Below are 72,089 nucleotides of genomic sequence, written 5' to 3' on the forward strand. Positions count from 1 at the left end.
CCATCTTGATTTATGATTATGTTCTGTAATCAAATGTACCTGGCATAAGTTTTGTATAAAGTGATATTTATTTTAGCTTAATTTCTCTTTAGAATTTATCCCCAAAATTTTCATTGTTCAGATTTGATTTTCAAAATCGACCTCAGAGTTTCAACTCCCAAAAATATGAGTCACAGAAACAAAACAAAACACGAAAACAAAAACAAAAGACAGGTTTCCATTTTAAAACTGTATTAACCCGCCAGCTACGTGGATTGCGCGAAACAGTGCACGACACACCGGTGATTCAACGATATTTACTTCCGGGTCATGTGTAATGTGCATTACTCACCAGGAATAACGTATTGTCGGTAAAGTGGAGGTCTACTTTCATTGTTCTAGTTACCACACGGTGACGGCAATAATAACCATGTCAGTATAAACCGCGAAAGAAAAACTGTCACACTCTCGGATTGAAACAACAATGGCCGGCAGTAAAACAGGTACAGTACGGTATAGATTGTCATCACTTTGTACTCCACGTTGTCGGTGTCTGGTTAGATAACGCCATTCACGGTCATCCAAGTGAACGAGGGACTGTGAACCTTTTAAACATGACGTGATATCTACGTATCGGGTCTTGTACTACATGGACGCTACCCGTATTCTTGTGTCCTAATTGTGACGTTCCATGTTTATCTATTTACCCCGCCCTTGAAGTACTAGTATATACTGAATACTCGTATTCAGTATCTTACAAAGAAAGTAGTGTTATTTTAATAATACTAGTATGTTATATATAGGTTAATTCATCCACAGACCCAGCTACCAGTACAGTATATCACGTGTTTCAATTGTTGTGTTCATTTGACCTAGGTGAAAACCGCGTGTCAGAAGGTCATATCATGCCCCGGGATCTCATGCTCACTCGATCATAAAATTGTCTAGTAGCTGTGATCCTGGGAGGAGCCGGTATTTGTAGGTGGGTTTGATTGTTATGACAAACAGACCCACCTATATGTTCCGAACTGTATAGTAATGCTTTTTTTGTGAAATCCGGACCTGTCAGCTAATGTAATGACTGTGACCGCGCGACTGGGTCGAGCTTTGCGGCGAGTTCCTAGCCTTTGTCTGGTATAATTGTATATAATTTATCTAACCAGCGTACCAAATAATCGAGATAGCTTGCTCACACATAGATACTATGGAACACTAACGAACAAGCTTTAGTGTATTCATCCTCTTCTATCGTGATGGGACCTTTGTTACGAGTTACCAAGCTAGATTTGAGTTGCGCCCTCTCCGACATCTATGCGCGAATGTCGTCAGTGAAATGGGCTCAACAAATGAGTTACTGTAGAACGGAACATTTTTTGCGCAGTTTAATTTTCGCGTAGTACGCGGAGGTAGCTCTCTGCGCTAAAATTAAAATGCGTGAACATTTCGTTTAGGGGTTATTTTTTTAATTTTGCCGCTGGGGGCGGTGTATTTTTGTATTGCCGCAGATGTACGCAATGAAAATGATAAACAAAGTTGAAAACATGGCTCTAAAGTCGGAAATTAACATGCCAGTAATCAACCACATGAACAAAAATGAACATGTTGGCCTGCTCAAATTCTTGCAAAACTCAGGTAAGCAAGACACACCTACAGTAATTTGGATTGCACCTGGAGAAATCACTGGAAAAACTCCAAGATTAGAACATCCAAATACACGCATAATAAACCTACATATACACAGCCGCTGAGTAGTAAACAAAATATCACACGTTAGTCTCACCTTTGACCCATATGATGCACGCCCTCAAACGGCACACCTGAGAAAAAAATATTTAAAAAATTTCATTGGGACTTGCAAGGCATTTGCTACAAATAGTGATTGGTTGATTAATGTCACGAGACCACAACACATCACAGGACACTCACGTAATTCAAGCAGTGAAAAACAAAGTACTAGTATTCACAGTCAATAAATATTTGTTCACACAAACAGTAGTTAAAAACTTGAAAAATGCTTGTCTGAAATCTGAGACCTGGGTGTGACAGCACCGTAAAATTTATAAAAATAAGTTCAGACAAGATGTTTTCCTTCTGAATGTTATACTTAGTAACACAAGACTAGTGAATACAAATGTTAGGTATTCGTCCGAACTCTGGTTTTAAAAAGGAGACATTTTTGAACAACAGCAATACTCATGTGACTGTCAACCTATTCCACATATTCGCGAAGTGGCTTCAGTCGATCTGGAATGCAGCCGATCGGTACAACAGGTCGGAACAAACACAGTGACGATGTTGTTGTCGTGTAGTTTTTTTCTCATTAAAAACTCCATATCGATGTGCTCTGAATACATCAAATATTGCCAGGGCTTTTTTGTTCTTCGTGTAACCCCAGCTTCTGACATGTAGATGTCACATACCGTCATACGGAATGATAACAGTGTCTAAATACCGAAACATTGTTTCCGTATTTGATCAATGGTTCGGGGAGGAAGGCGCAACACTGTACTTATTAACGTTATCCGATATTATCGTCTACAATGTATAAGTTAGACAGGTCTGTCTGGGTAACTATTGGGGCAGTTCGTTTTTCTCCGATATTATCGATAATATCATCTAATAATGTCTAAATTAGACATATCTTCCAATATTTCATTATATTTTATTAGCCGACAATTATACGATAGTATCGGAGAAAAACGATCTTCCCCAATAGTTGCCCAGACATGGGTGTCTAAATTAGACCTTATTAGACGATATTATCGGGAAAAAAACGTAATACGAGTTAGTGATGCCAACATTTCATTAGATTTTATTAGACGATAATTATTCGATAATGATTTATATGACGTGCTGTAACTGATGTCCCAAATTTAAAGCTGGGCGGCACTGCGTTGTATTTCCCTGATACAATAAATGTGATGGTAACATGTGGCCGGTATGGTTAACAGCAAGAATGACGGTGATTTTTCGTTTATCGTCGAGGTCTGTGATCTGATCTTGTTTGCTGCCCCGGAACTCCATTGTCCAGTTACCCGATGCATGGATGGACTATCGCAACACCAGTCTGATCCCAGTTGAAGATCAACTCGTCCGTGATGAGACACTCACTGTTCGATTTTACGCAAATATTCCTCCTTGACTTGTTTGTTTACATGCCTTGGTTCTTCGTCTTTCTGTGTAGCCTATCCTCTTTATGATGAGTGATTCGGCCCAAGATTAATAAGGACCTGTCTTTGTTCAAAACAAGTGCACGTGGTGCCATAGTCACGATCGAAGTATTGACAATACCACAACTGATACGCAGAGACTTTATAAATGACTAGATTTTGATGTCACGCTGGTTACCACGGAGTAAAGGACGACCACGTTGTTTTTTCTCTATAATTTCTGGTGGGTCACGATCTTGCTTCACGTGCTGGATGTAGGCTTTCTTCATAGTCCGAACTGTACTCTCGTTAATGGGATTTTCAAGCAGCCTACTGAAATGCCTGGCGGCTTTCATTACACCATTTTCGGACGCGTGTCTTCCTATCTTTGCTCGAATCCTGGGGCTATAATGCTGGTAGGTACCTCGCTTACATTTTCTTGAGGCACTGTCAGTCTTGATTAGAACAACGTCTACGTCGTCATTAATCTCATAGACTAATGCTGGATCAATTGCTGGGACCATTGATGGCGACGGTAAACCGGCCGGTGCACTGGTATCAGATGGCTTTGATTTCTTCAGGTAATAATAATAATAATAATAATATTTTATTAGCCTTTGGAGCGGCAAACAAAGAGAAGAAAACAACCAAATCATACATATTTGAAAAAGGAAAGAAGAAAAATCACATTAAATTCAAACTTTCTTTTCTATACTTATACAATTGAGTAATAAATACTCTAACTTCCTTGGATACAATATTCCCCAAATTATTGTTGACTTTCCACAATATGTCGCTAAAAAGTACATTAAACTTAAAATTAATTCCTCCAGAAAGAAAGTTATTAATAAGTGTTGGGTCTACTTCAAGGTTTTGAACTTTGTACATGAAATCTATCGGACGATAGACATTTTAGCACAGTCCCTCAACACCTGTTGAGGGACTGTGATTTTAGTAACGCACTGTAAACAGTTCGATTTGGAATGAAATCGTTACTAACTTTTTGCATAACATTAACTTTGGTGTGAACAAGTTTTCAATTCCCTCGCATTTCATTGAATAATAATACATTTTAGTAAATTCCAATCTCCGGAAACAGAACATATTTTTCACTTGGCAAAATTACTGTCGTGCAATTGTCGTGTGAACTGCAGCGATAATCATCGGACGTGTGTTGGCTAGTGGAAGTGTAACACTCGTTTTTAATGTGTGAATTAGTAACAGGCATTGAGTAATCAATGCTCTTTGTTTTTATTTGATGAGATGCTGTATACAATTGATTGACAAATACGTATAAATGAAAAGTTGAAATAATAGTAATTCGTCTGCAAGAAGAACGCGAAGAATAAAATGCGTGAATTAGACGAAACTTAATTTCACGCTCGTATACAGTATTTACCTGCTAAAACAAATAGTTATTTTATATGTATCATCACAAGTGACTAAGACAACATTGAACAAACCGTTTGCTTATCCAACGCTGGTATCAAGGCATGGTAATGACACATGCTAGGTACGACTAGATTCCGAATTAATTAATGCAATTCTCTCTGTGTAGATAAACTATTGTCAGTGACTGTATATTAATATTAAAACACACAGCGAGTAATGTTTTTTAAAATGTTACGCTTCATTTATGCAGTTTCCTGTAAAGGCACATAAAACCAAATTCTAGAGAATGTAAAAACAAATGTATTCATCTCGAAAGGAAACAATTTTTGACAGTGTAAATATTATGTGAATAAAACGTTATTTTGTGGAATCCTGCAATATTTGAACTCAAGCACTGCCCGCATTTATAAGTGATGCTTGTAAGTAGATACGGTACATTTTACTTGAAGCGGGGGTAGTTGTCACCTGCGAACGCCGGCGTGAGACGACCATAGCGTGTCGTTGTTTACACAGAAACGTCTACCCATGAGCCTTTAGCGTGCGTTGATAACGTCGCCTGGGACTGAATTCCCGCGTTAAGACTTTCATATATTTTTTTTTACATTCCCAATTCTGCAAAGTTGATTTTATTTGTTAACAAATATGTCGTAATCCTTGTATAAAACAGTCCGTTTGTATTTACCTGTATAGAGCTTAATTATTCAATCCGTCCCATCGCTGATAATATCATGCTAATTTGAAACCGATTGAACAGTCAAGTTCAACAATAGAATGCATTATTTCCTTTGCAAACCAGTGAAATTAAATCCCGGTGAATATCTCTGCAACATCAAATCCACTAAAATTAAACACAGTACTGAGTAAATATTCCCCTTTACAGTATTTTGAACCAACCTTGTAATCAGTTAACCGTACACCGAACACGACAACAATTTGTTGAACGTGAGTAGGCATTACCAATTGTCAGTGATATCAAGGGAATAATTGTCCAACTCAAATATACAAATTAGCTTGACATCGTTGCTTAGAAAAAATAACTTTAAATAAGTCTGGTATATAATTATAATTTTTGGGCAAAAATCAGTGAGTTATTTAAGCCAAAAACAAATTCTATGTCATTTAACTGTACATATTTTTTAAATGTGACACAGTATGTGGCATAATTTGCATATCATTTACATCATAATAGAAATTTACATATGAATTACAAAGACCAAAGCAGGTTTACATTCAGAAACACATAGTTATTAACATTATACATATATACAACTAAATTACATTTTCAAGCACAAACTATAATATTCAAACATCAGCTATTTTTTCTGTATTTAATCTACTTCAGTAATTGAAGTCGTCTTGTCTTGGTCATTGCCCATGCATCTGAAGCAGCCTTGAAGTCAAACTTCTCAATTGGTGGTCCTTCTACACTTATGAATAATAAACATCTTAATATTTTTTCAGAAAGTCTATTTCTCAGATTGGTCTTGATTCTTGATACAGCTGAGAACCCTCGTTCACAATCTACAGATGAAAAGAGTTCAGATTTTACATGTAGAAATGGAGTTTGAAACAAATAAACTTGATATAAATACATAACTCTGATGATATAATGTACTTACCAACTGTTGATATTCACTAGCCTATTCAATTGGTGACAGTCATGTTTAGCTTTTTTTAACAGCCTAAATTAGGCATTTATTTAAAATCGTACAACAAAGAAAGTAATCAAGCAACATGAACTCTCTGGCCCAAGGTATTAACAGATCTACCCAGCGATCAATTGATTAGGTACGAAAACAAAATCACTGTCTACACCAAAAAATAATTGCATATTAAACATTTCGGTAGGAATGACTGATACAGAACAAAAGAAGACTAATGCGAAAATTGCTTATACGTGCTATATTCTAAATGGTATTACATTATTATCATGACTGGATCTTTCTTATTTTGATCTCTAACTGTCCACCCTATAATCAGTCTATTACTCAACCCCCTTATTGTTTTGTATATTACATTCATTTTGTATTGGTAATCAGTAACGGATACGATCTACGGACCTAGACACATCGATTTGCAATGTTACATACCGAGATTTGTCGCTTATCTCCCGTAGAAAGTGCCTCACATACAGGTGGAACAAAACATACACAATTGGCGAGACTGCTTCACTTTCATTTATTGAAACAGCCTTGCCCGTGTGTTTGCTCATATACTCAAATGCAGTTTGTTCGTCGTCTTGGCGTTTAAGCGAGAGGTACAGAAGAAATGTGAGCTCGAGTCGGAGGTTTGCTAATATTAATCAAAATATCGTTATACCGCGTTTGAGGCCTCAACGTTAGGCAATGTAGCAATTCGCCCGAAACCTCTGGTAATGATTTCTTGCTGTTTTGGCGTGTATTTCAAGTATTGGCTTATACTATGTTGGCTTATACTATGTCGGCTTATACAATGTTGGCTTATACTATGTTGGCTTATACTATGTTACGTTCCTAGAAAATGAACGTGTATTGGGCCAGTCGACCACTGGAGAAGCGTCGGCACTGATATATTGACCGTCAATCAAGGGTACACTGTGGTAATTTCCGTGTGTCATGATATAGGGAACCTCTTATCAATAAAATGGCGTACATGTAATAACATGGTCATTTTTGAATTCGATTCGCTGATATAATTTCTGATAAACTGTAATTTCTGTATGAAGTAGCCCCGCCATCACGGTGTGCTAATTCTGGATGTATACACTAATGTACACTAAACTTTGACAGACGACATACACTGTTACTGGTTGTCAAGACTATACTACACCGCCATTCCGTTTTGTACACACACTAATACGTAAATGTACTATTTCTGCCATATTTAGTGCACACTTCGGTACTACTGGAATATATCGATGATGGGAGAAATATAGCCTGACAAGATCGCGTGAGTTGCGCCCTCAGCGGTGCTCCAAACTCCAAACCGGGCAGGGCGCCACTCACGCCTACATTTCAGGCTACACGCAGGACCATCTTTGCTAGTCAAGGGTTGATAAACGCCAACTTAGGGGGTCAGAATTATGACATCATGAATTAGATGAGTGTATCACGGCACCACATTGCCAGCATATGCTACACACACGAGAACAGTGTGATTTAATCGTTAATATTAGTCATCGTCAATTGACACATGTATTGTTGATTGACAACCCGACGACGCAATTGCCATAGCATGGGTGTCATCAGCCCAGTTGCCATGGGAGAGGAACTGTCAATATCATAGCAACGAATCTGTAATCTGATTCTGCTTTCATTGTGAATTAATTTCAAACACACATTTCATTTTAACACGCACAGAGAGAAAGATATAGCTCTTTTATATTTCTGACAACTACCCACAAATTAACACCGCATGGCTTTTTTGACAATAAATTTTATTACGTATTTCCGTTTTTCTTAAATCAGCATTATATAGACACAGGGATTGTAATTGTAAGGTGTCAACTCTTAACTGAAGTCCATTGTCCAAAATCCTGCCTTATGTAGTACTTGTATAATCATGTATAGTCTAGATTCATATTGGTATGCGCATAGTAGCTACCATAAATTCTATTCATGTCAATATTTACGTACGTGATGTGACGTGTACATCTACTAAAACAATATCTATATATCTTACCTATTGCCTGCAGCGCCATACATGTCTCGCGTTCTAAATTCATTCTAAACAAACATCAAATATAAATTATTCAATATTACCAGACTTTTTGTAGAAAACATATGGACTACTGGTACAATCAGTTGTCACTGTGTGAAAATAGTAATATTTATATCGAAATAATCTTATTTATAACTGTATGAAGTGGAGAAAACATATGGATATATATCTGTATGATCATATTGTTTTTATTAAACATTATTATTTATTATGATATTCCAATACTCCGCATGTTGCCTGCGATCTTTCACTTTATTCCGATATTAACTGAACAAAGGACTTTGCGCGAAGGACTACAGTTACCTACTTATCATTTTGTATAACAATCGGTCGTGATCTCACGTACCTCTGTTTTTCACAAGTTAGAACCTCTTACTACTTGTATCTTTCCGCCCGCAGAAATATCTTTAAAATGTATGTACGGATACCAGAATAATATATATTATTTTTGTTTTAATTCCATTGTGTGTGAATAAATGAAAAGCACGTTATATTCTGTGAAAAATTCGTAAAATTTCAATCTTAGATGCCTACAAGACAGAAATAAAATGCTCATGATAAAACTGATGTAAACTATAGTGTTGTGAAATACCTGCCTGACCGGAAGTGAATTAACGTATATCGACTCATTCCGTTAGCCTGCATGGTAGCTTAGCGACCCCCGGGCCGTCGCATGACCCTATCGAACATGACTCACTGGAACGAGTGTGTCGCTTTGAACGCCAAATAGCTATGAATTAACAAAAAAAGGTTCGACTCTGTGGACATTCACCGGAATTACAATTACTCATGAAGCTTGAACTGTTTTTTTTGCAGCGCTAGCATTCCTTAGATGAATGTACAGATACGCACGCGCGTTTAGTATGGAACACGCATGCGCATTTGCGTATTACTAGTACTATTGTTGTGTACGACCAAAATAACGCTTCCCTTTTACAATAAACTATAATCAAAAACAAAAAAACTGCAGCATAGAACACACATATTGACAATAGAATAAACAGAATTCAAATTAAGTTGCCCAATAAATATGAATAATTAGCATATCAATGAATCAAGTACTTTGTGAATTTACATTACACTTCATCACTGAGCCGGCTGCCATGACAATTATCTTATTTTAACCGCCAGCTTGCGGGCTCGCATAAATGCCGAAATGAGTAAGCCGGTTATTTTTGTGACAGCGCGGTATTACATTCACCCTAGTCGCATGTAATGTAGACCGATGAGCAGTGGACGTGGTTATGCCGGTTTTTAATAAACGTCCAAAAAACCGCGGTCGACCCTGGCTCCCGACACGTTATAATTACGGTAAGTATGTCGCTTTCTCTAGTATGTCGGGGAAAGTATTGTTTCGATTATTTGAAAATGTATGCTTGAATCTTCCGTTCAGTAAATTAATTCACTTTTGTCAGAGTGAACACATGTGCGAGTAAATCCGCGATTCAGGGTATATTGTTGTCATGGTGTGGAAATAATGTCCATTTTTGTTATTCTTAATTGATTTGCCAAAATGAAGCGTAACGTCGATAACAATCATTACAGGCCATTTTCCTATTGTGATTCACGTGATTACGTATTCGATGGATCTATTACGAACACTCGAGCACGATGATTAAAGTAATTGTAATTAAGTGTTTAATTTCAATCTTTATTCGGATAGATCTCAATTATCATCACTTTATAATTGTTTGCTTGAATTAATTGATATTCCCAGTAATAATTGTGAGTAGGTATATATAAACCATCACATGTCTACCAGCAAATCGCGATGACAGGCTTCCGTTTTAACAGTGTGACCCTGAGAATAATATTCTGGGGGCAATCGTATCTGACGGTACCCATGACACCATGTGCGTATATACTGAAACTCACCGCTCAGAACCATCCCCCGAATAAGTCGGTTTTCAATCGATATCTTGTTCTTTTCGCCAGCGTTTCGTCAAATAGCAGGTTCATAACGATGTAAACGTGTATGTATAATTAAATACCGTTGAATATTAGTGAGGGGTATTATAATTCATCTCGGAGCACGTTGTCATATATTTTGACCTGTTTTGACCTGACTAATATTTCATCTCCTGTTTTAAATGATACCTCGGCTTAGGCTTACTTTGTTCACGCCTACGCTGGTAACATGTGCAGCACGAACATGAACATTAATGTGAATGCAAAAATAGAAACTATGTATCTGTGTGAAGAAATGCAACAAAGTGGGCGACTTGTTCACGTTCACACTTCCGATTTAAAATATCACCAGTGATCCATAAAATGTGAATATATTTACATAAACATGTTGCCGCTGTCACTTTATTGCAACTCGCACGCCATCATATTTTCAATATGTATTATTCATTTAAGCACTTCTAACACCTGACACGTATCGACAAAAGCGTCACCCATTTGTCGACATTGACTTTGTAGATTAAACACGAAACATTATGACACCGAAATGGTCAAAGCAACTCCGTTTCCGGATCAATAATTTCGCTGCGCGTGAAATGAAAACATGTAGTTGTTGTAAATAAATGAATTGTCTCCTTTGTTTGACTTTAACTTCACTATTGCCCTGTATTTTGAGATGACGTGGTGCCATGTTACGATCTAGTTGTTTTATTCGGTGCAGTGTGATATTAAAGGAAACAGCTGGTCTCAACTGAATGTATGTGATCGTGTCATCTACCACATGAGTTGCTTTCTTTCCTTCATTCCATTCTTGGTCATGTCGTACATTGTACCGGCCGTGCATTGATTTTAGTAACTCTGCATGTGGTCGTCTACGGTCTCTATATCTGCAAATGTACCATGGAGGTTCAATATATTACGATACCGCCGCAGTTATTTGTTTCGTATGAGGTTAGAGTACTGAACAGTCGTTCATTCTAGCTCATACAACTAATAGAACTATTAGTTATATGAGATATTATCAAACCGTCATTTTTTGGGCCATGTGATAGTTTTGTTTTGTGTTAGATGAACCTTAGCTTGGAATACACATGAATAATAACCGTGAATTCAGTCACCCGGAAATGTGTTCACCCGCAATCAAATATTCACATTTCACCTAACAGTTCGTATTAATATCTTATGCATTTACCGTTGTTTAGTCTTTATAGTGACGATGTCCGAAATCCGAGACCTGCATATAAGTCAATATCCCATGGCATAGCGTATACCTCAGCTTATTTTTTGACTGGCTGATAGTTTATGGTATTAAAGCGTACATGGAAACCGGTGGGACTTGTGCAAACATGTCTGGACTGATCCTTGCAATAATCGCGTGACAAACATCGATTGGTATTTCACTTTTTTTTTCTCTCTCAATTGATACGTAGCGTTACCCATGTCTTTTATCAATTTTCAGTGATTTAATAATATAATTATATTTTAATAATAATCCTAATTTTTGACTGACGCGCCACTGTCCTGTAAAACAACAAATACACCTTGCCTATAAATCACGCCATTTATCGACGAAGCGTTTGTGTGACATTGTTTTTATATGTAGCGAGTCGTACATCATTTTGACGTCACCGAAAGGTGATTTAATGGTGCTAGGAATCCTATATTGTTTGATAAAGACACTACAATGTATTTCATTACACCACACTATACGCACAGTCCGCTGGCGCACATGTGATAGTAAAAGAAATACGATATTTACTATATGGGGGCCGCCATCTTGAATGCAGCATAAAACTAAATAAGAGACAAGTTGTGAAACGTGTTTTTCAGATTTCCTACAAATCTGGACAAAAATACCAATTTTTGTCAAAAATACGATCCGGTGGGGTTATATTAAGCCAACCGATAACAAAATTCAGCCGAATTCGGCGTTTTTGTGTGGAAAAATCCCTTGCATACAAACACCTAATTATACCAAGAACCTAGAACACTTTCCCGGGTGGGGATCGCAGCAGTCCAGGGCGCCACCTACGCCAACTTGTCAGGCTAGTGACTATACGTATACACTATCGTCAACAAATACGTCATCTTAGTTGTCAATATTAATTTTGTTGGGGTTGGTTGTCATAATAATGGTTTTTGTTTTGTCTTTTTTATTAGATTATAATCGTTTCGACGACTCTGTCCAGGAAGAGGCCCCACCCTCCCCCGGATTACTTCGCACGGAAAGCGATGGAGCACAAAGTGTGAATACTGATCACGATGTCAAACGCGTTAGAATTGACTCTACAACCGAGGCTGATACGGAATACACTGACTCGGCCAATGAGAAACTTTTACCACAAAAAGGAGCGAAGAAAGGCAACCAGAGCGTCGCAAAAAAACAACGTCGAGATCCGAGACAGTTACGACGACCGCCACCACAAGAACACGATGGACCCCCCGCATTGCAGGAGGTCTACAGTGCGTTCGGAAAGTCGGTGACGAGCAGAAACTACGCTGTGGTAAGTCGACCGATGTTTTTTTCCGCTAGTTTTAATTGGGTTTATTTTCTGAAATTAGTGGACGTGTCGTGCTGTTAGATGAGTTATTCGTGACCTGTAAGTTGTGCTGTTAGAACATCTATTGTCGATTTCCCCATCCGCATGAGTGTACTTAATTTGTCGCTGCGTGTTATGTTCGACATGGGTCCTATGCGATGTATTCAACGCAAGTAAAATACACTGTTCTAACGCTCGCTGTAGGACGAATATTGCCCTTCCAAATGATAAACATACAGCACGTATTCTTGATAAGAGACCATCCTACTAAGATGTATGGTGACTTGTATTACGCAGTCAAAACTCGTAACGTTTCATATACGATTCCTATACGTTTACAGGTAACGGTGAGCCCACCATCAAGTCCAACTGTCAAGACTCTGCCTTACCCTCGCCCCACCATACCATTGGAAGACCCACCGCCTGATTACCTGTGTTGTTCCATATTCTCGTGTTTCTTCTTCTGTTGGATTATAGGCTTGTTCGCAATACATCAGTCCTGGCTTGTAAGTATAATATTGAAATATTAAATAATAATAAAAAAATATTAGAATTACTCAAGTGTGGCATGTGAATGAACGCATAGCGTTAATTGGGGATTTTCCGTTCACCTCGGGATCTGGCATATTGCGTGAATAGCGCGGACTGAACGATTTGATTTTGAATTTATATTTTTTTATAGCTCAATGACGTAATGGCGATCCTTCGGAGAGGAATATTGCATTGAGATACCCTTACTTCATCGAAATTAATCATCATCAAATGTGAATAGAAATACCCAAATATATTTTCGCGTTTGACAAACCCCACGCGATATTCTGAAGCCACTACGATGCTATGACCTTTATTTGTCCTAGAGTTCGTCTGATTTAACGCATAACGCGGGATCTCGCAGTGAAAGGAAAATGGTTAATTGATGAGGGAGACAATGTTGAATCCATAAGTTTGTTTCTTGTGTTTGATCAGACCAAGTGGCAAACGATATTGAATGGCGCGGAGTACTAATAATATTTTATTCCCCGAAACTAATGAATGTGAGTTTCTTTTATTGAGCCCTGTGCAATCCAGAAATGATAATAATGTATTTAAAGACATAATGAATTGAATTCACGCCCTAAGTGGTTTCATCCGGTGAATGTGAAACATTACAATCACGTTACAATTGTTCTATGTTTGATTTCAGTCTCGACAAGCAGCCAAGGCGGGTGATAGGATGGTGGCTGAAGAGAGTGGTCGATACGCCTTGCAACTTACATGGGCTGGTATATTTCTTGGCGTCATTTTAGCAATACTCTTCGTGGTCGTGTTTGTGACGCCCCATTTTGCTAAAACTTGAGCTTGTACGTTTCCCACTCGGCTGAACGTTTTTTTTCTCGCAGCAATCCTATGCAAACTTTTGAATATGACACTTGTTGTTTTTATTGTTAAGTTATTTATTTATGCATTGGTTTGATAAGTTATTTTATTTATCAATGTCCCACAGGTGTATTTGAATGGGAGTGTGAAGTCTGTAAAACTTCATATTTATATCTATGCCGAGGGTTTTGTATATAGAAATTCGACCTATTTGTAATGCATTGTGGGATATTATAATGCATTTCGGGAGTTTGTAATGCACTGTGGGAGTGTCTGTCTCCGAATAATCACTATGATAGTTACAGACTATAACCAGGCAGTGATGACGTCGCACAACTTGATCTAGATATTTTAGAACACATGCAGTGGTTCTTTTCGTATATTACTTTATTTTATTTCAGCATTTATATTTGTACCTCACGGCGGTTGCTTTCCGGGATAGAAATGTTTAGTGCATGTCACTTGCGACAGCTGATGCCGTGAACGAGTGCTACGTATTTTGTAGAAATAGGGTATGAATACAAACTATCAACACGATGAATTACGGCTGAAAATACCCCATATCAACATACACATACATGTTGATTATTTTATATTTGAAAAAAAATGTGTCACGTCTTACTATTGTTGGTCAGACGTTTTTTGTGTGGACGTTTTTCTACTACAAGCGTTGATGTACATTAATGGAGATCGAACAAAAAAAAACAACGCTACTAATATCAGTGAAGAACACGCAATATTGAAAGATGTACTGTATATATATATATTTTGAATTCCGTTTCTGGAAATATTAATAACAATGCAACCGTTTTAGGGTTGTGAACAATATACTATTTTAAAGAACCTTATTTTACTTTTTTTCCTTCCATGACCCATCATTCATTTCTTCGTAATGGTGCTATTTTTAGACAGTTATAACTAATATTGGCTAACGTTTTATTCTTTTGTCATGTAACCGTTATTTATTCAGATTCGTTTTATAGCGTATAATTGTAAGTATGTGTTAAATTTTAATAATTCAAAATCAATAATAATATTGGAAATTATATAATTTGTATTCCTGTGTTTTAATTATCTCCACCCGAACCACGTGCAACATTTCCTCACTCTGCCCGTCAAATGTGCCATTCGTTTACAACATAGAATCTCACTCGTAATCTAAAATATTTAAATTAGACCGTAACTGACCACTGATGTATCAGTCTAGTGAAAAACATGCAGTTGCGAGGTATACTATTATTTTCGACAGCACCTCTTGCCATTGGAGGTAGACACTGCATATACTTACGACAAGTTCTCGTTTATCCTTCGCTGAAGATCATAATTTTGTGTTGCATTCATACCTTGTACATACTGGTAATACTGCTGTCAGTCAAGTGAATATCGTGCTGTGAATGTCATATCCTAGATCATAAACCCGAGCAAGACAGGGAAATGAGTCTGATTCAAAGATATTCGCAAAATAGGGACACATTATTCGACCTGGACTGAGCCAGTATGCAACTTGATAAGATACATCGTTTGAAGAAATCAACAGCTTCATATGGCGATCATCTTACCAGAGTCTACACTGAGATAGACAGTATAATGTCCACAAAGGCAGCATACCATGAAGTAAGCAAGAAAAGATGTGCTCTTGAGAAAATATTCAACTCGTATAAAAAAAACTTGTCGTGAATATATGCTGTGTCTACCTCCAATGGAAAGAGGTGCTGTCGAAAGTGAATACGAGGTTGAACTTGAAAGAAAGGAGTATTTTGATCAGGGACACAGAGAATGGGTATTCCAAACAATGGAGTCAGCTGGCCCAAAGGAAGAGATAGACGACCAAATAAAAGACGCATTGGAACATAGATTTCTCTTGGAAAGGAAAGTTCACATGCCAACTCTAACCACAGAGCCAAATGCCTCGGTTGATTCACACACTTCGTCTTGGCCTCGACTCCCACAAGAAAACAAGACAAATCCATGGGATACTGGCAAGAGAGAATTTTTGGATGTGGATACTGAGGATGGTGGAATAGGTTCTAACTCCAATACAAAGACAAGTCGTGTGTCTAGAGAAGCAAGAAGGAAACTTGCTTTAGCCCGTTGTGAGTTAGACCAACTCAAAGTTGAAAAACAGGTAAAGCAACGCATAAAACAGTTGCAGCTTCGAGAAGAAACAGAAAAACGTCTGCTTCAGATGCGTCAAGAGAGGGAGCAGCAGGAAGCAGAAATGGAAATTATGCAAGCTCAAAATCGGGTAAGGCAAGCTAAGGTAGAAGTCGACTTTATAGATGAAGAAATTAAATCTGACCAGAAGTCTGATATACTCCCTGGTTTGCAGAGGCAGACCAAACAAGAAATGATGAGCAATTATTTCCAATCGTATATACCGTTGTGTAGTCCAGCTAATAGTCAATTGAGAACTACAGGGGCATCCAGTCCACAACATACAAACTTCGGTGATAATTCACATGGTACCAGCGAACAATATCGTGATGACAGAGGAGGGCCTATGGGGAAGCAGATGACCACTAAGAAGTCAAGTGATGGTGCTGTTCTCTCAGAAACGTTCCAATTACAGAAACTGTTAGAAAGTCAACAGAAGACAATGGAATGCATTGTGCAGAATCAGCTGGAGACTACCAAAGCATTAGCCATTAACTTGAGTCTACCAAAACACGAGTTTCATACCTATGATGGTGACCCGGTTGCATATCCAAACTTTATCAAAAACTTTGAGGTGAACATAGAACAATTAGTCAAAGATGATAATGTCAAACTATCATATCTTTTCCAACACTGTACTGGTGCAGCTAAGGAAGCAATCAGAAGCTGTGTAATTCTCCCTCCAGAGCGAGGATATACAGAAGCCCGGAAGATCCTTTCTACAATTGACAAAGTGGTGAAAGGACCTCAGATAAAGGCATATGAAGTGGATAAGCTGCAGAAATTGGCTGGTGATATGAAGAATTGCCACCTCAGTTCTGAGCAAATGAATTTCCATGCCGACATCAATTCAATGGATACCCTGGAAAAGGTGGTTAGGCGGTTACCATCATACTTGCAATCAGATTGCGCCAAGCAAGCTGGCAAGTTGATCAGTGTGGGCACTGAACCTGAATTCCTGCACCTTACCCACTTTCTGGAGAACAGATCAGCAATTGCAAATACAAGATTTGGTAAATTGGTAGGATCTAAGCCTGATGGAGAAAAAGATTCAAATGCCAGATCAAGACAAAAGCCAAGTAAAGCTACTACATTGGCTACACATGTAGCTGACACGCCTCCCATAAATCTTCCTTCCAAGTTTGCCTCCAATGATGTTGGTGCTGATGATACTTCCATGATCGAAGTTAATGGCAGGAGAAGTCTGTTTTGCAGTGGTAGCCATGCATTTGAACATTGTCGAAAATTTATGTTCAAACCGTTCCAAGAGAGAAAAGACTTCATCAGGGAACACAGGCTCTGTGACTGTTGCCTAGAAGCAAGACCTCCTCACTTGGCTAGGAATTGTAGAAGTGGTCGTATTTGCCCTATCGTAGGCTGTGGTAAAAGACATCATCCTTTGCTTCATCCTGCAACATCAAACTCAGCATATCAAACATCTGCAACTCCCAAACCACTCAGCAATAGTAATCTGAAAGCTCCTGCCACAGCTCACAATGAAAGACATAGTAATGTCATTGGAAGCAAGGTGCAATGTAGTGCTACACAAACCAATCAACCATGCATAAGTTTGCAGGTGATTCCTGTTCGTGTCAGTGGGGTAGATGGAGGCCAAGAGATTGAAATCTATGCATTTCTCGACAGTGGTTCTGATTTGTCTATCTGCCTTTACAGCCTTGCTGATAAATTAGGCATTACAGGTAAGCCTGTCAATTATACATTGTCCACACTGAATACAGAGAGGCAGATTAATGGTCATGAATTACAGATGGATGTAAGAGGTCTAAATTTGGTCAATGGGGTGCGACTGGATAAGGTTTTGACAACGGATAGATTACCGATAGCAGCTGACAGTATTCCGACCAAGTTGGATATATAGGATGGTCTCACCTGAATGATATACGATATAACCAGAGTATGCGTTTCTAGTTGGTGGTGTAAGAGACTGTAATACTAGTGGGAGCTTGTGATGCCTACATAGTTCTCGTTTAGTGGCACCTTCCCGGACCGGTGTACAAATGTTAGCAAACCTAGCAAAAGATTCAGAAAACTCAACGCGGCAGGGCAGGACAATTCAGATCAGGCACAGAGACATGTCTACACTCTTCAGAACCACATGCAGAACTGAAGTTCACCACAGGTCAAACAGGTGAAACAAAGGAATCCAACTATGTAATCAATAACCAATCAGAGGGGAGGTTTGCACAACTTACACAACGCCCCCGAAAGGCGCACATCACGAGGAGCCTTACTAAATTTAAAGTTGCAGGACCCACAAATAAATAAATCATGTACATGAAAGAAAAAAAATCATTGTTCTGTTCAACAAAGGTTCATTGTTCTATTTTCTTCTTGTGATGTAGTCTTTTACTATGACGTGGCATCAAATGGGCACAACCATCTACTTGTTCATGTATTTCCTTGGTGTCTTCTGCACCGATCTCTGCTGCTCGAGTTACTCCATCTTGTCTTTTCATCACAGTCTTATGGTCCATGTTGCCTTCCAATAAACAGAGCTTGCGCACATCTCTCCATAAACATAAACTCCAGTGGAAGTCTTCACAAGAACGTGACGAGTTGTACCAAATCGATCAGAAAAGGTCTGTTTGACTTTCCCCAATGGCCATTCACCTCAAGGAATATTTTCATTGACAACAAGTACCAACTCACCAATGGATAGGTTCCTTTTCGGCCTGCACCATTTCTGCCTTTCTTGTACAGTTGGCAAGTACTCGCGTACCCACCGTTTCCAAAACTCAGTTGCAAGAGTTTCGGTTCTTCTTCTATGATGACCATTTTCTTCTATGATTTCACTCACCGACGTACAAGGATTTGGGCGTAGCAAAAGTAAATCGTTTGGTGTGAGTGGTTCAAGGTCATCTGGATCATCAGATAAATGTGTTAGTGGTCGATTATTAAGAATCTTCTCCACTTCTGTAGTGAAAGTGAGTAGCGTTTCATCATCCACTAACATGTTCCCTAATAAAGAATAAAGAATCTTTCTTATCGAACGAATCATCCGTTCCCAGACTCCACCTACATGACTTGCTGCTGGTGGATTAAAATGCCATTGAATATTTCTTCTGCTAAGTTTACCGTTAATAAAAGCTTGGCTCCATTTAGCAAGCATCTGTTTCAGCTAAGTCTCGGCTCCCCGGAAATTGGTACCATTATCACTGTAGAGATGTGTAGGTGGTCCACGTCGACTAATAAATCGCCACACAGATTGTATAGAGGAATCTGTGGATAAATCATGGGCCACTTCGATATGAACAGCCCATATGGCCAGGCAGGTGACCACGCATCCATATCATTTTATGGTACCTCTTCTGTACTTAACATACAGTGGTCCAAAATAATCTATCCCGACATGGGAGAATGGTGGCTCACCTGGTGTCACTCTAGCTGCAGGAAGTGGAGCCATTTTTTGATTCCCGGGTTGTGCATTCCATCTACGACACTTAATACACCTACCAATCACACGCTTTACAGTAGCTGTCCATGAACAATCCAGAACTGCTGTCGTATCTCTGACAATACTTGGTTTGGGCCAACATGTCCTTGTTGGTCATGGTAATGTTGAACGATCAACTCAGTCACATGATGATTGCAAGGTACTATAATTGGATGTCTAGCTTGCTGACTAATGGGTGCGTTCACCAGTCGTCCTCTGACGTGTATGACTCCATTTTCTAATTTAGGGTTTAACTTTCGCAGTGGACTGACATAACCTTCAGAATCGGGTTTCTCACTCAGAATCTTTTGCGGTGAAGCAAACTCTCTTGGAAATGAACTTCGTTGGACAATTCTGCAAATGTCAGTGGTAGCAATGGAAAGTTCATGCACTGTTAACGGGCCTATTTTCAATAAGGCAGATCTTCTCAAGTACATCTTAAACCGGATGAGCCATGCTACACTCACTCGTAATTTATACCAAGAGGAGTATTGATGGAGCAAACGACTCCAAACATCTGTACCCATTGTATTGCACTGGGTAATGGTTGTTGCTTGGACCTTTCTTCTCAGCTCTTTGTCGTATCAGACGACATAATACAATTTTGACACATTTTGCTCATGTTTATATATTATGGTGCAATTGTGCCTAATTGTGTTTTGAAAAATAAGCATTATTTTGTTCAAACCTATTTTTTCAAAACCGGGTGATGTTCCCTATGTATTGAGTAGTAAGTAGTAAGTAATTTATTATAGTGACCTGCAGCTCAGAGAACTGCCCAGCCCAGTGGACTTATAAGTCACCTTAAATAATAACGATTACATTTACAAATAAAGGTTATGAAAGAGAGCTTGAAATAATGTATCAACAATACAATCGTGTAGTTCATTAAATTCAGACGTACAACAAATTTCTTCTTTTGTAAAAGGCCTTTTCTATAAAAAGAGCAAGTTTTCTTATTGGCCCTGAAAATAAACGAACCAGTATTTGTTCCCGTGATATGCCAGTTATTTCATTAAGAATTGAATCTAGATTGTATTGCTGACAGTCAAACAAAAAATGCATTTCGTCCTCAACAACGTTTGCATCACAAAATTAACAGATTCGTTCACTTACAGGCTCGTGTCTAAATCGCCCAGTCTCAATACGGAGAGGCAAAATGCCCATGCGCAGTTGAGCTAATAGTGACCTTTGATCCCGACTTAAATTTATTAGCACGTACTTTTCTGGTTTATATTCAAATTTAAAAGTTGCATAGACACGTAACTTTGGTTTGTGACTAACATCTTCTGACCAAGATGACTCCGACCTCATCGCAATATTTTCTCTTAATGCATGTATATTTACGTCAATTAGGTGTTCATAATTTAAGTCGACGAGCTCCATAATTTGGTAAATCTCTGATGACCAATTATTATAATTTAGGGAGTGATCCCACAGAAATACTCGTTTAACTAGTCTATTGTCATCAAGTTCAGTAAGACGCTTCCACAGTCTAACCATATGGGTCCATCTCCGATCTCTGCATTAGACCCATCCAGTGTCACCTTTAACGGCCGGGAGTGGGGAAAACCTATGGGTGCCAAGAAAAAATCTTAAAGCCCTATTTTGAATCATTTCACACTTTTCAAATTTACTAAAACCCCAAACTCCGGAACAATAGTCAAGTATAGGCGCGACACTGGCATCATACAACTTTGTAAATGTGGAGAACTCAAGATTCTTGTGAGTTTTAAATTTAACGAATAACGCTCCTAACGCTCTACTTGCCGAGTCTGCTGCGATACCAGCAGTTACAGGATAATCAACGAATTCATCCAAAACAATCCCCAAATATTTATACTTATCGGTATAATCTAACACGTCATCACCAATGCAAAATTGGAATGCACTTCTAGCTTCACTGGCTTTTCTAAAATGTAACATTTTCGATTTCACATTATTAACCCTAATTTTCCATTTTTCACACCAACTATTTAAATGACTTAACATCATTTGCATATCAATTTCATTATCAGCTAACAACACGATATCAGCAGCGTATAACAAAATACTAACATTAACGTTATTATCAAGAGTTATTCCTTTTTGTTTCAGATTAATTTCAACTGCCAAATCGTTAATAAAGATGGAGAATAATGTAGAAGAAAGATTATCACCCTGACGCACGCCTTGCTCAGTCTTAAACCAGTCTGTTTTAAAATCATTTAGTTTTACAGAAGAATTTGTGTCGCTATACATAGCTCGTATAGACTTGTACATTTTACCGTTAATTCCGTAAATCCGTTAATAAGTAATTTGTATAGCAATGCGTCTCTATCGACACTGTCGACCGCTTTTCATAAATCAATGAAAGCGGCAAAGGTTGATAAATCATGGGATATTTTATTCCTGATAATAGATGTCAAAATATAAATATGATCTCCGCAATTTCTATCCTTTCTGAAACCATTTTGCTCATCTACTAAAATATTATTATTTTCTAAAAACCTTGTGATTCTGTTATTAAGCAATGCGCTGTAAAGTTTTGACAAAGTGGACTGTATGCTTATGCCCCTGTAATTCATTGGAACGCGAGGGTCACTCGACCTCACTTTAAGAATTGGACAAATTAATGTTTTTTTCCAGATACATGGAACTTTTGCACTGTCAAAGCAAAGTTGAAAAAGATGCGTTAAAATGGCAACAGAACTATCATTCTTAAGCATTTCATACGGGATTTTATCTACCCCAACTGCCTTCCCTGACTTTGCTTTTGCTACCACTGTCTTAATTTTTACAATAGAGAAATTCTTATTTAATTCAGAATTACTATCATACAGTGGATCATTCAAATCATTTTCTAGGACCAATTTATGATGTAAAATATGTTCGTAGAAATTAGCGTCAAATCCATCTAGATCAGATTGATTGTAAAGGGATGAAAAATCGTGTTTTCATTTATTTAAAACAATGTTATGATTACTTGTAATATGACCCCCGTCATCGTAAACTTCCATTGGGATATCTTTACGTTTGACAGATCCTAATTTATAAATATGCTCCCAAAATTGGTGTGGGTTTTCAGTACATACCTTTTCAATGCTAGAAACAAGATCATTTCTATAATTTCGTTCGCAACACCGAAGTTTTTTGTCAAATGCCCGTCTCGCTGCTTTGAAATCATTACGTATTATCGTTTTAATATTTTTAGAGCCGCCAAATCGAGTGTAAGAGCGTTCTCGTTCCCTCATAACACGCCACATACTATATAACTCGTCGTTCAAGTATGGCTTATGATGACGGAATCTTTTCCGTGTCTCACTGGAGCAGTTATAATTTGGAATGGTCGAATTCATTTCATTTAAAATACATTTACATAGATCATCATAAATCTCATCAATTTCTTGTTCCGTTTCCCTACAAATTTCAATCTTAGAAATTATATGTAATAATGCTTCCCTAGCTACTACCCTATGATGTCATCACTCACCGTGTTGAAACATAAAAAAATAACGTATAAGCCAATGATTAAATCGCATTATAACCATACTACTGAATTTATGACCTCAACTTACCTATATGTTTTGCTATAAAAGTACATAAGCCGTTTTAGTATACCTCTTCTGTTTTTTATTGTTCACGCATCGGTCATGGTTTGTGGACATGGCTCCGTCAAATCCTACAGATACGTGCCACTTCATCCACCCGTACCTGTGACCTGGCTCTGGAATGATGAAAATGCTTGATTATGGTGTGTTTTCACCATTAAAACGTCCATCTGACGGCCATCTACAGTCAACAAATTTTATCAGTGTATATGCACAAGAATCATATGATGTATTATTTGTGGCATTTAACGCTAATTATTTGGAACGTTATTAATTCTGTCAGTTTAAAAATTACGAAGCGGGAAATGCAAATACCGAATATTATTTCAGAATATGTATTATTTACATTATTGTTTTGTTTTTAATCATTTAATATCTTTATTTCCCATGAATATAACAAATCTTACACAAATCGTTAATCTCCCGCCAAATATTCCCTAGAAAGATTGTATCCCCTACACCCGTTTGCCGTTTATAAACTAAATTATTCAATTCAATGTGACGGATGTCATGTTTACACATTAGTAAGGCCACAATTATATTACTATGTTTATAATGACGTACATTAATCATTTGGCATGTCTCCAGTTATATGTTCATACTACAATACGCTAAAAATAAAAAATGATGTCAGCGAGCTGCATGTCTATGCAAATTAGCTAATATGGGGGATGGTATACCGTGAGTGTAAGTCCCTATTATTCCGTGTCAATTGAATCGCCAGGGACCCTCACTCCGGTGTACCAGTGTTGATCAAATGACAATCTACATACATTTGGGACGTTTCTATAATATAATTGATATACCATTTTAGTAGATTGTGACGCATGTTTATGGGCTGGGCACGTACCCGTATTAGGGCGTACCGCAGCAGTAGTAACACCTATCAATTTTGGACCTGCGAACATTCCTAGATGATGGAGGTTGTCGGCTGAGAAATCTGATCGGCTGAGAAATCTGATCGGCTGAGAAATCTGATAAACAAGGTAAGTAATCGAAGACCCTGTGTCTTAGTCTACGTATAAATCGACTTTTCCAGCTTACACTTCTACTTCCAGGCAACAGAAAACAATTAGCCAGGCACTCTATTTACATTTATTCTTTATTTATTTGCCAGTTTTCTTTACATATGTAAACAAACGTAACAATCATCTGCGGAGTGAAACAGATTGCGCGAAAACGCCACATTGCATCCCTCATGGATTCTTATTATATTTGCTGGTATCATTCTACACAAATGAAAATAATCTCGTCTCGCTGTAAGCCATATTGATATACGGGTGTAACCTTTATATTATAGCGATGGCTCCGACACGCTCATATTCTGTGTTTTTCATAGCCCGTTATACGTAGTACTCGAATACACCATTGTTACTTCTAGTATAATCAATATTACACAATCACAGTTTGCATTTGTGATCACACGTGTAGAACTTAAATCCACAAATAGGAATAATTTCACCTTTCACCTTTGTCATAGCAGGCTTCGTCGATTTATGTTCCCTATGGGCATTTTATTGTATGGTCCACGATATACATTTATAGTCGACACAGAGTCACCTGAGCAATGTACATTTCTCATTCATATAGCCCAAACCTAACACCTCGTAATCTTTAATGGAGTGTCCCGTGTTTTACACTAATGGAAGGTGAATTACGTGACGACCGTAGGATGACATAGAAAGACGATCCCACTGAAACCACGCGGACGAATAGCTTCGTTCTTGTAATCAGAAATATATTTTGACGACTTTAGTAATTAATACCAATAAGTACAATTTAATTGCAATGAAAAACAGTACTGTAGAATTTCGGAACTTTCATCACACAGAAATGCTTAAATTGTGGGTTTCTGAGGATATATGGTTGGTATATATTTTGCAAGAATTAGTATGTACTAGTATATCAATAAATTGTAACGATATCACTATCTTAACCCAAACCTGAATATGTCGCGTGGGTATATTATACGTGTTATGACACGCATGGAATCAGACATCGTGTAAGTAAACCTAACGCTGCATGTCGCCTATGAGTTCTCTAATATTGTTCTAGATTGTGCTTCGTGTTGTTTTAGTTAAGTATGTCAATACGATCTCCCAAATCCCTTAACAATATCTTTAACAATAAACCGTTCTCGAAAATCAAAACACACTTTACTTTGACTCAAAATAATTTCAAAATAAATCGTTGAATAATTAATGTGTTTATTTTTCAGAACATGAATACAAGTCACTATCCTCAAATATTTCCGAATCATAAATTCGTTTCATCTCGAACTTGACCAACCTTAATACTGAGTAAATCATGGCTGCACCGTATGAACGTTTCACAAACGGCGACGACGACGGATGTGACACCACACAACGGAGTGAGGGCGCACTGGGCGACATTGCATATTCAGTCCGTTATCTGCACTCAGATTATTCTAACGATAACGAATTGAAGGATTCCACACCATCTAAAAGAGACGGTATCTTTCCAATATTATTTCCACCGAAAGGAGACCCTTCATCGTATGTCAACGACACAGTAACTGATGATGAACCACGCGTATGTCAAGTTCACACAAGTGACACGGTTCAGAATGGTGAGGTAGTTGTTGATGTCTCCACGGTAAGCTACATTTGGTTAGGTATCAACATGCAGATATATGGCCAAGATATATAAACATAATATTTTAATCGATTGTAGTGTCAGTGATGCTATATGTAACTTTCGTGCATACCAGGTCATCGTTACCTGTCAGAGTTGAAGATATGAATTATTCTGTGTTTTTCATTTAGATAACCAGGCCGAAAAAACGCATTTTAGCACCAGTGCAGAATCCTCCTCCTGATTACCTGGTATGTTCTGTCTTTATTATGTTATTTTGCTGCCCGCTATTTGGTATATATGCGTTACATCAGTCGTTAGCGGTGAGTAGATGGTCTTCTACTGTATATGTTTCATTAGATTTGTGTACAGGTTTGTGAATGTGAAGATGGGCGTTTTCCCTGAGACCATGGCTACACAATCACACGGTGTCGCGTACGACCATTGAATGATGCTGTTTTCAACATGACGTAGTATAATGTTATATTAACTGAATGTATGCTAATCACGTTTCAGTCTCGTAAAGCCGCTGAAGCCGGTCACCGAGGAGCAGCCAAGATGGCCAGCAAGTCTGCTTGCAATGCAATGTTTATGGGATTTCTTTTTGGAATATTGATAGAGATTGTTGTAGTAGTGGCATTGATTGAAACTTTCGGATAACGGTCGCCATGGTGATTCGTTATATTTTTATACTTTATATTTTTATGTAATATTGAAAGTTGTGTACCAGAATTTAAAAACAAATTAGATTGAATTTCACCGTGGATAAGCTGGTTTGGGTATATTAACTTCATATTTTACGATGCCACGGATAACATAACATAAATCACCAAACCAGCGATTAATTAACAAATACTTTGAACGTGTAAAATGTATTAGTTTACACGAAACTCGGAATTTAATTATTGTCAATTCATGGATGCACATATATTCGCCGCGGGCACTTTCTAGTTGCGAAGTCATGATAAATTGTTTACAAAAGAAACGAAAGTGAACCACGCAAATGCGCACGATGTTTGATGGCGCCGTAGAAAGTATGCCCTTATTTTAAATGGCCGGTTATGAAATCGATGCGTGTGTACATGTCTCTATGTACCACGTGAAAATTGCCAAACATATTAATATACATGTATTATCTGCTTACAATTTAATGCAATATTATAATGTCAAGATAACTCGTACAAATTCTGAATAAAATCTGATGTGGCTAATTTTTTTCTCATAGTTAATTTATTGTGAATGCACGTGAAGTGTTCTACGCGTGTTTGCAAGAGTGCGTGTGTCGCAGTAGATATCAGAAGCACATCCGTGTTTCGTTATATTTCATCTCTCGTGGGCATATGAATCAAATTTAATTCCCCTATGTATTAAATGAACTCTGCATACTGCGCATTTACTGCTGTAATTGATTCCGGAAGATGGTTCTACTCAGTAACAGAATGGCCGTAATAATCGCAATAGTGAATGTAAGTGAAAATCGTAAATGGTTGCTGACATCTCGTTGAAAGCGAGAGCTGCGAGATTTGCTTTTCCCTCTCAATCGTGTTCAATTTTCTCGCGTCATCACTCCCACTGTTCCAAGGACCATGGTTCAATAGGTCAAAGACAACAGTGAATGTGATGACGGGAGAGAATAACACATTATAGATCTCGCGTAATGCCTGAAACACTCGGTTCGAACGTCTGCCACAATAGTTCGTCAAAATTGACCATTCATCATATGTGTGTAGCACATTTTTAAGCGTGGAAATAACCCGAAAATATGTATGTCGAATGCTACGTGATGTTTTGACGTCACTTCAATGCTATGCCCTTTGTTTTTTCCAGTTTGATTTCATGCATGACGCAGTATTTCGCAGTGAACTGAAAATCATCTATTTGAGGGGTCGTGTCTTACTCACTCTAAACGATATCTCAGATATGTATAGCATATTATTAGGGAGTATCTCGAAAAACGTCTGCGTGCCGAACCATCTGAATAACTATTGTACGTGAATAGTATAACACTTTGTTCTGCATTGGACGAAAACACTAATTGTACAGTTTGCACTGGCATACAAGTCACGACTCATATTTAATGTCATGGAAACAAAATAATTGTCTACTAACTGTTCAGTATGGTCATTACTGTAAAATAAACCGTTACCATGACAGGTTATAATATTTATATATAGCTGACCCAATTTAACGAATGGTCAGTCAAGTAAAACCATCAATGTGTCGATAGCAAAGCGATGGTATATCAGTATCCAGCACATTGTTCTTATTACGCATTTTAGCTTTTCATTTTTAACAGAGAAGTAAATTCTTTCATATCACACATTTTAGAAGCTCAGTATAATTAAGTAGTGTAATAAATTGTGATAATTGTTGATATTCTCACATTATTTAATTACATTCTCTGGCCTTGTCTTGTAGACAACAAATTCAAAAATATTTGAATATCAGTGGTTTCACGTTATACATCTTCGCTAGCTAAACAGACCTTGGCAAAACGACCATCAAATATGCGTATTCTAACAGCGCCACCAGTAGTCAGTTGCGGCTAATCATTGTCTAATCAGTTTGCGTGTTACAAATCCCTCTTTGGCGTTTCATTTTAAACAAAATGGCGGGGCCCATGAATCGTGATATTTGTGATGATAAAAGTTTTCGGTGTTGGTGCCCTCAAGCCTCATCAGGTACAGGCAATCGATGCAGTTTTGGTGGGAAGGATGTCTTCATAGCGACAAAAACAGGAAGTGGAATTTTGTTATAATTTGGTACGTCCAAGCTGATTGGGCGCCTTGTTTCGAGGCGCGCCCAATCAGATCTCACTGCTTAAGATATGCAATTAGCCTATGCGATCCCGCACACGGTATCGTGTAGAGGCCTATAGGTCAAAGACACGGGACTGTGCGATTCGGACGATGCACGTTATATGTCTTGAATGATGTAGTAATGTCGTTTTCCCCGTTCGTTAAACATCACGAGTTTAATAAATCTTATATTCTGAATTCACTCATGAGATATTATTTGTTAACTTTAGAAACAAAAGGCATATATGAATATATAAATTTTATAAGCTGCTATGCAACCAAAAATGTACGTAAAATTCTAGTACACTAGTATGAAATCTAATCATTTCATTAACGTAAGTTTGAAAACATACTAAATAACCGTTATAATTCTTTCGCTCAAGTCGTTCTACTATTTGAAATGTTATCAAGTAATATATGCATTATGGAAAGTGCATTTATACAAAGTAAAACAAAATACACAAAGTGAAATAGCAATCGATTTCCGTTCAAATATATATCATGCGAACATTCTCCAATTCCTTACACTGCAGCCTTTGATAACACAGTTCTAGACGTTCGAAGTTCAGATACCTAGAATGTAAATGTGAGGAGAAACCTATTAGGAAAGGGAATTTATTTTATTGAATAAATATATATTCACACTACTAGTATAGTAGATTATATGTGAGCTTTATGAAATCGTGGCTATTTGTGTAATAACATCATTGACAGTTTAAAAACATGTTATCACAAATCGTGGGTATGGCGTCATTCAAGTAAACCACATTTACATTTGCACAATATTCAAGCGGTACAACTTACTAATTAATAAGTAGAATAACATATGCATACATTTGTTAAAGAATCCTTAATTGTTTTGGGGTAAATTGTTATTTAAGATTCTCGACGAACCAGATTAACGTCATTGATGTCACTAGTGACACACAACCGTCTTCATACAATGACTGTTTTCACCCAATATATCTACCCACGATGCCTTGCAGTACATGCACTCAAGCACTGTTGATCTTCGTCAGAATTTATTGTAGAAACACTGGGAGAATTACATCAGCGGAATTGACCTTAGCTCTCTTTCTCATTCCTGTATAGATTTGTATAACATAGGCACACATATTTGAAAAGAGCTACAAAACAAATATTTTGTTTTACAATAGTTATTTTTCGACCTGTGCTACTCTGTATACTTGTCATACGTTTTGTTAGGAAGAGTTGGGATTTATTCCAGAGATTGAATGCATCATCAACAGAATACAGAGTAGTAGGGTATTAACTATTGTTCTGAATGTATTTGACCATCTGTTTTATAGCTATTTAACAACAACATATAGATCTCTAAGACATATGCATATGCATTTTACCTTGCGCCCGTTCGCAAATAAATTGGGCATTCCACTCAGTGCTGATGATGTCATTCCACACAGCCGGAGGGGCTCCATCACGCATATCCAACGATAGACGATGTTCGTTGCCCGCGTAATTATTAGGCTCACCGCTTTTCCATGCATCATATGAGAGAATTGTATTATCGAGACATACCCATGTGCCTTCATTCTACATGTATTAAATAATAATTATATTTGTCATCATTACAAGATGTAATCAATATTCAACCGTATCATTGGAAAAAAGTTGACAAGTAATATATGTATTATGAGTATAGATTCAGGGCACATACTTATTTTAAATAAATGAAGATTTGAATTATCTGTTGATTTTGCGAAAACTAATTGCGATTTTTGAAACTAATACAAACTATAACCACAGTAATTACGATGTACAATACCTCTACGTCAGTACAGCCAAGTAACCACATAGCTAAACCAGGCACAGGGTGAACATACTTTCGTAATGGATAACATTGTTCGTATAAGTACATGTTCTCAGCAGGCGTATTCGGAACTGCTAAGTAGGCGTTCATGGTATTACAATGTTCAGCTGCCTCGTCCCAATTCATCAACACATCACTTGGACTGAACCAGTAGCACGATGACTGGAAAGGTAACCATTCGGGTGGACACATGCCTGTGTGGAGAAATGAACGTGTCCCTTATTGCGACGTTGTTATACATATAAGAGCACTGGTATGCATTTGATGTTGAAAAGTTGTGGTAAACATGTTTTACAATTACGTTTCCTAAATGTACAGCATTCTACCAAATCTAAAATCGTTGATTCTTTTATGGTGGTTAGAATTTCCAAAATGGCATCATATATCAGTACCAGCTCATTATCATATCACAAAACGGCTTGTGACTGGAATTGTATGACGAGTCGGACGAATACTGATAAATAATATCGTCCGACCGACAATGGTACAATACCATCCCAGCATATGATGTATTTCGCAATGTTGCCCTGCGAATCCCTCGCTACATTGGCACGTGTAAGTAGTAATGCCATTGTTGCAGTCGCAACCATTCTGGCAATGATTTAGATCACAGTGATTGACCTTTTAAAAGAAAACAAACACAAAGTAGTTATGTACATTTAATGAAAAAATAGACATATCATTATTGGGTTCGTTTCACAGTCGATCACATATAAACGTATCCAAGAGGCCATAGTGTAGTATTATGTCATTCGAGTCTAAATTGTGCGGTAACAAATGTGTAAAAGATTGAGCCCACTTGAAGAATATTTCTTGCATGCTGTGATTTTCCACACATATAGGAGAACGGTCACACTTATAAGAGTTAATAGCATTTTCACACTTCCTATGAATTATTTGTTTACGATGATCACCTAAAATGTTGTTGCATTATGCCTTGTACAAACAAACTGTTGGGTCTAGAATTGTTTGTCGATAAGACGACCACGTGACCAATCATGTTAAACTAGTCATATTGTATTTAAATTGAGTATAAATGCAGATTTGTGGGTGAAATTATATTTTTCCTCTTTGCATATTTTGAACTGTTCTATCACAAAACGAATATATTGAAAACACCATGGTATACATGATAATTAATTAATTATCTATGCATTAGTTCAGTTCAGTCGGTGAGAGAATTGCAAACTTATATATATGTTTACACTATATATGTGGTGTTTTATGTATATTTTCTGAGAATTGTTATGTTGCCGAGAAAGCTTGATTATGTGACTATTGCCCTATTTAAGATTTTGCTAAAAAAGGCCAAAAAAATCACTGACATTTAATTTCATTATCTTAATGTTTTCAACATAATCAAGTATCAACAATATCAGAGGCTGTTTTGTAGATCAACGTAACTCTAAATATATTCAGCAAATTTCACAGGAAACGTAATATTACAATAGGGTGGAAATTCTTTCACTATTTTGTGCACGCATTCCTCTGTCAGGTCATTTCACTATTCAAACAACCATTCCTATGTGAGCTCATTTCACTATTTGTACACACATTCCTATGTGAGCTCATTTCACTATTTGTACAAACATTCCTATGTGAGCTCATTTCACTATTTGAACACACATTCCTATGTGAGCTCATTTCACTATTTGTACACACATTCCTATGTGAGCTCATTTCACTATTTGTACACACATTCCTATGTGAGCTCATTTCAATATTTGTACACACATTCCTATGTGAGCTCATTTCACTATTTGTACACACATTCCTATGTGAGCTCATTTCACTATTTGTTCACACATTCCTATGTGAGCTCATTTCACTATTTGAACACACATTCCTATGTGAGCTCATTTCAATATTTGTACACACATTCCTATGTGAGCTCATTTCACTATTTGTACACACATTCCTATGTGAGCTCATTTCACTATTTGTTCACACATTCCTATGTGAGCTCATTTCACTATTTGAACACACATTCCTATGTGAGCTCATTTCACTATTTGTACACACATTCCTATGTGAGCTCATTATGCCTTGTACAAACAAACTGTTGGGTCTAGAATTATTTGTCGATAAGACGACCACGTGACCAATCATGTTAAACTAGTCATATTGTATTTAAATTGAGTATAAATGCAGATTTGTGGGTGAAATTATATTTTTCCTCTTTGCATATTTTGAACTGTTCTATCACAAAACGAATATATTGAAAACACCATGGTATACATGATAATTAATTAATTATCTATGCATTAGTTCAGTTCAGTCGGTGAGAGAATTGCAAACTTATATATATGTTTACACTATATATGTGGTGTTTTATGTATATTTTCTGAGAATTGTTATGTTGCCGAGAAAGCTTGATTATGTGACTATTGCCCTATTTAACATTTTGCTAAAAAAGGCCAAAAAAATCACTGACATTTAATTTCATTATCTTGATGTTTTCAACATAATCAAGTATCAACAATATCAGAGGCTGTTTTGTAGATCAACGTAATTCTAAATATATTCAGCAAATTTCACAGGAAACGTAATATTACAATAGGGTGGAAATTCTTTCACTATTTTGTGCACGCATTTCTCTGTGAGGTCATTTCACTATTCAAACAACCATTCCTATGTGAGCTCATTTCACTATTTGTACACACATTCCTATGTGAGCTCATTTCACTATTTGTACAAACATTCCTATGTGAGCTCATTTCACTATTTGAACACACATTCCTAAGTGAGCTCATTTCACTATTTGTACACACATTCCTATGTGAGCTCATTTCACTATTTGTACACACATTCCTATGTGAGCTCATTTCAATATTTGTACACACATTCCTATGTGAGCTCATTTCACTATTTGTACACACATTCCTATGTGAGCTCATTTCACTATTTGTTCACACATTCCTATGTGAGCTCATTTCACTATTTGAACACACATTCCTATGTGAGCTCATTTCAATATTTGTACACACATTCCTATGTGAGCTCATTTCACTATTTGTACACACATTCCTATGTGAGCTCATTTCACTATTTGTTCACACATTCCTATGTGAGCTCATTTCACTATTTGAACACACATTCCTATGTGAGCTCATTTCACTATTTGTACACACATTCCTATGTGAGCTCATTTCAATATTTGTACACACATTCCTATGTGAGCTCATTTCACTATTTGTACACACATTCCTATGTGAGCTCATTTCACTATTTGTTCACACATTCCTATGTGAGCTCATTTCACTATTTGTTCACACATTCCTATGTGAGCTCATTTCACTATTTGAACACACATTCCTATGTGAGCTCATTTCAATATTTGTACACACATTCCTGTGTGAGCTCATTTCACTATTTGTACACACATTCCTATGTGAGCTCATTTCACTATTTGTACACACATTCCTATGTGAGCTCATTTCACTATTTGAACACACATTCCTATGTCAGGTCATTTCACTATTTGTACACGCATTCCTATGTGAGCTCATTTCACTATTTGTTTACGCATTCCTATGTGAGCTCATTTCATTATTTGTACACACATTCCTATGTGAGCTCATTTCACTATTTGTACACACATTCTATGTGAGCTCATTTCACTATTTGTACACACATACCTATGTGAGCTCATTTCACTATTTGTTCACACATTCCTATGTGAGCTCATTTCACTATTTGAACACACATTCCTATGTGAGCTCATTTCAATATTTGTACACACATTCCTATGTGAGCTCATTTCACTATTTGTACACACATTCCTATGTGAGCTCATTTCACTATTTGTTCACACATTCCTATGTGAGCTCATTTCACTATTTGAACACACATTCCTATGTGAGCTCATTTCACTATTTGTACACACATTCCTATGTGAGCTCATTTCAATATTTGTACACACATTCCTATGTGAGCTCATTTCACTATTTGTACACATATTCCTATGTGAGCTCATTTCACTATTTGTTCACACATTCCTATGTGAGCTCATTTCACTATTTGTTCACACATTCCTATGTGAGCTCATTTCACTATTTGTTCACACATTCCTATGTGAGCTCATTTCAATATTTGTACACACATTCCTGTGTGAGCTCATTTCACTATTTGTACACACATTCCTATGTGAGCTCATTTCACTATTTGTACACACATTCCTATGTGAGCTCATTTCACTATTCGAACACACATTCCTATGTCAGGTCATTTCACTATTTGTACACGCATTCCTATGTGAGCTCATTTCACTATTTGTTTACGCATTCCTATGTGAGCTCATTTCATTATTTGTACACACATTCCTATGTGAGCTCATTTCACTATTTGTACACACATTCTATGTGAGCTCATTTCATTATTTGTACACACATTCCTATGTGAGCTCATTTCCCTATTTGTTCACACATTCCTATGTGAGCTCATTTCACTATTTGTACACACATTCCTATGTGAGCTCATTTCACTATTTGTACACACATTCCTATGTAAGCTCATATCACTATTTGTACACACATTCCTATGTGAGCTCATTTCACTATCTGTACACACATTCCTATGTCAGGTCATTTCACTATTTGTACACGCATTCCTATGTGAGCTCATCTCACTATTTGTTCACGCATTCCTATGTGAGCTCATTTCATTATTTGTACACACATTCCTATGTGAGCTCATTTCACTATTTGTACACGCATTCCTATGTGAGCTCATTTCACTATTTGTTCACGCATTCCTATGTGAGCTCATTTCATTATTTGTACACACATTCCTATGTGAGCTCATTTCACTATTTGTACACACATTCCTATGTGAGCTCATTTCACTATTTGTAAACACATTCCTATGTGAGCTCATTTCACTATTTGTTCACACATTCCTATGTGAGCTCATTTCACTATTTGTACACACATTCCTATGTGAGCTCATTTCAATATTTGTACACACATTCCTATGTGAGCTCATTTCACTATTTGTACACACATTCCTATGTGAGCTCATTTCACTATTTGTTCACACATTCCTATGTGAGCTCATTTCACTATTTGTTCACACATTCCTATGTGAGCTCATTTCACTATTTGAACACACATTCCTATGTGAGCTCATTTCAATATTTGTACACACATTCCTGTGTGAGCTCATTTCACTATTTGTACACACATTCCTATGTGAGCTCATTTCACTATTTGTACACACATTCCTATGTGAGCTCATTTCACTATTTGAACACACATTCCTATGTCAGGTCATTTCACTATTTGTACACGCATTCCTATGTGAGCTCATTTCACTATTTGTTTACGCATTCCTATGTGAGCTCATTTCATTATTTGTACACACATTCCTATGTGAGCTCATTTCACTATTTGTACACACATTCTATGTGAGCTCATTTCACTATTTGTACACACATACCTATGTGAGCTCATTTCACTATTTGTTCACACATTCCTATGTGAGCTCATTTCACTATTTGAACACACATTCCTATGTGAGCTCATTTCAATATTTGTACACACATTCCTATGTGAGCTCATTTCACTATTTGTACACACATTCCTATGTGAGCTCATTTCACTATTTGTTCACACATTCCTATGTGAGCTCATTTCACTATTTGAACACACATTCCTATGTGAGCTCATTTCACTATTTGTACACACATTCCTATGTGAGCTCATTTCAATATTTGTACACACATTCCTATGTGAGCTCATTTCACTATTTGTACACATATTCCTATGTGAGCTCATTTCACTATTTGTTCACACATTCCTATGTGAGCTCATTTCACTATTTGTTCACACATTCCTATGTGAGCTCATTTCACTATTTGTTCACACATTCCTATGTGAGCTCATTTCAATATTTGTACACACATTCCTGTGTGAGCTCATTTCACTATTTGTACACACATTCCTATGTGAGCTCATTTCACTATTTGTACACACATTCCTATGTGAGCTCATTTCACTATTCGAACACACATTCCTATGTCAGGTCATTTCACTATTTGTACACGCATTCCTATGTGAGCTCATTTCACTATTTGTTTACGCATTCCTATGTGAGCTCATTTCATTATTTGTACACACATTCCTATGTGAGCTCATTTCACTATTTGTACACACATTCTATGTGAGCTCATTTCATTATTTGTACACACATTCCTATGTGAGCTCATTTCCCTATTTGTTCACACATTCCTATGTGAGCTCATTTCACTATTTGTACACACATTCCTATGTGAGCTCATTTCACTATTTGTACACACATTCCTATGTAAGCTCATATCACTATTTGTACACACATTCCTATGTGAGCTCATTTCACTATCTGTACACACATTCCTATGTCAGGTCATTTCACTATTTGTACACGCATTCCTATGTGAGCTCATCTCACTATTTGTTCACGCATTCCTATGTGAGCTCATTTCATTATTTGTACACACATTCCTATGTGAGCTCATTTCACTATTTGTACACGCATTCCTATGTGAGCTCATTTCACTATTTGTTCACGCATTCCTATGTGAGCTCATTTCATTATTTGTACACACATTCCTATGTGAGCTCATTTCACTATTTGTACACACATTCCTATGTGAGCTCATTTCACTATTTGTAAACACATTCCTATGTGAGCTCATTTCACTATTTGTTCACACATTCCTATGTGAGCTCATTTCACTAATTGTACACACATTCCTATGTGAGCTCATTTCACTATTTGTACGAACATTCCTATGTGAGCTCATTTCACTATTTGTACACACATTCCTATGTGAGCTCATTTCACTATTTGTTCACACATTCCTATGTGAGCTCATTTCACTATTTGTTCACGCATTCCTATGTGAGCTCATTTCACTATTTGTTCACGCATTCTTATGTGAGCTCATTTCATTATTTGTACACACATTCCTATGTGAGCTCATTTCACTATTTGTACACACATTCCTATGTAAGCTGATTTCACTATTTGTTCACACATTCCTATGTGAGCTCATTTCACTATTTGTACACACATTCCTATGTGAGCTCATTTCACTATTTGTTCACGCATTCCTATGTGAGCTCATTTCACTATTTGTACACACATTCCTATGTGAGGTCATTTCACTATTTGTACACACATTCCTATGTGAGGTCATTTCACTATTTGTACACACATTCCTATGTGAGCTCATTTCACTATTTGTTCACGCATTCCTATGTGAGCTCATTTCACTATTTGTACACACATTCCTATGTGAGGTCATTTCACTATTTGTACACACATTCCTATGTCAGGTCATTTCACTATCTGTACACGCATTCCTATGTGAGCTCATTTCACTATTTGTACACACATTCCTATGTCAGGTCATTTCATTATTTGTACACACATTCCTATGTGAGCTCATTTCACTATTTGTACACACATTCCTATGTGAGCTCATTTCACTATTTGTACACACATTCCTATGTGAGCTCATTTCACTATTTGTTCACACATTCCTTTGTGAGCTTATTTCACTATTTGTACACACATTCATATGTGAGCTCATTTCACTATTTGTACACACATTCCTATGTGAGCTCATTTCATTATTTGTACACACATTCCCCTGTGAGGTCATTTACTATTCATACATCCATTCCTATGTGAGGTCACTTCACTATTTGTGCACGCATTCCCACGTGTGCTCATTTCTCTATTCATACACGCATTCCTACGTGAGGTCATTTTATTGTTCGTACACACATTCCTCTGTGAGTTATTTTTGCGATTCGTGCAAACATCCCCATGTGAGCTAATTTCACTATATGGGCACGCATTCCTATGTGAGTAATTGCACTATTCATACACCTATTCCTATGGGAGGTCACCTAACTATTCTTTGGTGAGGTCATTTCACAATTAATACAACCATCCCTATGTCAGGTCATTTCACTATACATACATCCAATCCTATTTGCGGTCACTTCATCCCCATACATACACGCATCTCTATGTGAGCTCATTTCACTATTTGTACACACATTCCTATGTGAGGTCATTTCACTATTTGTACACGCATTCCTATGTGAGCTCATTTCATTATTTGTACACACATTCCTCTGTGAGATCATTTACTATTCATACATCCATTCCTATGTGAGGTCACTTCACTATTTGTGCACGCATTCCCATGTGTGCTCATTTCTCTATTCATACACGCATTCCTACGTGAGGTCATTTTATTGTTCGTAAACACATTCCCCTGTGAGTTATTTTTGCGATTCGTGCAAACATCCCCATGTGAGCTAATTTCACTATATGGGCACGCATTCCTATGTGAGCTCATTTCACTATTTGTACACACATTCCTATGTGAGCTCATTTCACTATTTGTTCACACATACCTATGTGAGCTCATTTCACTATTTGTACACACATTCCTATGTGAGGTCATTTCACTATTTGTACACGCATTCCTATGTGAGGTCATTTCACTATTTGTACACACATTCCTATGTGAGGTCATTTCACTATTTATACACGCATTCCCATTTTGCTTTAATTTAACCATTCATGCACGCATTCGTATGTGAGTTTTTTTCATTATTTGCAAAAGCATTCCTATGTGAGCTAATTTCACGATTTGTACACGCATTCCCACGTGAGCTCATTTTACTGTTCGTAAATGCGTTCTTATGTGAGCTCATTTCACTATTCGTACAAGCATTACCATTTTGCTTTAATCTCACTATTCATATACGCATTCCTATGTGAGATCATTTTACTATTTGTACACGCATTTCCATGTGAGCTCATTTTACTGTTCGTAAATGCTTTCTTATGTGAGCTCATTTCACTATTCGTGCATACATTTCCATTTTGCTTTAATTACACTATTCATACACGCATTCCTATGTTAGCTCTTTTCACTATCTGTAAAAGCGTTGCTATGTGTGCTCTTCTCATGGAGTATGAAAGAGGTCAATTTCTCTGACAGTGTTTTGAAGTTTGTTGGCATGTCCCGGTACAGATGTTTTTTTTTTATCTCGTCGTTGATTGAGTTTTTTTCATCACTTTCGTATGGCGACTCTATTCTTTGAAACATTTGTACGCATTAAGCTATGGCATAATAAGACCTATATCTACTGACGGTTATTTTTTTCGACCGGCGTGATAGTATTTTTTCTTTCGAGTTCATCGTCAACGCCTACATGAACAATCAGTAACGCTGTCATGTTGACAATTAGCGATGTTGAACGGTTAAGTTGTGGTGGCCTCGGTTTTCTAATTCTTGGCGTGACACTACTGACGTGTTGTTCGACTTTTCTATGGAGGGTTGTACCTCAAATGACAAAATAATAAGTGAAATTGTAAAACAGGCGTGGGGAAAGAACTGTGGAAAAGGAAAGAAATCAATGGGTATACAAGACTTAAGCAGATGCAGAAGTAGATGCTCAAGACAGAGAAGCATGGATGAGGAGATGCTGACCCTATTATGCACCAGGAGACACGGAATTAAGTAAAATCAAGAGGTTTCGCCGAGCGGTCGGGTGTGTGAGGCGCCTGCCATATAGTTAAGTTGTGACCGGTCTTTGAATTTATACCATTCCTTCATCAATTGACATGTCCCGTCCCATTTGCTAAAGAACTTACGAGTACATGTTTCAACAACGGTATATTAGTAATTGACAATACCTAATATCACACTGCGTCCTGGGACTTATACCGACGTACACAACGCGTGTCAAATTCATTGTCTGTGTACTGAAAGTTCGAACACGTGCTGCGCGACGACCACTGCCCTTTAATCCTTAAGCAGATCGTCAGCTTGAATTTATTTCCTTTTCAATATTTCTGGCGGTACTTTGCGTATGTGTTAGTTTCTTCCTTGGCCGATTCCTTGGCCGATTCTAAATTTTCAAGCTGGTGGGCATGAGAAGAGAAACAAAAGTAATTTAAAATACGTTACTGGTCATAGGCAAGTCGATCAATCTTGGACGTGTGACCCAGGGAAAGTTGAATATTCCTTCTTACTCGCATTACGGGGAAGCACCAGTCATCTAACTATAACCACTGACCTGTCAGGCTTGACTAGCCACAATCCTGTATTGGGAGGTTATATTTTGCTCACACAGAAAACGTGACTAGATTTTAAAAGGAATTTTATGCAGGAATAATAATTCATGTAAAGAGAATGAATGGAATTGACAAATTTACGCCGTATTTAAGGAGAAGTCTAATGAGCTCAAATAGGAATACGTCTACGAATAGTGAAATGCACTTATGTACAAACGGAATATGCTAATACAGAAATGTAATGACCTAATTTTACGTTCTCACATAGAAATGTAATTCTTGAATTTAGCATGGATACAACACCGTACGTGTCTGAACCAATTTTATTTAATACAAGTTAGTTTCAAGACAATTTTATACATATCGACATCTAACATGTCATCAATCGCTTCTTAGGCACGCCTGGGTGGATTGTATTCAATCTTTGTATTAACCTCACACATAATAGGATACTGATACCGTTGTTTAGGTGATTTCATTCAAAATGGCAGTTTGTCGGTTTGATTTTTTGTCGTTAATCAACTCCCGATTGTTCATTGACTTATTTGTTTAAATACAAAATATTTAGTGTGCATGTCGATTAGTTTTCCGCTTTTATGACATTTAACGAACTGGCGGACCTTTTGTTTCAAAACAGATTTGCATATGTGCCCGTTTTCATTGATTTTAGTCAATGTCAATGACGAATGTTTGACTGACGGTCATTTGTTTCATGTGATACTCTTTCACAGATTGTGTGTAAATTGGTACCAAAACAAGCCATATTGCGTTGTACGCTGTTCCGACTTTTTGGATTTTAATAAAAATGTCTGGTGATCATTTTTGTATAATCATTAACTTATCATAAACCGTTTCTCAATTACGCCTGGTACAATTTTATTCAAACTTAGCATGTATATAAAATAAGATGGGTTACTTGTGTACGTCAGATATTTCCAATGGTCGATATGCGGCCGTGTTGGTTTTATATATGTGTCCGATTTTTTTTCAAAAAATGTCAACAGATAATAAATATTACCTAGATATGTACATTTTGTTTTCATTCCATTGACATTTGAGGGACTAGCCATCATTTCAGTATCAACATTTCAACAGCTTTTAGGTGTGCCTGGTCCGATTTCAATCAAACTTGATTTTCTCTTCTTTTTGCTCAATGCCGGTTTTTCTCACACATTCATGCTCACAGTTTTATTCAAAATGGCCAACCGGTGGCCATTTTTGTTACTTGTGTGTCTTACCCATTTCCCAGAAACCTTTCACTGATTTTGTTTAAAAACTAGGTACATAATGCAGACATAATGGGTTTGATGAAATTTGAATGAATGTCTTCCAATTATGATTATTATTTTAATAATCTATGCAAATAAACAGATCGCTTTACGACGTGTTTAACATGGGCTCACATAATTACGATGTATGTGCTGCGTGTTTGTATGGAAACTGCAAAAGAAATGTCTAGTTTACGGCATTCAGATCAGAATCACTAAACACGTCTATTGATTTTCATTTGATACGAGCCTGTCATCAAATGACTCATTGGCTAAATAAATTTAATGTGATAGGAGGGCATGAAGTAGTCCCTATGAATTTGTCGAGATTATTGGCTACCAACAAAATGAACGTTTTTAACAATCAGAATAAAACACTTGCCTGTATCGCTGTCAATGACCTGGTGGAGAGCCCGTTGCATGTCTTCCGCCAAGTCGGTTAGTCTGCGCTCAATTACGTATAACGCCGAAAGATTACATCGTCTTGAGTCGACTATCTGCTCAAAACCATTTTCAGAACTAGCCACCAACAGTGGAAAGAGTATCAACAACATCAGTCTTTCCTTACAAGACATGATTTTTGATTCTGTAAAACGAATACGTGACGCTAGTTATATTTTAAACTTGAGAAGCTGTAAATCACAAAAATGAAACGGCTTATTAAAACCCTGGATTTACAAACTGTTTTTTAGATATGAAACACGGATCTAAGAATCATATGACAAAACCGGACACTGATAGTCGTGAGTTCATCTGACTAATGTGGTTATTAGATTCTAATTCAAATCCCATCTGGCGTGGAATGCCAAATAGGGATCAATAAGCCACCCTTCGAGGAGGAGGACAATTTTACTAATGAATCCGACATTGGGAAATGACATACGCTTTATTTTTATTATTTTGAAATTATGAATTATGGAAATAAAATCGCTATATTTTGTAACAATTTTCCCGTTTTGGTAAGCCTCTACTTTTACGATCATGTATACATCTATTCATATAGAACTGTTGGTACATGGGAATTATAAACTTTTTTAATTTAAATCTCGGGCTTACTCACGAATTATGTACAAGATACTTCGGTATTTTCTGTAAATAATGTTCCCTCTTGTCAGGATCCAATTATAGGTTACGTGCTCCCAAGAACCGTTGTAGAGAGTCTGGGTTTCAGTCTTATGCAAATTAACAGTGTGACACCCCCGGGTTTAACTCATATATTTACTGATTAATTATGCATTTATTTAGTCTAGAATACTAGCGTTGTGTTTGAAAAACTGTGACTCGCTCAGCTGATAATAATTATACGTAGAGATACCAGACTCGACCCCAAAGATATATACATTAGTTCATTACAGTCCAGGTATATTAACCCAATCGGTGAGCTGAGGTAACCCCTCGCTGCTCACTTCTTTTCTTTTTATCGTACAAATCTTACAAACTCTATCCTAAACTCTAAGGCGCGGCGGAGTAAACATGCAAAGCCAATCGCTGCAGTCGTTGGCGAGATTACGTGATTACCAGGGATGTGTCTCACGGTTAAAGCATTTCGATGTTTGTTGCCCGCGTAATTACAAGGTTCACGGCTGTTCCATGCATCATATGAGAGAATTGTATTATCGAGACATACACATGTGCCTTCATTCTAAATGTATTTAATAATAATTATATTTGTCATCATTACAAGATGTAATCAATATTGAAAATAAAACAGGTTATATGTGTATTATGAATATCGATTCAGGGCACATACTTATTTTAAATAAATGAAGATTTGAATTATTTGTTAATTTTACGATTTGAAAGGAAAACAAACTGTAATCACAATTATTACGATGTACAATAACTCTATGTCAGTACAGCCAAGTAACCACATAGCTAAACCATGCACATTCAAATAAATTCTTCTAGGATAACATTGTTCGTATAAGTACATGTTCTCAGCAGGCGTATTCGGAACTGCTAAGTAGGCGTTCATTGTATTACAATGTTCAGCTGCCTCGTCCCAATTCATCAACACATCACTTGGACTGAACCAGTAGCACGATGACTGGAATGATAACCATTCGGGTGGACATATGCCTGTGTGGAGAAATGAACGTGTCCCTTATTGCGACGTTGTTATATATGTAAGAGCACGGCAGGACTCCAGAAGACGTACCTACACTTTATGCAATTTTTTTTAATTTATTCATGACGTAGCAGTTTCTGTGCTCATGAATATTCATTAATTTTTGGGTCAATACATTTTAAAAGGGGTCGATATATTATTTTTTGGGGAAGAGTTAGAAAGGGGGATCAGTAATCATTAGGGGGTCAATACAAAAGGAAGGACCCATTTGTCTGTTGTTGCACGTAACCTACAGCTTTCAACTGTGTTCGTTCTTCATCGACTTCGACTTCGACTGGCTTCCATGTGAGGCAGTATTCTTGTGTTCTGTTTTTCTGACTTCAGTTTTTGAATCCGTTGTTTATGTTTTTAACGTCTTTCATGTCTTTTGTAGGAGTGTCCAATCCGTGATTCGAACTTACGATCTTTGAGTTCCCAGCGCACTGTCTTGACCACTTTACCACGAGTGCCTTCACACAAGTGATAGTGTTTAAGTCCTATTCATAGGAGCACTGTCTTCACTAGCATTCAAAAATCTAACGAAACATACTGGATTCTTTATTGCGAAATAGTGTTTGCGAGAAAAAGACGGGCAGGCAAGGGAATTGAACCCAGCTACTCCTGATCACTATGCAGAGAACTGACCCACAAGACCACGATGGATTGACTGGTTGTATTTGCATTTGATAAGAGTATATAGTGTATATATATATAGAAATACAACATATTTCTATTATTGAGTTACAATTGTCCAAAAAATTGGCAATTTTGTGTTTTTACTTGTGTAAACTATATACATGGCATAACCCGTTAGTGTACATTTTGCCAATTGGGTGTTTGCCATTTGCGTTGCCCATACCTGACCCGACCCTAACCCTAATGCCAAGACACGTTCCTGTTAATAATTCCGTTGCCCATACCTGACCCGACCCTAAACCTAATGCCAAGACACGTTCCTGTTTATATTTGCTCAATAATGATACTCTGTTGTGCACTGTCTGCGGGTAAGTTGCATTGATGTCAGCTGATTAAACAAGTCGCGTTTAAGTAATTTCCACTATTAACAAGTGGTTAAATTGTGACAATAAATGTGTGGACAAATATTTGAGATTAATTTTGGTGTAGACGGCTCGTTTAATTATTTTACACCATTACAAGTTGTTAAATTGAGAGAATAAGTGTGCGGACAAATATTTAATACTTATTTTGGTGTAGACAGCTCTCGTTTAATTATTTTACACCATTACAAGTTGTTAAATTGAGAGAATAAGTGTGCGGACAAATATTTAATACTTATTTTGGTGTAGACAGCTCTTGTTTGATTAATTCCCACAATTACAAGTTGTTAAATTGAGAGAATAAATGTGCGGACAAATATTTTAGACTTATTTTGGTGTAGACAGCTCTCGTTTGATTAATTCCCACAATTACAAGTTGTTAAATTGAGAGAATGAATGTGCGTACAAATATTTAATACTTATTTTGGTGTAGACAGCTCTCGTTTAATTATTTTACACCATTACAAGTTGTTAAATTGAGAAAATAAGTGTGCAGACAAATATTTAATACTTATTTTGGTGTAGACAGCTCTCGTTTAATTATTTTACACCATTACAAATTGTTAAATTGAGAGAATAAATGTGCGGACAAATATTTTAGACTTATTTTGGTGTAGACAACTCTCATTGAATAATTTTACACCATTGCAAGTTGTTAAATTGAGAGAATAAATGTAGTGACAAGCATTTGAAACTTATTTTGGTGTAGACAACTCTCATTTGATTAATTCCAACAATTACAAATTCTTAAATTGACAGAATGAATGTATGGACAAATATTGACCATTATATTTGTGAGTAAATACCTGTTGTTCAATTAATTTCCACCTCTACAAGGTTGTTAAATTGAGAGAATAAATGTGTGGATAAATATTTGATACTTATTTAGGTGTAAGAACTCGTGTTTGACCAACTAACACCATTGCAAGTTGTTAAAATAATGAAATAAATATACTGGTATCATTGAATATTTGATTTAATTGTGAAACTTTCTAACAAAATGTTAACTGCTGACTTCGAACCCTCAATCAACAATTCCGCAGACACAGTATAAATTCCACAACACCACAGAAGATATTCGTCTGTTGCCTGAATTGTTTTCGTAATATAGGGAACGCCATCGACACTTTAACAAAACTTAGCTTGACTTGAGTCTTGTTTATCTCTTGTGACTGGAAACAAATTGCCTGTTGAACAAATTGAGACATAAGTTATTATATTATTTATTCATTCAGTTTTGTATGGTGGAGTTTTGTGAGGTTTATTATTTTTTCGCGACGTTCTTTGCTTACTTGTTTACGGTTTGAGTGATTTCAGTTTATTTGATTTACGTTTTTACGGTAGCTCTGAGCGGGACTCGAACCCACTGTCTTTTCAAGCTAATTTTGTTTTATTTTGAGGGCACGCTTGTGTACGTTGGTCGTTAAGTGGTGTTCATTTTTCTAACTACTCCAGTGTTCCGATGAGTTGAACGGAAAAGCCAAAACGATTGCTCATTTCTGATTGCTTCGGTTCTGGTGAGTGTGTGTGATTCGAACCCATGTCGTTTGTATTGAGCGTTTTTTTATTTCCCATGTTGGCTACGCCGTAACATGCAACCACTTCGCCGTTTTATTGTGATTTTGAGGGTGTTTAATGATGTCTTCCTCGCCCGTCACGCCATGACCCAGTTTCAATCACACGGCCATTTTGCAACAAGTGCGTGACCCTCGGCGTCACCCAACTGACTATATGATCGTTCTGTTCACTTAAGCTAGGATTTATTACCGTTATTATCATTATATTGTCACACGATTTGTTTTACCTTATGTGTAATGTCTTAAGTATCTTTATTGTAATTTGTATATACCAATTCGTATATACCGAGGAAACGACCCCGATTGAAGGTCATGTATTTTGTGACGTCATCAATTCGTGTGTAGGTACGGCTTCTAGATCCGTGCCAAGAGCACTGGTATATCACAAAACGGCTTGTGACTGGAATTGTATGACGAGACGGCACGAATAGTAATAAATACTATCGTCCGACCAACAATGGAACAATACCATCCCAGCATTTTATGTAAATGACATACCTATTTCACAATATTTCAATGCAAATCCCTCGCTACATTGACGCATGTAAGTAGTAATGCCATTGTTGCAGTCACCACCATTCTGACAAGGATTTGGATCACAGTGATTGACCTCTTAAAAGAAAACGAACAAAAAATAGTTATATGTACATTTAATGAAAAAAGCACATACCATTATTGGGGTCTTTTTACAGTCGATCACATATAAACGTATCGAAGAGGCCATAGTGTAGTATTATGTCATTCGAGTCTAAATCGTGCGGTAACAAATGTGTAAAAGAATATACATGTATTTTGCATGTTGAGATTTCCCACACATATAGGAGAACGGTCACACTTTAAGAGTTGATAGCATTTTCACATTTCGTATGAATTATTTTTTTACGATGATCACCTAAAATGTTGTTGCATTATGCCCTGTAGAAACAAACTGTTGGGTCAAGAAATTGTTCTCACTGCGGGGAATATAATTATGAGAAATTGATTTCATTTTTTTTCGATATCACGACCATGTGACCAAACATGTTAAACTAGTCAGATTGTATTTAAATAGAGTAAAAATGCAGGTTTGTGGGTGAAATTATATTTTTGCTCTTTGCAGATTTAGAATGTACACACTGTTATATCACAAAACGAATATATTGAAAACACTATGGTAAACATGATAATTAATTAATTGTTTACGCATCAGTTTTTTCAGTTGGTGAGAGAATTGTTGTTGCGGTGTACGCAAGACGATGAACCACTTATATTTTTTTAACATCACTTCACCTATTAACAATTCACCCCTACACGTTGTCAAAAATCTGAATAATCACAACCTCATCGGAATTCGTTTTCTATTCGAGTGATTTGGGGTATACTAGTACTCCTAATTGTGATGTTATATGATAAATCAGACTAACTATCACGTGACACCAAATGAAAATCATTCTAAAATAAGATACTTCTATATTCAATTGATTCTGGACTCATTGACCAGAGAGAAAGAAATGCCATTTGCAATAATACTCGTCGAACTGGTCCGGGTTGTAACGTTCAGATACAGCAGTACTGATTGGACCAACATGAATGCTAATCAATTTCACATAACCAATTGTTTTTTTTGCTTTTTCCGATTTTTAATATGTCGTACATTATCTTCGGTAATAACTCCGACAGTGAAGTCTATCTTCAATAGAACGTAGCCGTTAAAACTTGCAAAACAAGTCTGTTTCGATCTATCGATCGATCATACAATTTGTTTTGGCTCATTTAAAAAATACGAACGGGTCAATATTCAAAACTGCATTTTTTCTGTCTTTGGCGCGCTTCAGAATGATAGATCTTGGATGATCGTATTTTTTTTTACAAAGGACCTGAATGTACAGTACTAATTTCACCCAACCTCCTGCTCGTTTCTGCTTTTTTTCACTCTCTTTTGCAACCGCTTGTTGAATAATTTCCGCTTTATTTTTCGACCGCGCGAACCCAGAAATATCTACCGTCTGCAAAAGATCATAGTTCAAGTTGCGTTGGCGAACGATACAAAGTGTGATGGATTAGAAGTGTCGTTCGGAATTGAATAATGGTTAATACTCGTTCAATTCTCAATCACTAAGCATTAAACAACCATTTAAAAAAACTGATGTGCCTGTGTTTTAATAAGCGAATGAGAAAAGAAAGGAATACAAATGTGGTCGTTTTGAGGTCGGTAATTAAGCGATATGCGGTTGATTAAAATGCGATAAAAGCGGGAGATTGGGCGAAATGAGTAATGTTGCCCGTTTATAGCTCTGACATGCGTCACCAAGTGAGGACATATTCAGAGTTGGTAGGACTAGTATACGCGGGGAGGGAGTTCAAAGAGGGAACACCCAACATCCCTTTTACGGGAAAAACGTTAAATCTTGACAGATTTTTGTTGTTCGTACATGTAATATTAGGTTTTGAGGGTTTCTGAGTTCAAAAAAGATGACTAAATCAACCAAAAAGCATGCGTTTAGAAACATACCTATGCAGAAGTTGGTTTGCCAGTACTTTATCCATTTCAATACCTAGGCTACTCTATTGACATTGGCTGTTTATTTCATGGATTTGGCACTTGGGGTGGCTGATAAGCCGTGTCGAAAACGTGCACAAAATGACCAAAAAACAGTTTTAAGCAGATATTTCCATATGATTAACGCCTATATTCGGGCGGTAATATTTTTATTATATGCCTTTAATAACATAAAGAATACAGGGTGTATATCTTAATGTTTTAAGGTAATTCGTATTGGTAAAAAGGCACATTTTTCATAATCAGTAACAAGCTTAAGATTGTGTATGCAATCGCGTTAATCGATAAGTTTGGCACTGCAGATGGACACGTTTACGCATCCTGTTAACCGGCTCCCTTGACAACCTGCAGACGATAATGGCTACAGTAGAAGAAATGGATAGAAATGGTGGGGTGGTCGGGTGCATACCCAGCAGTAACGGTTAGCGTGTCTGTCAATAATTATGGTGGGGTGGTCGGGTGCACACCCAGCAGTAACGGTTAGCGTGTCTGTCACTAATCCTGGTGGGGTAGTCGGGTGCACACCCAGCATTAACGGTTAGCGGACCGTCCATAATCATGAATACAAATTATAAATACTTCATAGAGCAGAAAACTTACCTCGAAAATATCTGATGGCGTTTCATTTATTGTAGACTGAATAATAAAGGATGGATAATCGAACGCCGGCGTTTAAAAGGAAATTATATATCCCCACCAGGGAGAAAAAACATCTGAACAATAGTCAACTTTCACGAACGAATTAGCCCAACTTTATCCCCATTGTTCGAACTTTGCATGCTACGGTTTCTTTGTTCACATCGACAGGCTTTTAGAATCTTTTTATAGTCCGCTGTAATCAGAGCCTGGGAATGTTTCTACTCACTGACACTCTGGGCACAATAGTAAACTGATCGTTCATGGCTAAACAGGAATTGCTGAACACGGCTTTGCAAAATACACTTCTACTGACGTACCGGTTTAAATGAAAAATCTATAAGAGCAAGACAAGTTTGGGGATTGAATAAGGGGAGATTGTCAACAACAACAACAACAAAAAAAGCGTCGGAAAGTTTGAAATGTTTGAAATTGTATTAATATCCCGAGTTCTGTTATTTACTATGAATTTGGTAAAATTTCCTTAATTTATTTATGGCGATTATTATGTTTCGGGTAAACGTTTAAAAAAATAACCCTGATACGTTATGAATACCAGTTTTATCAGCATCACTGTAAATAGGCAGAAGAGAATTTCTTCATGATATTTGTATCAACTTTGGGCTTCTGACATTCAAAATGACTCATAGCTAGTTGCGGAAGAAGAATTTGACAATATGGAATCTTCGTGAAGTAAAACAAACGATCACCGATAGCGTATTGTTAGAAATATTCTATCATGGATTTCAGGTCAATGGTATTATATGTATTCATTTATTAATATATTGATATTTGTAGTTGCTTTCTTTTTTATTCTGGTAAAGTTTACGGCATTTTCCCTCGGCGAGCAGGAACCAATAAGGAGTCGATCGTTTAAAAATGGGAACAGATTAGAACGAAAATAAAACATGCATGAACTTCTTTGAAATAAAAAAAGTATTAACTGTCTGCTCAGCTTGTTATTACCGTAAAAATGTACTCAAAATAAGAAAATAATTGTTGTATCTAGTTGACCCTATTATCGAATAGTCAGCTACTAAGTGCAGCACAAATATCAGATTATGCATTCGAAAGACCTATTTGGAGTAGAACTGGAACAAATTCGTTTATATCACCAATTAAAGAAGCTTAGTATAATAAAGCTGTGTTATAATTACGGATATCCTCGCATATTACCTGTATTTCGAATTGTCAATAAGATTATGATGGACATTTGGCATTTTAGGTTAAGATCTGGAAAGACGCCATTGATAAGTATATTCCCTAAATTGTTGTTATAATAACTCAAATATTCATGAATACAATTTGTTGCATTTACGACATGTTTTAATGACATAAATGTTTTATATTTTATTGTGTTTCATTTATTATGTACGACTTGTTTTAGTATTATTTTAATAATCCCAATTGCTTGGATGAGATTTGTACGGATTTTTTCTCCCGTCCCGGTAATGTATTGCTGTGCAGAGCACAGTAAATAGAGCCAGGTTTACCGCTACGGGGATTTGAAAAGAAAGATTGGCACATTCAAGAAAAATATAAATGGACAGAGAAGGCACCATGAAAAATATATTGCACTAGACTTCACTAATGTTGTGTTGTTTATAAACTGAGATGTAAACTGGTATATCTATGTTGAATCCCCATTACCAAACTAATAAATAAGTTTGTAAAGTATCAGTACTGATATAAAGTTGTTTTCTGTCATTGCTTTCAATGTTAATTGGATTTTGTTGCTTGTCATTTAGTTTCCAGGTTTATTTGCAGCAAAACCACGGCATTTGTGGCACGTTTATTCACAGATAAATCAAATCGTATTCACTGAAAAACTTGAGTTGGTATTCCGTTTCCGTTTTTAATTTGTTTTGTTACTATAGGAATGATAGAACTAAGTAAGCGTTTCCAAGCGAAACAGTGCGGGGCTGACGATTTTATTTGACTAGCTTTTTCATGACAAGAACTTGGCTCAGAATGTTGAGTTGGGAAATAATAATAACAAAGTGAGTGTCATAGATGTTGTGAATAATGACATAGGTATTGTGGAAAGTGATATGATCATGGCTCAGATTGTTGAGGAAGAAGCTGTATATGTAGTGAATGATAATGTGGATAATGTGGAGTTAGTGGAAATAAATTTTGAATATGAAGACGATCATCGGATTGATGAAATTCTTAATGTCCTGGGAGCTGATGCTGACGTCCAGCTCACAAACAGTGCTGCTGCTTTACAGGTAGAATATTAAATGCATTCCGTTTTCTGGTCACATTGTGTTTTTCATTTATTTCGTGAATTTTAATTTGCATTACGCGTATTAGCTTCCTCCTAAATGCATTGACAAAATTGTTGCCATTGTAAATAATCCCATTTTGTTACTTCACATCTCAGTGTATTGGCAATGTGAAATCCAACTCAGTCCCAAAGGACGCGACTAAGGCAGACAGCAATACTGAATTGATGGCAGAAGTTCGCAAAATAGGCAAAAAACTGAATGGTAAAATAGACAACTCAACTACAGAAATCTTCAATATGAAAGCGACCCAAGATAAACTACAACAGACGTGTTCAAATTTAGCTAACAGATTGAAAAGTTTATCCAAAACAGTAACGAACACAAAACTGACGTGGGTGCATTAAAAATGAGCACGAATGTTAACAACTAGATGTAGAGGCACTAAACCAGAAACTAGACCCACTTGCAAATTTTGTCCAAAATTTGGATTATGATGTTGTCAATTTTTATGATATCGAACAAGAAGTTAGGTGAAAGCAAAATCATGGATAAATCGCGATATCGTAAGCGCACATCGCATATAGGTCAATCAACTGGAAACCCAATTATCGTAAAATTTCATCATTTCGAAGACAAAATATTAGCGCTGTCGACACGCGCTGACCAAAAAGTGAATTGGATTTGGTAGTGATAAAACCAAACGGCAGCGTAGATGTCTGGCTAATCTGAGAAAACAAGGACGCAAGGGATACTATAAAAATGGCAAATTGGGCGTGATCAGTGACGACAAAACCGTGACAAAATGACCCACACCCCATAGAGACGGTGAATAAACTGTTGATGTCAACTAGAACCGGACCAAGAACTCGCACAAAAACCATGTTAGCCAATAACAACAACCTGGGAACTTCTACAGAATAGGATAACGGCCACTTGTTTCATCATCATTGTTTTATAAAGTGTTAGATTCTTCTATTGATAGAATCTGGGGCAGTCTGACCATTTGCCTTTGACCTTCACTTTGTCATGCTGCTGCAGCATAAAGTTGGTGCTCACGCAAATTATCTCTTCAGAGGCCACAGTAAATAAACTAAACGTTAGTCTAGAAGCTCCAGATATTGCAAACACAGTCTGTGCTAAAATAATCCATAGGACGTAGCTGGGAAATGTCACATGATTAGTTCGAATAAAAGTACCAAACGTGATCAACCAATAGGGTTTGATACAGAATGCACTTCATATAGTTAATAAACAATATAAGGTATTGCGAAGTTTCCGTCAAACAATTAGTGTAGACCGTATACGTGAATACCGGGATGTTCGGGACAAATTCAAAAATATATGCAGGACCAAAAAACGTGAATATTTGGAAAATCAAATCCTAAGCTGTTTTGGTCAACAATTAGACGCAAAGAAATAATTGAAAGCATCAGGTGGCACAAGAATGTTAACTCACCAAGACTGGTTTGCCTGGGGAGTATTTTAAATCTTCTGTTCATATGCGTTTGCCATATCTGCACGTCCTGTTCAATAGGATCCTCGATTCCGGCAAAATAGCAATTGATTGGTCAAATGCAATCATTATACCTATATATAAAAAGGGGTCGAGGGTTGATCCAGGGAGCTAGGGAGCGCAATTTCACTACTTGATATTTTTGGAAAGGTTTTTACGTGAATTCTTAATGTGCGTTTAACTTTTGGGGCTGATTGCTCTGGGGAAAATAAACGAAGAACAGGCTGCTGATTTTCGTCATGGATACTCGACATTATACAACATTGTCCAAAAATATATAATCAAGAAACGGGGAAAAATATACTGCACCTTCGCGGATTTCTCCAAAGCATTTAATAATGTAGGGTGACAACGTCTTTGTTATGACTTTCTCAAAGGGGGAGTAAATGGAAAGATGTGTAAGGTATTACATAATATCTATGGAAATGTAAAATCATGTGTTAAAACTTTAAACGGATATACTGAATACTTTCAGTGTCCTATGGGTGTTCGCCAGGTATGTTAAAAGTCCATTCCTATTTGTTCTGTCTTCTATTAGCTGATGACGTTGCAGTTGTATCAGATTCAGTTGTAGGGCTCCAGAGGTTACTAGATAAACTAGAATTGTATTGTGAGCGAAATTGTTTTCAAGGTCGGCGAACATTTATCAAAGAACGAAAAGTGGGTTTATGGAGAGATGGGTGTTCACACCGTTTCATACTACAAATATCTAGGGATTATGTTCTCTTGTAGACTCCACTGGTCAATGGTGACAAAGTTATTGGCGCAGCAAGCGAAAAAACCTTCATTTCTACATTTAAAGCTTTTAATTGTTTATGCCCTCTATCCTATCGAACCTACTATAAGGTTTTTGATACAATTATACTACCAATATTAATATATGGGGCGGAAATCTGGGCTTTTAGAGAGTATAAACATCTAGACCGAGTCCAATATCTTGCATGTAGAGTATTTCTTGGTGTTTTAAATAGATCACCAAATAGTAGTATTCTAGAAGAATGTGGGAGATATCTTATTTATCAGTACACAGTGAAACGCTGTATTAAATATTGGGCAAAATTAATTTCCATGCTAAATTCAAGGTATTCCAAGAAATGTTACAATATGCTATACAGTATCGAAAAGTCGGGAACCAGAACAAAACACACGTGGATCAGTGACATCCAAAATTTACTTTCCATTTGTAATATGGATGGTGTATGGCATGCACAAGAAGTTGGAAATGTTAATGTTTTTATAAATACATTTGTGGAACGATTCAAACAGTATCTTTCTTTGGTATGGCAGGCTGACTTATGTACTTTAGACAAGTTAATTACTTACCTTACTGTCAATTTAAATCACCATAGAACCAGAAGCATACTTGTTTTGTTTTGTCATATTCGAAGCCATTTGCAATCACTAGCTCGGCTACGATGTTCATCACATTGTTTACAAATTAAACATTTTAATATTGCTTTATAACTCCCTTATACAGCCGAATATTACTTATGGACTGGAGGTTTGGGGTAAAACATATCACTCACACGTAAATGCCATTTATATGACCCAACAAATTTTAGTTCGCGCAATGACGTTTAGTTCGTTCACTGAACACTCGGCCCTTTATTCAAAAACTTAAAAATCCTTGATATCTATAAAATGCACAAATTAGTCACCTGTACTTTCATCCATGACTTAATCCACCATAAATTGCCCTTAATATTAATGACTATTTCAAACCTATCCATCATTCATATTAAACCAGACAACTCCACAATCAAAAACATTTTGTTGAGTATACCCATACAATTTTTGGCCAGTTTTCGATGACATACTATGATGCAAAAATATGGAATAATATCCCGGCTACAATTAGGTCAATTATCTCACGCAGCTCGTTTAAGAAAAATGATTAAACAATTATTATTGACAGAAAACTAGACACATATGATTTTGTTTGCCAAGTTGTTTATTTGTTAATATTTTAACCTGAGAAAATGATGAAAGCTCTAGTATTTTCTGCAGCGGATGAAAAGCAAATAACTTAATCGGTTGAGTACAATAATAATTTTATTGAACGACAGTTCCGTCATTTGAACGTTTTGAAGGTAAATGACAAAAAGTATGTATATAAAAAGTGATTAGTAAGAAATTGTTGAACTCACAAAAAACGCCTACAATTTGATGTGATTTTAATATTTTGAATGTAATTAATCTAGTGTATAATATACATGTTGTATAATATGCATACTTTGTGTGGGATATATCTATTTCACAGATGACTATTGAGTATACCATGCTTGACTAACATATAGGCGTGTTTACAATTTAAATAACCAAGAGTCTCACAAGTCATTATACTCCCTATCTGAATACTAACAAACTAATTAATACAATTTAGTGGAATTGCTATATATGCATACGGGAGACGAACCATGTATTATAACATCTATTTTATAAACATTTCTTGACCTTTTCAGGATGTATTTGACTGGAAATGTCAGCATAGTTTACCTTGGTATGTTTATCCTCTTTATACACATGCATACATAAGTTTTACTACATTTTATATCTTAGATTTTGTAAATTTCATCAAGATGCAAATAAGCTATTTAATATTTTCTTGTCTTGCACCCAAATCATTAAAATATATGGTCTGTTTGCGGTTGTAAAAACTAGAATATGCAAGGAATAATGAATCGATCGTTTTAATAGAATGTGAATTTCTATGACGATTTTCAATGTAGATTTACGATCATCTATAAATCTTTATTTAGTTCTTAAAGGCCACTAGCCCATTTCTTAATTTAAATGGAAAAATAAATATATAACAAATACTTTCCTGAGGTCAAAAGTCACCTCATGTTAATACATTCTTGTCTCAGAAATTGTGCTTTATGTACAGACATTGCCAGTTTTGTAATTATTTGGTCAGATTTATTTGCCATAATGGAATAAAATCCAATGTTGGATAAGTATATGACCATGAGGGTAATAATTTGTTACCAATGTTTTCATACATAGGGCATTTTAAAATGAAGTGGAATTCATCCTCTATTTCAAGGGATTCACAAATTTTACATATTCTCTGTTTTACATCCAGTCCCACAAATCTACCCTGTTCTATTTCTAGCCTATGACTAGAGCACCTGATACAAGCAAGAGCCCTTTTTAATTTATCAGTTTTCTAGACAATACAAATATACTTCTGGGTGGATGAAGTTTTGATATTTCGATATGTCCGCAGCTTATCTTTTGAGACAACATCCTCCCACCATTCTTGCTCAAATATATCAGATGCTCTGATCATAAATAGGTGTAAACATGGATCAAAGTCTCCTGGTCCCAGCCATAGCCATACCTTCCCGAACCCATGCACAGATAATAGATATTTTACTTTTGTTGCCCAAGATTCCCTATCATTATTATCAAGTGAAATAGCCAAATCATATGCTTGTCTAGTGACTCTATTTTTACATTTTTAGTAGTTAAAAAAAATATTTGAGACATTTCTTATATGTATGCAAGAAAATTGGAAACCTGCCACATTCTCCCAAAACTACTTCATCGGGTGTTGATGATTTTACCCCAAAAATGTTTTTACAATATTTTAGCTGTACTCTTTCCATCACCTGGTATTTACTATGCCCCCATATTTCAGCCCCATAGCTTAAAACAGGCAGAACCATACTATCAAATAATTTAAAATAATCTTGGTGAGACAAGCTCCCAGTTGTTCTTATCATACGAAAAATCGTGTACATGACCTTTCGCGCTTGTTGTGTAAGCGTTGTTATTGATTTCCTACTTGAAATAAGTAAAACCAAATATTTATAGTACCCAACGGTATTTACAGGATTTCCATTTCGAAACCATTTTCACTCCTTTTTAAGTATCCCCCGTCTAAAAACTATAATTTGTGTTTTAGCCATATTTACTGCCATTTTCCAAGAGTCTAATATTGCCAAAAATCTATGCAGTCCAATAGGGGAGTCACTAACATCATCAGCATACAAGAGCAAGAATAAATTAATCAACTCTTGTGTAATTTGTATTCCCCGATACCCTGAATTGTCCCGCATACTATTTAGTTCATTTATAAAAAGTGAGAACAAAGAGAGGCTAAGCATACACCCTTGTCCTATGCCAGCATTACATGAGAAATAATTTGTAATACCATACTGGCACTTCATACATGATTTGACTCCTTTATACATAGATTTTAAAATTTTCCTACCACCGCCATCAATGCAAAGTCTATACATCAGTAAGTTGTGATTAACTGAATCAAAGGCCTTGCTGAAGTCAACAAACACGCAGCAGAACCGTCCTTTTGATTTACTTCAATATTTCTGTACAATAACATGAAGAGTAAAAATATTGTCAACGGTAGAATAAACCTTTCTAAAACCTGCTTGGGACTCTGTGACACACCCAATAGAGTCTGCCCATTTTACCAGCGTTTTAATCAAAATGTACGTACAAATTTTACTTAAGGAGTTTAGTAACGTGATTCCTCTGTAATTTTGGGGGTCATTTATATTACATTTTTTATGTAATGGAACGATAAATCCTTTAGCCCATTCCTCTGGAAAAATACCTGCGTCAAATATTGCATTAAAAGTAAATTTCAAAACTGGAATAAGGGCATTCTTTGAACACCTGTTTCATTAATTGAAATACCATCTGGTCCTGGTGATTTCCCAGGTTTCAATTCAATTAATGCTTTCATAATTTCGTCTTCTGATATAGTCCCATTTAGTTCACCTAATATTGGATCTTGAAAAGTAAAATCCAAATTTTCCAGGTATTCTTTCACAGTATTGTCAAAAACAGAGTTGTCAAATATTGGGTTGTGAAGCATTTGAAAGTGGTTAACCCACTCAGAAGGTGTAATATTTGGTCTCTGTGTGTTGACTCCAGCAAAGCGTTTTACCCGTTTCCAGATATCATTATTATCTGCAAAATGTATATACTATTCTGTTATAATTATTTTTTCTCTCCCTACAAAGCCCCTTAAACAGAGATATGGAATTTTTATAACGGGTAAGATTTTCTAAAATGGGACGATTTCTGAATTGACGTAATGCTTTATACATATTTTGCTTTGCTATCCCACACTGTCTTTTAAACCAACTGGGTTGATTATTGGATCTCTATCCCACCCCTTTATTACATTTTTTAAAATCGGCAGCTGCCCAATTTAACAAATCATAATATTTCTTAATTATATCGTTTATGTCACCTGTCCTGGAGTTTATGACTGTTTGTGACCTTTCCCTTCCCTTATTGGACAATAAATTTCTAATAAAAATATCAGACTTTTCTTTATCTAATTTATAAAATACATACCTATTACAAAATTGCTAAACATTTTCACCCAACATTTATCTCTAATTTACATATTAACGGGAAATGGTCAGAAATACTTTCTTCTCCAACACCAAAATCAACAATATATTGAAATAAAGAACTAGATGCTATCACATAATCCACACACATATCTTTCCCAACTTTTTTTTAAAAAGTGAACAGACAACATAGCTCTAGTAGTCTTCTGCCAAAACTGTTTTTAATATTATCTTTTGACTTTCGAATACTCGGTTATCAAAAGGATATGCTTCGCGGAAACCATGCCCAGGCTGTCCGAGCACTGAGGCTCTTTCACACCTTAAACAATAGCCGTTTCCTGACAGGGCATAGAGGAATTGTGCTTATATACATGTAATAATCAGACAGTAATCTTTGTTGTCTGAGGTAGAAAGTAATCTTGAAGAAAACTTTACAAGGCAGAATGGAAAACAATCTGGGTACAGAGATCAGGTTTAGAATTAAAGTAGAACAAACTAAAGCCGAACATATTTACTCTACACAACGTGGTTTATGTATGTGAACATTACAGCTTAGACCATGTCGCTCTAGATGAAACTGTGCATATACCCGACTTGAATTCGGAATCTCACAAGAATTGTTTATTTTACTTTACACAGCTCAGCTCAGTAACTATACACATCAACGCAGACGTTGACTATCTGCATACAAGGAACGATTTACAGTTGCTGTCGTTGAATAATCAGTCAAACTAGAATACTAAACTCCGCCCATCCCAGGGTACATAAATGTCGGCTTTTAATAGTATGTCATGTCATAAACATAGCTGTTATCTTTATAAGCAACAAGAAAATGTACAACAGACAGGCACACAAATAGTGAATATTCCTGGCTGAGCACGTGATATGTAGTAGCTTTTATAGTGAATACAAATATTACTATACAGTATTACCAAAGAACATTTGTAGTACCGTTTGTGGGTTTGTAATGAAATATATTTAAATGGTAAAATTGCGTTTGTCTTATTGTTTCTACATTCCACACTGTTACAAAACTAGAATATTACCAGCAATTGTTATCATAGTTCAATTTGTATTTATCAAATCGTTGTACAACTCTCAAATTTATGCAACTTTTAAACCTTAATTAAACATCGTGAATGACCACTATAACAATTTCCCTTGAATTTCAGCGTAATAATGGGACAATGACAATAATCATGTTTTAGTAATTTATTTGTATTCATTTGTCTAGACGGTAGAGTATTTGTTAAATCATATCTTTCTACCATCACTATTATTACATTCATTTACATTTTGCTGATAGCAGGATATGCGGCACACATATCCGATTACGCATTCCAGTGTTAAAAAACAGAAATGGTAAATTCATCTACATCATACATCTTGACTGCTCAGTGTAATCATTTTCAGTGTAGTAATTAGTCCAGTAATATGATTGGTCGATGCGCAAGTGTAGTAATTAGTCCAGTAATATGATTGGTCGATGCGCACATCTAGACACTTTGGCCGACGAATCCCACAATATGCCAGTACCTCAATATGTTTTTTGTGTGGTTTCATAATATATTTGTTTATGAATAGTTTTGAATATATTATATATTATAAGTCCAATAATGTCCAACAATTAGTTTCGAAAATACCAGATGAGTTTTCTAAAAAGACACACATTCCTTGATCGCATTATAGTAAACTGACGAGAATTATATATGGAATATGTTTCGTTGATTAGCTTACACTTGCTATCTATTCGTTATGCAAGTGAAATCAAAGGTGGATATCTCACCCATGCCATTGGTTTAATTATAGCGTGTATTATAGGTGATACAATTGCGGTTAGTCATATTGTCCTCAGTCTACAACAGCAAATTCATCGACAATGCCTATTGTAAGTGTGAAATTATGTCAGGTTTATACTATGCGTCAATGAACGGCGATCTTTTATGTATTTTACGTATTTTTGCGTAATAGTTTTTGAGTATTCGAGGGATATATTAAATAATCAGGAAATCAACATACTGATCTGCAATATCAAATTAATTAAACTCGCGTAAATGTTTTCCTACAAATAAAAAATACTATATAATTATTATGTTTGGATCATTCATGAGATTATATTTTTGTCAATGTTTTAAAAAATCATATACGTATAAGTACATCAGTGATATGAGCAAATAACACAATCAAAACGTTACACAAAATACTAGTCTACTACAAATAATAACGTAAGCACACAACATACTAATCAAAGTTATGAGGTAAAACACTCTAATCAGATATGTATTCCAGATCCTATAAATCGATCGATTAGTTTGTAACCAGTTTCTCGACGAGTCACGTGGCAATGATGACTGAACAATGCATTATTAGAAAGTGAGACCAAAGAAGGTGAAATAACAAATAGGAATTGATACTTCTCTGGCAAAGTTTATCTTGAGAATTGTGTTCTTGATAATGCAAATCAAAACGTCCAATGATCAGAAAGCTGTAATTATAAAAAAAAAACATCCTATTAGACAATATTTGTTCATAAGTTCAATGATGGTTAGGTACAGCGTCACGTGTTTCTAGCGTCATATTATCCACCATTTCGATAAAGTTTTGGTTGTAGTCAGTCGTATAATAATCACTTCTTGGCTGGTAAATGTATAATAATGCACTTCGGTGAAAACATGGAACCAACCTCGAACGAGATGTAGGAACACATATGTATATTACCTTGTGCCTTTTCACAAATAAATTGGGCTGCCCATATAGTGGATGTGATATCATTCCAAACAGCTGGAGGGGCTCCATCACGAATATCCATTGATAGACAATCCTCGTCACCCTGGCTATTACTAGGTTCACCGTAATTCCACGCATCATATGAGAGAATTGTATGATCAAGACATACCCATGTGCCTTCATTCTATTAAATAGAGCGCATATTTACCGTCATTATAGGTTAATAAAATAAAATTTTGCCAGTATTCTGAATTGTGATTCACGACGGATACACTATTGAATTATATGTTGTATTCGTAAAATGCAATCAATGAATGAAGCAAATGTAATGTACAATACCTCTATGTCAGTACAGCCAAGTAACCACATAGCTAAACCATGCGCATTTAAATAAACTCTTCTAGGATAACATTGTTCGTATAAGTACATGTTCTCAGCAGGCGTATTCGGAACTGCTAAGTAGGCGTTCATGGTATTACAATGTTCAATTGCTTCGGCCCATTTCATCAACACATCACTTGGACTGAACCAGTAGCACGATGACTGGAAATATAACCATTCGGGTGGACACATGCCTGTATTGAATGAATGAACGTGTCATTCATTGCGATATTGTTATACATACAAAAACATTTGATTTATTTGCTGTTAAAACTCAACATAGAGGTGAGCCCATAATCATTAGTTATGTGTCTACAGTTTATGTTCCCGGATTTGTGATGTTATTATATAATGTACCCTGATTCAAATTTGCACAATTGGAATAGAATAAATGTTGTTTTCTTCATATTGCACCGAGCTGTAAATAGCTGTTTTTTTATAAATACAATCACCAACATTGCGCATTACATATCATCATCAATTCGCTTCTATGACACACAAGGTTTTGTAAGTTATATGACATATGACAAGTCGGCACGAGTAGTCAAATTGATTGTCCATCTAAACCGGATCAATAATCTTCTAGCATTTGTTGTAAATAACATACCTATTTGACACTCTTGCCCTGCGAATCCTTCGCTACATTGACACGTGTAAGTTGTAATGCCATTGTTGCAGTCGCCACCATTCTGACAAGGATTTGGATCACAGTGATCGACATCTTCAAAAATAAACAAAAAATACATATAATTATTACGGGGTTCGATAAGATATAGAAGTAGCGTAGAGGCAATAGTGAGGTATTATATTAAATCGTGTAGTAATAAATGTACGTCTAACACTTGATTATAATACATTGCATATCGTGACACAATCATTTTGCACAAATATAGGTGAGCGGTCATACCTATATTTGTTGATAACATCTTCACATTTCGCCAGGGGTTAGGTTTCCATTCATTCGAATGAAGTTATTCTAGGTTGTATATGAGGTAATTCGCTGCGGGTGGCGCATTGTATATCAATATCAATTCAATATCATGCCACATAACGTTTTGCAACTGGAATTATATGATGAAACACTAATGGTCATAAATATGATCGTCCGACCAAGTCGTCTAGTATTTGGTTTAAAAGATAATGACATACCTATTTCACAATCACGCCCTGTGAATCCTTCACTACATTGACACGTGTATGTATTGACGCCATCATTACAAGTGCCATCATTCCGACAAGGACTTGGGTCACAGTCATTCTCGTCTTGGCAGAAATTATTAAACGAAAAGTGGCATAAGTACACTTAATCACACGTTGAATTTATTGATCAACAAAACGTATTATCCATGTATTAAAACATGTCGTGTTATTAAAAAGAATGTATTAACTTAATGGCGATCATATCTAGTGAAATTTGTATATTATATTTATACTTTGCATTACCTTATTTCGTATATGAAAAAAGAAACGTCTTTCAGAAACTTTATGTTATACACAGGGCGTTTTGGAGATGTCACTCCCATATCTGTTTCACAAAAAGGAGCAGTCATATATATATGTTTTTTATCCTATCACGACAAATGTCCCTTTTGTAACAGGGTCTTTATTCACAATTGTTCACTTCTGTACGAATAAACCGAGAGCTGGGTGTGATGTAACGTTCCTGTTGAATCTAAACTGCGTTGTAATAATTATGCAAATGCTAGTAATGTATTTGGGATGTATTTGATTTACATATTACTATTACCTGTTTCACAGTTATTGCCAACAAATCCAGGGGGACAGTTACACATATAGGAGTTATTACCATCTTCACAAAACCCACCATTTTGACAAGGGTTAGTTTCACACATATTCCCGTCTGCAAGAAAACCGACAGCACAGTGGTATATCGTACAAATTACAGAATCATTACTAATTATTAGTATATTTATCTATTATCGTTACCCTGGGCCCAACTAATATTTGTTTACTTCTATACTTCGCACAAGTTTAGCGTCTGAAATCAAACTATGCCAACTTTTGGTAACTGTGAACTTATAAGATAAGCTCTATAAACCGATTTTTATCAGAGGAGTGCGAAACAAAACATTGTCAACAACTTATATAATAAATAAAACTCACCCAGTTCACAGTATGCTCCATCATAACCATCCACACACTCACAGTAATAAAGGTCGTCGAGCTCAATACATATTCCGCCATTGAGACACAAATTACCATTACACATTGGTTGAATTGTTGTGATAACGGGAAAATGTAATTGACCACCTTACAAATCAAAGGTAAATTGTGTATATATATATATATATGCATACGAGTAACACGATTTTAAATATAGGTCAACAGAGGAACCAACATGTCTTGGATAGTGAAAGACCGATTGACTTATACAAAAAGTAACTGAAACGGTATAAAAAGTGGATCTGTAGCAGGTAACACAAGTAAGACTTTCAACATCAGGACAAGTTTTAATTGGTTAGTATACATTATTTATACTTTTATGCTGTACTTATTCACTCATTCACTGCATACCAGTATCACGTGTGAACGGCGCGAGCTTATTAGTGCATACCCTTGTGTCACAATAACAAATCCCGTGAAAAATTTGGGTAGAATCTTGCAAATCATTTTTTTTTGCATTTAGTACATCATAAAATTATAAAAAATATGGTTTACATTTTTTTGGACGCGATCTTGGATTTGTGGCAGCCATTTTTAATTTGACATAACAAAAATACATATTGCTCATTATTTTACATTTCTTTCTCATCTTTCTTTGTAATAATGTATGTTTTTCTACTTCCATACTATGTCAACTTACATTGATGAGATATATCTATAGATGGCAGTGAAAATTCAAAATGGCTGCCAAATTCAAAATGGCGGCCATAGAAATAAAATTTGTGTTAATTGTCTGAAGCTTTCTTGAATATTATGATAATTTTCACTGTAACAAGTTAGATATATATTGTAGTGGTTAAAATAATACTTATTTTTTTATTTCAATTAATAAAGATATAAATCATGGCAGAACCAACAAGAAAGAAACGATGCATAGAGACAAACTTTGAACTGTGTCTTTAATGTCAAACCTCAACAAAGGAGCCCTTAAGAAGCAATCCAAAAGAAAGCAGCTACACCATATTCTTAGACAGAGTATGTCAAAGAGCTGAATACGGTGATGTGGAGTGTATCCCAATTTGGGAGCGTCTCTGTAAAGTGACTGTAGAAACATTGAAGAACAAAGCTGCTGTATGGCATGCCACATGCTATTCATCTATTGCTAACTGCATTCAACTTGAAAGAGCAAGACAGCGCCATGATAAAAGTGTTGCTGCTAAGGATACCTCGCAACTTAAAAGAAAGAGAGGGCGACCAACAGCAGCAAGCATGCAAGCAGGCAGTGCAGGAACATGTACAACAGTGAGATATACACGGTCACATTTACCTATGTTTGATAGAAATAAGTGTTTCTTCTGTCAAAGTCAAATTTTTGGACACCCTCTTCATCAATGCCGTTCTACCAATGTTGGGGCACAAATATCGAAAATCATCACAAACTCAGATATTGCCCAATGGAAGGTGAACTATGATGTCCTGACAGAAAACGATGCTTTGTCAAGAGACATAATGTATCACAAGATTTGCATGACACAACAGTGGAAAAAATACTGTGTTTCAAAGGCAGAAGCCCAGGAACAAGATACAGAAGAAACAGTGGCTTTCTTAGCTGCTGAGATGCAGTTTTATACTCAGTTGAATGACAGCATTTCCTTTGGGGCATATATCCCAATCACTGAAGGCATGGCAGATTATAGTGAAATCATGAAGGAACACAGTGTAGCTAGCATAACAATAACAAGGAACATGCTCAAAGAAAAAATTAAAAGAAACATTGAGAATGTAGAATTCACACATCCAAAAGTTAAGTCTAGGCCGACATTGATTCACTCAAAAGCAGCACAAGCTGAAGCAGTAGATGCCGCAGCATACAAGAATGGCATTGAAGAGGTGCAAGTTATATTTCCATGTGCACAAATTGTGCGCAGGACCATCGAACAAGCCAAGACATGAACATTTAGTGGTTCACTAGCAGCAGCAAATGGACCGTATGAACTTGACATATTTCTGAGATGGATAATACAGGGACATACTGTATCCCAGACAGTATTAAGTGCTAATATGATTCACCGTAGTTGCAACACCCTAGCACAACAGATAAAACAAGCATACAAATCAAAGAGACAGATTGCATATAAACCACCCATAAGTCACCCATGGCTGGATTTCGCAGCAGAACTGAAACCCCTCAACAGGAATGTCCCTGCATTGTTACCATGCAACAAGAAGTGAAAAAATGGTTGATATTCTAGTACATGCTGGGGTTGGAACCTCATACAAATCTACATTAGGACATGTATCACAGACTGCAGGTGAAGTACAGGCAAACATGAATGACAACAAAGGTGTCTATGTACCTCCTGGTTTGAGTAAGGGCAAAAGTATTGATGCGGCTATCGGCAATATCGATGCAAAGGTAAATACCCCAGATGGTAAAAACTCCTTTCATGCACTCGCAGCAACTGTATTTCAGAAAGGAGCTCAACAAGGAGTAACTGTTGAACCCATAGTTGGACCACTACAGCTGGGTACGAAATCTTCAACTATGAAGTTGAAGAATGTATCTTTAACTGGTGTAGAGTTATTGTCATGTAATATTATCGGGGCACCTAAACCCAAAGCAAGCCCTCATTATCCTAAATTTCAAGTTTTCCAACATCTCGATAAGCCACTGGAGTCACAACATTGTATCACTGCTTGGTTGCTGGCACGATACTTCTGTAGGCAAAAATGTATCAGTACTGACACAGTGATCATGGAACAACCATCCGCCACTGAAGAAACTACAGTTGTAACACAGTCATGTATCAGTACAGACACACATACTAATGAGCAGGCATCCACCAGCAAAGCTACCCAAGGTGTATTTAATATACATGAGTTGGACATGCCCTCTTTACCAACACAGCCAAGTATCAGTGCAGAAACACAGACCATGGAACACCCAGACGGCAATAAAGCAACTACAGCAGTAACACAGTCAAATGTCAGTGGAGATACTGGCCTCCAGATCATGGAGCAGGAAGCCACGCAGGAAGCTACCTCAGCAAAACAATGTATACCTGTGTGGGCTGCTTACAACTCTGTAATCAATGCAGATTCAATATCAGATAATCAGAAAACACCTGACCAGGTACATGCTATACCTCTTATTAATGCACCAGCCCATGAATGGTCGACTTTGATTACCTCACTCTTACAGCTACACGAATTGAATGAGCTTGTCAGAAGTAATGTTTCCCATAAACCACTGTGTGTTTAGCTTGATATGGAATTATACAAAACAGTTATTAAACTTGCCTACCTGGATCCAACTCAATATTCAAATAAATGGATCGAGTCGCCAAGTCATTTTCATACAGTCTTGTGTGCATTGCGATGCCTTGGTCAAACAGTTGAAAGTAGTGGACTAGATGATGCATGGGTTCAGGCAGACATGTACAGCACTGTCACGGTCATGCAGATTATGAATAGTATACACTACAACCGAGCCATAGAATGTCATCAGGTGACCTTACAAGTAATGAATGACCTTTTGCTTGAAGCTATTTTTCAGAAAAACCCAGGTGCTTGTGCAGCATTACAGGATAGTTTACATAACCTATTGCGTGCAAGAAGCAGAAGAATGTACCCCAAGCTCATCAAAATCTGATATCTACAATTTCAGCATCCAATTTTTGTCCCTGTGAAGACAAACCCAGTAGCATTTACAGCTATTGGAGTGGACCAAGCGCAGGAATATGTCAACAAAGGTAACAAAGGTGATGGAGGAGTATCTAGAATAACCACAAACCCTGAAGCTCTACTTAGGTATTGCCTAAGTGCTCCTGAATTAACAAGACTATCCACTGAGTTGGAGAACATGTTAGAAGTGACAAAATTTACAAGAACTTCACAACACCAAATGACAAACACTAAATTAAACCGACAAGAGAAGTATATACATGACCTAACAAAAGTGCTATCAAACTCCAATCCATTCAGAGTGGGTGATTCAGATGATGGAACTGAACTTAAGTTGTTCAATTTGATGACAAAAGTCATACTTCCTGACAATGTAGCAGAAAACATACTTGGAACAGAATCTTGTGGAGAAAGGGCTTATAGATTGTTTGTTGAAGAACGGATTTGTGGAAATAAAAATCTGTGGGAAAATATGAGCAAGGTAAAAGTTCTTGGGTGGAGTGCTGGTTGTAAGCCATTAAAAACCAACACAGCAATGGAACAGACAAGTCTACGGGCATCCAACTCACTCATGGCACGTCTTCTAGTAATTGCGAGGTCCTCAAGAGAACTTGACATGAAAGAAGTAAATGGAACATACGAGTTATCCACCACCAATCCGCAGTTAATGACAGGTGATGGTAGACTACATCCATGTCAAGACAAAGCAGAACTCATGCACCAGTTGGAGCGTTTAGTAGCGGAACCAATAGCAAATTCAGTATCTAATAGCACAAGTACAGAGATTCCTGACCAGACATGTATTCTGTTTGATGCAATGGCAGTAGTTCAGGAACTGGTGGTTTTTAAATCGGTCATCAAGAACTGTAATGACCTTGCCAAACAGTTTGTTAAAGTTATAGATAGGAAGTCGCAAGGATATATATGCACATACGTTGTATTTGATGACTACAGTGTTCAGTCTTCTCTGAAAGCTGCAATCAGAAAGCTTCACACAAAAGGAAAGTCGCAACAGCAGCCATGTTACAAAGTAGAAGACACAACTCCTATAAAAGATTATGGCACTTTTCTCAGTAGTACTAAAACAAAGGACCAGATAACCTTGTACCTTGCCGAAAAGGTGACAGAGCACTGCAATTCATTAGTTACTTCGGTAACACGTCAAGGTGTCCATTCAAATCAGCAACAATTAGATATTGTAGAGATCCAGAGCACTCAGGAAGAGGCAGACACCTTACTTATACTGTATGCTGCCGAGGTTCATAGCTCTGGGTTAAATGTTCACATCTAATCCTCAGATACGGATGTGATGGTTTTAGCAATATCTACACAGCCTAGCCTGGGTTCAGAAGCATCATTGATCATAAGAACAGGTGAAAAACGTCATCTTGTAAAACTAGAGCCTATCTACAATGCTCTTGGGAGATGCAAAGTAGCAGCATTGAGAGGTCTACATGCAATCAGTGGTTGTGACACAACTGGTCACATTCATGGCAAAAGCAAAAATACATGGTGGAATGCCTTCCTTACAGCTAGTGACAATGTCATGAACCCAGTGAAATGGTACTTAAAGGATGTGAAGAGCTTGTGTGTCAGCTGTATAAAACAAAGAAGTCCACACATACACAGGCAAAGGATGCAAGATGGTCTCACTTTCTGGCACTGAAGGTTAATCAGGGGACTGAAAAACTTCCACCAACATAAGATGCCATTCATGAACATACACGAAGAGCACACCTGCAATGTAGGATTTGGCAGCAGGTTCTTGTTGCTAAACCACAGAAACTTGAAGACACTGCGCTAGGTTGGTCACGTGAGCCAAATAACGAACTGATCCCAGTCTTGTCAAGACTTCCTCCAGCACCAGAATCACAAGTTCAGTTAGTCAAATGTGGCTGCAATAAAGGACAATGTCGTGGACGCTGCACGTGTAGACAGAACGATGTCGATTGCACTGAAATGTGCATGTGTGAAGCCAACTATGAAAAGTGTAAAAACATTACACAAGTAACACATGACTCTGACTCAGAATTTGCTTCAGAGACAGAAGAAGATTGACTAAATAAAGTAATATCATTACACAGCCATATACTTCTTATACTGTTGTATGAAATAGTAACATATTTATATTATTATGTTGTAATTCCAAAAGTACGTTCATTTCTAATTTGGCAGCCATCTTGAATTATATTAAAAAAAAATCAGTGATATAACAAAAATTGGCATGCTTTAGAAAAAGATCTATACAAAGTTATATTAAAGACAAAACATGTGAAATAACTGTAATGTACTATTTCAAGATGGCTGACACTGTAACAAAATGGCTGAATTGCAATAACGTTTGTATGTAATTTCATGATATAGCAAGTGATTTTAGTATGGTTGAAGTCAAGTGGTTTTACTAAGGTAGACAAAAACCTATTAACATACTTACCTGAAATGGTCTATGATGGTTGCAATAGTATCATGCCTGGATATGGAAGCCATATTGAATTTTTACGGTCATTTTGAATTAAGCAGCCATCTTGATTTTTTTCTCATGTGCATTAACCAAGAATTCACACAGAATTGAGAAACATGGATTATTAGAAAGTAATATGGAAATCAAATACGAAATATTGAGGAAAATATGGTTTTCGGGTGACATATTTCAAGATGGCCGCCAACATACCAAGATGGCCGCCAAAAAATGTAAACCATATTTTTTTTAAATGTTGCTATGTACTTAGTAAAATAAAATTGGTTTACAAGATTCTACCAAACATCTTTACAAAAATACACAAGGGTATGCACTATATGCACTATCTCTACGTATCAGTGATGCAACAACAAATTGTGCAATAGATTTAGAACTAGATGCCTGAACTGAAAGCGTATTGTGAACAGCATACACACACACACACAATAATAGTTGACATGGAAACCGTGACATTGCATAACCCCAATTCTAAAACAAGATTCGCAATTTTGTAGACTTATGACTTATTTTAGTAACAATTTTTAATTGGTTTCAAAAAATAGCTGTTCACACGTCGATTGCGGTTTATACAAGTGTTATTAACGGAATATTTGTTGGGAGTTCATGCTTTTTACAAGTTATGGTATAACGATCAAATATGGTGTTGTAGTTTTCTTTTATTTGCAGCAACAATGTACACAAAATCTGTCTATTTGCAGTCAAACAAAGTGTAAGAATGATATAGAAACACACCGTAGCTGATTTTCGCCGAGTATTATAAACAAATAAATCAGCTGGCATAGTATAATCGAATACTCATATAAACACTCATCATCCAGTGTAGTACGGTTCGATTCACCTTCATCTAAACACTGGGGTCTATTTAGGAATTTCGTTTGGCCAGGCGTTAGTGTTGCCCTTCACATTTAATTGGCAACAATGGCACAAAAATGACACACGCATATACTGAGAAATAAGTCACGCAGAAAAACAATCAAGTTCCTACATTACCTATACAGAGACTTATTTTTTGAAACCAAAATATTTTTGTGTATATAGTTTCCGACCGTGTTTTTGACAAAAGTAGTCTTAACACAGTGGAATTATTGGTGTAAACGAAAAACAATATAAATACGCGAATATAACAGCTCCATTCATAATATTAAATGTAATACCTATTTGCTGGTCAGCAGACTGAGTTCCTGTACCATTGGTTCCAGTTATTCCATTTATAGCCGCACCGAGAGTTCCTGTTGCAACAATTCCAGCGATGCCAAGCGATACCATTGTAACAGCAATACGTAGTTTCTTTCTCAATGATACCTTCTTTTCCTTGATCAGAATGTAACAAGAAAAAATTAGAAATCAGTTTTGTTGTTCATAATGAAGAACATACATGCCAGATAATATAAAATATTTACCGTTTGCAGCGACCCATCGTCGATTTCAATAGGATTTACTCTTCTCATGGTTGTGGGGTTCATATTACTTACTGTCTGTGTAGTAACTTGATGTTCAAATATATACTGTATGTAGTCATATCGTGTAAATCACTTGCATAATTGTTGCCATGGTACTGATTTAATACAGTTCCTTCGGCTACACTTATGGTAAACAGGTTTCATTTCTTCTGGACATTGAGCAGTCATAGAATAGGGCTTAATTTTGTTTTATTTGTTTGAGTATGCAATACACTGGGCTGTGTTTGGTCAATCTTCTGTCTGGACGTCCAGTCGTTTACATCGACTCCAAATAACAAGTGCTTTACAGTTTGTCGATGTGCAGCGAAGTAACCAAATACACACCGTATTCTATATGCAACACTCCCATACACTCCGCGCGCCGGATTTAGAGGGAGACGCCAGCTCCCCCCTCTCATCCCGCGAAAAATTGACAAAACCAGCCCACATCAATAAGAGCACCCCTAT

The 72,089-nt window shown here is 36.6% G+C and overlaps 7 protein-coding genes across 9 annotated transcripts; 2 read left to right on the forward strand and 5 right to left on the reverse strand.

Moving 5' to 3' along the window:
- Positions 1-272: 272 nt before the first annotated feature.
- LOC100366796 (uncharacterized) lies at positions 273-15,071 on the forward strand. 2 transcript variants are annotated; one of them, XM_006813245.3, is made up of 4 exons: positions 273-482; positions 12,285-12,628; positions 13,006-13,170; positions 13,848-15,071. In XM_006813245.3, exons 1-4 carry the CDS (start codon positions 464-466, stop codon positions 13,998-14,000), a joined length of 681 nt encoding a protein of 226 aa, XP_006813308.1. In that variant the 5' UTR covers positions 273-463; the 3' UTR covers positions 14,001-15,071. The 2 variants fall into 2 exon arrangements, with proteins under 2 accessions (XP_006813308.1, XP_077863161.1); XM_078007035.2 differs by lacking the exon at positions 273-482 and adding an exon at positions 9,405-9,530.
- On the reverse strand, positions 5,676-8,223 carry LOC144345983 (zinc finger protein 862-like). The gene is made up of 2 exons (XM_078007036.2): positions 8,181-8,223; positions 5,676-6,041 (listed from the first exon to the last, which is right to left on the reverse strand). Exons 1-2 carry the CDS (start codon positions 8,221-8,223, stop codon positions 5,854-5,856), a joined length of 231 nt encoding a protein of 76 aa, XP_077863162.1. The 3' UTR covers positions 5,676-5,853.
- Positions 15,072-19,660: 4,589 nt separating the features above from the next.
- LOC146738071 (uncharacterized) lies at positions 19,661-20,065 on the reverse strand. Its single transcript, XM_085503545.1, has one exon. The coding sequence runs from the start codon at positions 20,063-20,065 to the stop codon at positions 19,661-19,663; it is 405 nt and encodes a 134-aa protein (XP_085359671.1).
- Positions 20,066-23,935: 3,870 nt separating this feature from the next.
- On the forward strand, positions 23,936-27,024 carry LOC144345984 (uncharacterized). 2 transcript variants are annotated; one of them, XM_078007037.2, is made up of 4 exons: positions 23,936-24,204; positions 25,437-25,834; positions 26,005-26,136; positions 26,330-27,024. In XM_078007037.2, exons 2-4 carry the CDS (start codon positions 25,526-25,528, stop codon positions 26,471-26,473), a joined length of 585 nt encoding a protein of 194 aa, XP_077863163.1. In that variant the 5' UTR covers positions 23,936-24,204; positions 25,437-25,525; the 3' UTR covers positions 26,474-27,024. The 2 variants fall into 2 exon arrangements, with proteins under 2 accessions (XP_077863163.1, XP_085359700.1); XM_085503574.1 differs by having other exon boundaries at positions 26,005-26,064.
- A 2,005-nt stretch (positions 27,025-29,029) lies between these two features.
- Positions 29,030-42,397, reverse strand: LOC102804650 (perlucin-like protein). Its single transcript, XM_006813246.3, has 4 exons — positions 42,176-42,397; positions 30,398-30,636; positions 29,973-30,165; positions 29,030-29,184 (listed from the first exon to the last, which is right to left on the reverse strand). Exons 1-4 carry the CDS (start codon positions 42,366-42,368, stop codon positions 29,177-29,179), a joined length of 633 nt encoding a protein of 210 aa, XP_006813309.1. The 5' UTR covers positions 42,369-42,397; the 3' UTR covers positions 29,030-29,176.
- A 3,519-nt stretch (positions 42,398-45,916) lies between these two features.
- LOC146738072 (coagulation factor IX-like) lies at positions 45,917-49,975 on the reverse strand. The gene is made up of 4 exons (XM_085503546.1): positions 49,940-49,975; positions 49,675-49,710; positions 47,034-47,145; positions 45,917-46,145 (listed from the first exon to the last, which is right to left on the reverse strand). Exons 1-4 carry the CDS (start codon positions 49,973-49,975, stop codon positions 46,087-46,089), a joined length of 243 nt encoding a protein of 80 aa, XP_085359672.1. The 3' UTR covers positions 45,917-46,086.
- Positions 49,976-59,934: 9,959 nt separating this feature from the next.
- On the reverse strand, positions 59,935-71,649 carry LOC102805110 (uncharacterized). The gene is made up of 9 exons (XM_085503575.1): positions 71,583-71,649; positions 71,337-71,493; positions 64,020-64,166; positions 63,643-63,756; positions 63,045-63,158; positions 62,503-62,616; positions 61,854-62,089; positions 61,506-61,698; positions 59,935-61,272 (listed from the first exon to the last, which is right to left on the reverse strand). The coding sequence occupies exons 1-9, from the start codon at positions 71,643-71,645 to the stop codon at positions 61,265-61,267; spliced, it is 1,146 nt and encodes a 381-aa protein (XP_085359701.1). The 5' UTR covers positions 71,646-71,649; the 3' UTR covers positions 59,935-61,264.
- Positions 71,650-72,089: the final 440 nt, after the last annotated feature.

This window comes from Saccoglossus kowalevskii, chromosome 9 (genome assembly GCF_978046115.1).
Source record: "Saccoglossus kowalevskii chromosome 9, keSacKowa6.1, whole genome shotgun sequence".
NCBI classification, from domain to species: Eukaryota; Metazoa; Hemichordata; class Enteropneusta; family Harrimaniidae; genus Saccoglossus; species Saccoglossus kowalevskii.

Excerpts from the sequence above, each read along its gene's own strand:
- LOC144345983 (XM_078007036.2), bottom strand. The coding sequence starts at position 8,223 with ATGAATTTAGAACGCGAGACATGTATGGCGCTGCAGGCAATAG. Across the intron at positions 6,042-8,180 it reads TATGGCGCTGCAGGCAATAG|ATTGTGAACGAGGGTTCTCA; the intron begins GTAAGATATATA and ends TTTCATCTGTAG.
- LOC102804650 (XM_006813246.3), bottom strand. The coding sequence starts at position 42,368 with ATGTCTTGTAAGGAAAGACTGATGTTGTTGATACTCTTTCCACTGTTG. Across the intron at positions 30,637-42,175 it reads GGTCATTGACAGCGATACAG|GCATGTGTCCACCCGAATGG; the intron begins GCAAGTGTTTTA and ends TTCTCCACACAG. Across the intron at positions 30,166-30,397 it reads TTGGCTGTACTGACGTAGAG|AATGAAGGCACATGGGTATG; the intron begins GTATTGTACATC and ends TAATACATGTAG.
- LOC146738072 (XM_085503546.1), bottom strand. The coding sequence starts at position 49,975 with ATGAACGATCAGTTTACTATTGTGCCCAGAGTGTCA. Across the intron at positions 47,146-49,674 it reads CGCCATCAGATATTTTCGAG|GTCAATCACTGTGATCCAAA; the intron begins GTAAGTTTTCTG and ends TTCTTTTAAGAG. Across the intron at positions 46,146-47,033 it reads ATTGAAATATTGTGAAATAG|GCAATTTGTTTCCAGTCACA; the intron begins GTATGTCATTTA and ends TTTGTTCAACAG.
- LOC100366796 (XM_078007035.2), top strand. The coding sequence starts at position 9,464 with ATGCCGGTTTTTAATAAACGTCCAAAAAACCGCGGTCGACCCTGGCTC. Across the intron at positions 12,629-13,005 it reads CGAGCAGAAACTACGCTGTG|GTAACGGTGAGCCCACCATC; the intron begins GTAAGTCGACCG and ends ATACGTTTACAG. Across the intron at positions 13,171-13,847 it reads CAATACATCAGTCCTGGCTT|TCTCGACAAGCAGCCAAGGC; the intron begins GTAAGTATAATA and ends GTTTGATTTCAG.
- LOC146738071 (XM_085503545.1), bottom strand. The coding sequence starts at position 20,065 with ATGTACTTGAGAAGATCTGCCTTATTGAAAATAGGCCCGTTAACAGTG.
- LOC102805110 (XM_085503575.1), bottom strand. The coding sequence starts at position 71,645 with ATGAACCCCACAACCATGAGAAGAGTAAATCCTATTGAAATCGACGAT. Across the intron at positions 63,757-64,019 it reads TGGAGCATACTGTGAACTGG|ACGGGAATATGTGTGAAACT; the intron begins GTGAGTTTTATT and ends GTTTTCTTGCAG. Across the intron at positions 62,090-62,502 it reads AGGGCAAGAGTGTCAAATAG|GCATGTGTCCACCCGAATGG; the intron begins GTATGTTATTTA and ends CATTCAATACAG.
- LOC144345984 (XM_078007037.2), top strand. The coding sequence starts at position 25,526 with ATGGCTGCACCGTATGAACGTTTCACAAACGGCGACGACGACGGATGT. Across the intron at positions 25,835-26,004 it reads TAGTTGTTGATGTCTCCACG|ATAACCAGGCCGAAAAAACG; the intron begins GTAAGCTACATT and ends TTTTTCATTTAG. Across the intron at positions 26,137-26,329 it reads CGTTACATCAGTCGTTAGCG|TCTCGTAAAGCCGCTGAAGC; the intron begins GTGAGTAGATGG and ends ATCACGTTTCAG.